This window comes from Nicotiana tabacum, chromosome 11, assembly GCF_000715075.1.
Source record: "Nicotiana tabacum cultivar K326 chromosome 11, ASM71507v2, whole genome shotgun sequence".
In the NCBI taxonomy this organism is placed as follows: domain Eukaryota; kingdom Viridiplantae; phylum Streptophyta; class Magnoliopsida; order Solanales; family Solanaceae; genus Nicotiana; species Nicotiana tabacum.
The window spans coordinates 11,044,399-11,116,487 of NC_134090.1; the positions used below are offsets into that span (position 1 = coordinate 11,044,399).

Consider the following 72,089-nt stretch of genomic DNA (forward strand, 5'->3'; position numbering starts at 1 on the left):
TTCTACTTCTAAGTCTAGAGTAGAAATTCTATGAAAAGATATGGATGATATAACATGTTTTGATTCCTCTATTGATGATGAACTTGATTCTTAGCACCGGAGAATGCTTTTAGCGCAACAATATTTCAAATCGGAGATCATAGACATTCATTAGCAGATGACAACCTAGAGATTTCCGTATTATTCAGAGATTGGATTAATGCAGAAAGAAGAAATCTTGGTTTTGAAAAATTAAACACTAGGAAAGAAGAAAAATACAATGAGATACTTAGCACTGGGACCGATGACGACATGAAGCTCATAGAACATCAATCAACATTGCCAATTCCAGAACAATGTCCGAGAGATATTATTGATAAGTTACAAAGAAGCTATATAGGAGCTTACAAATATTAGTATCATAATTTGTAATGGCTACTAAGAGGCCTAGTTCAAACAGAACCTTTCCTAGAAGGTGAATGCGTAGATTAGGTGCTCTTCAAAAGAATTATATTTGTATTTGAGATTTAAAAGTTCCATTAATAAAATAAAAGGCTATAAGCGTTGAATTTTTTTATGAATTGTCTTAGTTACTTAATAGTTAATATTTTGAAATTATATTAAATAAATTATAACTCTATTATAAATTTATAATTACTAGAATATTTCATTACAAGTTTTTTGCTTTAATATTTTATAATTCTTTACTTAGTTTTCTAATTTTCGTTTTAACAAAATAACATTTAAGTTTATTAAATAAGTCAAAAATCTAGTCGTTGCAAACTTTAAAAACATAGTAATTTTCAAAAAACTAGACATTTTTTTTTAAAAAAAAATACACTTAAGGCCCACGAACCCGTCCCGTCCCATCCCGTTTGTTAGCGGGACGGGATGAGACGAACGTTTCATCCCATTTTTCCCGTCTCGTTTCGTCCCGTCCCGCCACCGTCCCGCTTAAATGTCGTCCCGTCTCATCCAGTCCCGTTAATTTCGTCATGTCCCGTCCCGTCCCGTTGGACAACCATGGGATATTATCATGTTTAGCCTGCGCCAGAAATTTACATTCAGTAGCTGGAAAAGTGTATAAAATGTGTATAATTTTTGTACAGTTAGACCTCTCTATAACAACACCTATATATAACAACACTTCATTATAAAAGCCAAGCTTTTCCCGAACCAAACTTCATATTATGTTATAATATATGTTCTCTATAACATCACATCGCTATAACATCCAAAAATATTCGAAACAAACGAGGCTGTTATAGAGAGGTTTGACTGTATATAACATACAGAATATTCATATATACCAAAAAATATAGTTTTTTCGACTATTATTTTGAGAGTGGCTATACAATGTCATTTTTCTTAATTATTATAAATTGCACTTAGCCCTTTGTATTTATTGATTCAATGTATTATTATGTTTTAGTATGTATGTAAGCATCTTATATATATTTCATCCGTCTTTGTGATACGTAAATTGCCTTATAACTAGATCATAAAATTAATATGATATATATAAATATAACAGGCGGAGATACTTGAGCAATATTATACGGTTGTATGTTGCTTCAAAATGAGGGCTAAATCTGTTTTAGTATAAACAATGTTAGTCTAGATTGATGTTTATGTTTTATAACATTTTACATTTGTTGCAACTGCGCAAGATAAAGGTTAATGTCATATATATGCAGAGAAAACGTTTATTTGCTTAAATATTTTCTCAAACCTATGTTCACGAGGTTCTCTTACAATTATTTTATAAGATAACACAAGTTTTTCCTGAATTATCATATATTTTTCTTTTTAATTTTTTTTTATTGATTTTATGGCTCTTTACAAATTTGTTTTTAGTTTTATGATCTTACCTCTTTATTTATATATGAAAAACTTACTTTTACACGTAAAATATCTAAAAAAGTTATTTTTTTTAAATTTTAAATGGTACAGGAACATGATATACAAATAGCACAAATGCCTCTTTAGGACTATGATAGAAGAGAGAGATAAGTAAATTGAAGAGTTAAAAGAAGAAAAAAAGCTAAGTACTGTAAATATGTGCAAACAATCTTTTGTCGAAAAGTAACATAAAAGTATCAAAAATACTAGAATGTGACAAGAGTATAATAAGAGATTAAGCTAGCGTTTGGATATATATTCGGTCGAAACTTAAAAAAAGAGTTTTTGAAGTTGTGTTTAAAATATATTTTGGAAGTTGAAGTTGAGTTTGGACATGCATTTTATTTGAAAAAAAACTTGAAGTTTTGTAAGTGAAACAAAAAAAATTACCCAAAAATTGCTGTAAACCAGTTTTCGGGAACCTGAAAAAAATAGTTCAAATGATGTTTTCAAAAAAAAAAAAAAGTTGAAAAAATTGTACAACTCTACTTTGAGAAGGTAGGGAGGATGTTTTCAACAAAGAAATTAATTTTATAAAATCTGGAATATGGGGGGGGGGGGGGAGGGGTTGGGAGGGGATTAACCATCTCTAGAGCTTCATCAATTTCTGAATAATAGATTTAGGATTTTATTTTGGTAAAAATAAGTTGAATCTATGATGTTTATGAAATGCTGAATTTAAATATGGTTAAGAATTGCTATCACACATAGTGTTTTTTTTTGTTGGTAGATGCACATACTTTTAGCAGTTTAAAATGATAGGATATATTGTTCTTGTCTGCATGTATTTACACACTTTCTCATTTAAAACCGAGTCTCTTGATAGAATTCAAAACATTATAGTAATCCTTAATTTTGAATATTTGACATGCTAATAAAAATATTTATAAGAAAATAAATGAAGCTGACCAAATATCCAGTAAATAAACAAACAAGAAATTTTTACCTCCTATAGCAAAGGTTAACCCCTTATTTATTTTAAATAAATACCATTTAAAAAAAATTATATTCTATAGATACATTTTAAGGTTTATAGCAAAATATTTAATTTTGGTTACCTTCTAGCCCTAAGCCACTAAATACGCTATTCAGTTACACTATTTTCTTTTCCTCTCTATTTGATTCATCTCATTCTCTTCCCCATACGATGCTCAATCTCAAAAGGGCACGAATTTCTTTCCCTTTCACTGAGGCAGCGATGGACCACCAAAAGGGCACGAATTTCTTTCTCTTTCGGTGAGGCAGCAATTGAGTCATTCTGCAGCAAAGGCAGCGATGGACTATAAAAAGTGAAGGCAACGATGAAAATTTTGACCAATTTATCTCTGTTGGTGTTTTTGTTTTATTTATTAGAGCAAACCTCAATCGCTCGTCGGCTAGTTTTAAATGTTGGAATAGTTTAAAGCTATGTAGGGCAGAATTGTTAGGATTGATGGTTGTTCCAATTCTGTATGTGAAAGTACTTGAAGATGAGATTCAAAGTTGCAGAAAGCAAAAAAACTTTTTATAAGCAAAAACTTATGTTTGAAGACAGTCTCAGAACTTGCAATGATTATGCAGCTACGGTGGGTATATAGTTCAACGTGTTGTTCCTCTTGTATTTGTAAAATAATGATTATGGAAATTAAAACGTTAGCTTATTAACGTAAATATAAATGATATAAATGAAACACAAATTAATTCGAGCCCACTGAATTCACAGTGTTTCCTTAAGGAATTTAATCCCCTCATAGTACCCAAGGTTATGGATTATTTCCTCCCAGGATAGAACGAATTACACACTGGTGTAGCGGTACTTCAAACCCCAATGTTTCAGCGAACACAAAGTTCGGCAACAAATCACACTTACTGTTGCTTTCTTAGTAGTTTAAAACAATGCAGAACAAGGGAAGAGAAGTCAGAAATTCGTATGGAAAATCTGAGAGGAAGGAGTGCAAAGTATAGCTAACGTTGAGTTTTCTTGGTGAAGAGAAGATCAATTGCTCTCAAGTTTTCAGTGTGTCTTTAACAGGTTGATTGCACCCTCTATTTATAGTGCATTTAGCTGCTAAAAATGGACACGCTGCCACTCATGAAGTGGAGCACTTGGCCATGGTGGACAGAGCACCAGGCTGTTTACTAATGGAGCAATCAATATGGCAATGGTGGCTGGAGCACTACTCATGGTGGAATGAGCACTTGCTCATTAATATTCACGGATTGGAAAACATCTGTTACAAACACGGATAATATTACGTTAATATTCACTATTAACAAATAAATTTGGTCCAAAAAATTAATCAATCAATGATTTGACCAAAATCCGCCGAAGCCGAAGCCGAAGCCGAAGCCGTAGCCGAGCCGAGCGACGACGACGGCGCGAGACTTGCCTTCTTCTTAACTCTTTAAGAGCTACATGGAGTGCATTTGTATATAAACCCACCAAACTCCTTTTCCGCTACCAATGAGGGACAATGTCTCATTAAAAGGAGAGGGAAACTTAAAATTTTACTCAAAATTTTCATTTCCCTTCATTTCTCATTCACCCTCTTTTTAATACATTTCTATATTAAAAAGAAACTCAACACAACGTCCCCACGATAAATCCCTCTGCTACGCCGGCGGTGACAACCGTGTCGTCTCCCTTGACTGTCGTACCACCGCCACATCCCTCTCCGCCCTTATTGCCCATCTTTCCCGCTCCCTTTACATTGTAATTCAATGTGTCTCATTGTATTCCATGTATTTCATTGTATTCACTATTTTTTTTTCTCATTGTATTTCAATGTATCCCGCTGTATTATATGTATTTAATTGTATTCACTGTCTCGCTATATGCCATGAATGTATTCATAAGTTTTTTAATTAATATAATTTATGTATTCAGATTTATTATTTAATTTCTCTGAAGATTGCTATGTTTTGGGGTATTTTTCGGTTGAGAATCTTTTTTATAACTGAAAATACAAATTGTGTGTTATAATTGAGTTTGTTGAGTTATATTAGGAGTCTATTATGTTAATTGATTTACTTTCCGTTTTAAAAACAGTGTAATCCCATATTTCACGTCGTGAATACAGTCGAATACAATAATTTGTCAAGCTGTAATCCCATGTTTCATTCCATGAATACAGTCAAATACACTCGAATACAACAACTGATTAGCTGGGCTTCCCTGATTCACGCCTAGTTTTTCTACTGTATTCATGAATACAATAGCTTAAATACATCAAATACATCTTATAACCACATCAAAGTATCTATAATCCGTAATATAGCAAATGGTATCTATAGATGACTACTTACTACTAAAAGATAGTGTTTTATGAAAATTTCTCAATAAACAAATATAGAACAAGGGAAAACAAAGTAATTTTCAGGGTGGTCGTTTCGCTTTATATTCATACCCAGAAGTCACTTTTTTTGGTTATAAATAATTCATTCGGTTTTGTATTCACTACCAAAAAATCACTTTTTTTCTTTTGTACGTAAAATTATTTTACTTTGCTCTAATTATCACAATAGTCACTTTGGACAAATTTTTTAACTTTCAACCGAAAAAATCTCTTATGCCCTTGACACTATAAGTTCTCCCATTTATGTAATACCTTCTCTCTCTCTCTCTATATATATATATATGGTATTTTATTTATAAATAAAATAACTTTAAATTATTTTATTTTATATTGGGTATTTTATTTATAAATAAAATAACTTTAAATTATTTTATTTTATTTTATATCATTATATCAATATTATTAAAATGTTTAACAGGAAATCTGATAAAGATGAATTGAGGTAAGACAAGAGCTTTAGACATTGGGGTAAGTAACCTTCAATTTTGAATAATCTTAGTAACTAGATCGAGAAAAAGAATAAAAAGATAGAGAGAAAAGACAAAAATCTCTATATTCTTATTTATAAATGAACGCATTAAGAACAAATAATACATTCATTTCAAAACTAAAATTATGTTTTACACAAGAAAGAGACCAAAAAAATATCTGTTTCACTTGGACTTAAAAACTTGTCCTTCTCCAACTTATACTCACTCTTGTTTTTTCTTTGCTCAAAAAATGTACAATAAAAAATCACAGTACAAAGGACAAAATATATTTTTTTTAAAATTCACAAGAATGAATTAAATTTAACCAGATTTATAAGGAGTAGGACGCGGCATGTCTTTAACGAGACCACAAAGAAGCTCATTGTCAGGCATGTTGTATTCATCTTTAATTGAGCGATTTGGAGAGAGGACACTGAAATATAATTGATGTCCTAAGTAATTTCTCTCCAATGAATTTGATCTCAAATTCCATAATCCAGCATTGTCAAGAGTTGTCATAACAGCTGCCCATGAATTAGGGTACACTTGGATTGTGTTCCTACTCACTGCATCAAGTAAGTTGTAGTTCCTTCTCTTCTCTGGGGTCCACCTCCCTGGTTCAATCCTGCATGTGTCACGCATGTATTTCGTTAGTGGCGAAACCAGAAATTCTAACAAGTAAATTTGGAAAAATGCCAAAAAATGGTATACCTAGATCTCGTATTCAAGTGGATTCAACAGTGTATATATGTAAGAAAAAATTTATAGTCATCCTACTTGCACAATATAATTTTCCGATGAGGGGATTCAATTGAACGTAACCCCCTTCATTCCCTTACGCTTCAACACTACCTTTTGTTAGTCATACTATGTTGCTCGGACTCTCCATGCATATCGGATCTTCCAAAAATAGTGCATTTTTTGAGGATCCGACATGGGTGCGATAACATTTTGGAAGTCCGCACAACATAGGTCATATCGTTATGAGTCATATCGTCAACACAATCAGGTTAACTATAAAATAACTAAAGGTGCACCTCCACCGCGCGTAAGTATCAATTGGTTCATCCGAAGTTCTTATAATTTTCGGATGAAGAGGCTATAATAGGTTAAACTATATTGATAGTGTAAAACATACATAACTTAAATCCAAAGTAATTATTAGATAATATAAGAAATTTCAAGTATTTAGATTTATTAGAGATACTTACCCAACAGCAAAGAAGGAGTAACCAGACAAATGCCAAGATTGAACACTCTTGCCATGGTTCTCAAAAATGATTTCCACAAAGTTGCGGTAAGTGGCATTGACAACATTAGGTGCAAGAGTGATCTTATCTTGTGCTTCTTTCCCTGATGCTGGCTCATAATCATCCTTGATCAAGTCATACTTGAACACCTTGTCACCAACACCATAGTACTCAGCCAACTTAATTGGTGTTGCGGGATCCACGTGCGAGACACCGTTGATGGCATAGCGAAGCTTGCCATCGACGTTGCCAGCCGAAGTCACTAGCTTGATGGTGCGCGTGATGTTGATCTGACCATAATGGTAAGATCCCTGGGGGTTAGGTCTAGCTGCGCTTGCGGTCAAATTCCAACGGAAGGAGCGGAACTGGTTCAGGGACCAGGCCCAGCCTTCTGGTGCCTTAGGCAATTCAGGCGAGGCGGGTCCCTTGCCATTGGCATAACGGATTGTGGCGGTAGCAACATGTGGTTCCTTGGTGAACCTCGTGGAGGCCACGAGGAAATAGTCCTTGGGATCCTGATCAGCAGTTATCAGAACAGACATGCATTGTCCCAAGTGGACGTCTAGTGATTCGTACACGTTTTGCACCGTGTGAGAACCTTCGATTTCAACAAGTTTCATGGTGTGGCCTTGGAATCTAACATTAATAGAATCCTTCATGCCAACGTTGCAAAACCTGAACCTGTATGTCTTTCCAGGGGTTAAAGTGTACATTGGCTCATCCTTACCATCGCCTTTCCCGCTCTTTCCATTGATAATCACACCTTGTGGCCGTCCAAGAGCGCGCCCATTATCCAACAAGTTTTTCAATTCGGTGTGGCTCTTGGTATACCAATCAGCCACAAGGACCATGAAATCATCCTCAGGGGTATCAAACGGAACAGGGATCAGCGCGCGGCTAAGGACGCTTATGCCACCGAAACCACCAGCAGCGCGGTGTAGGGCGGTGGAAGGGTAGTAGTAGTAACTTCCAATTTGATCCTTGACCTGAAAACGATAGGTGAAATTAGCCCCCGGAGGGATCGGGCAATTGGTACCAGGGGTTCCTTCTTGCCACGAGTTCTTCCTCTGTTGGACGCCGTTCCATGTAAAAAGGAGCGGCTCGTCCAACTGGTTGAACACATTGACAACAATGTTATTGTTGGATGTACCATTAATTCTAGGGCCGGGGAATTGGCCATTGATTAAAATGATTTTTTGTGGAACACCAAGAGGAGAAAGGGTGCCATATGTAACTTTCCATTCGTGAAACAAATAAGGATCCTCTCCATTTACAAAAAAGCAAGGAATTGCTAGCAAAATTGCTAACACAAACCTCAACCTATTATTCATTATTTTATTTTTTTCTCTCGTCTTTCTTTTGGTTTTTCGATTCTTTAAACTTGGTTTTATTTTGAATCGAAAAACCAAAATTAGAACCAGAGAAAAGAAATAAGGAAACAAAGCTTAAAAGAACATAGATTGGATATTTGTTTTCTGAAAGGGAATTTGGCTATTTAAACTGTAAATTCAAAGGGTGATAACCATTCAAATTTTCCTTCGTTGCCCGTAAACAACGTTCTCCTATTGGTCTTTAATTTCTCTTGTTGTTTGGTCTTCCTTCAATATCTCACTGCTAAATTTTTTTTCCTAAACACAATTTCTGTTATACCGAAAAAAGCTAATAAAATTAATTTATTTAATTAAACATAGAATATGTACATAGAGGAGTACAGTTGAATTTGTCATTCCCATAATCCCATTCCTCCCTTTAATGCTCCGGTTGCATAAGGTGGTAATCAAGCATAACTTCCCGAGAAAGCAATAAAGTAGCTCACTTTTTGGCAAAGAAAGCTTCTAGTCAGTCCAACATCACCAAAACAACTCACTTTACGGTTCCCTTCCATTAGTAGAATCTATAGTTCGTTCTGATAGAGAAGGAACATATATTGTGAGAACAATTTCGGATAGTATATGTACCAAGTTAGTTGAACTTGGTAATCAAAATGCCTTAGAAGGCATTTCTATGGTTTTGTAATATCTCTAACATCTTTAAGCATTTATATATATATATTTCTTATTCTGTCAAAAAAAAAAAAATCTCATTCCTCCCATTTTCTCCAAATCACTAAGTAAAATGGTTAACTGTTTTTCTTCAGTACAAGTAATGACTAAGTGGTCGTTTGGTACACGAACTAAATGATTTCGGGATTATAGTCCTGAAATTATAATCCCTAGACTAATTCATCCCACCTGGAAGATAGGATAAAATAATACCAAGTTTGATGAGATAAGGTGGTATAAGATGAAATATTCAGGACTTAAGTTTATACTATATTTGGTTGACAATATAAATTTATCCCGCGACAAATTTGTATTGTCAACCTTACATAGTATAAATTTAGTACCACACTTTATTCCACCTTATCCCGCGTACCACTCGACCCCTAAATATTCAACTAGTGAGGTTATGCCCGAGCTAAGCCCGGGCCCAACGACTATTATATGTGAGCAATCCTTCGATAGTCCTTTATGTTAGTTTATTTTTAAATTACATAATTTCATTAATACAAAAGATGAATATACTATAATAGTATTCTTTTTAGATGTGAAAGTTATATACTAATTTTTTAATCAAGGTTATAAAAAATTCTCATCGTTTGATTGGAAAGACTAAGATTCGTTATTACTTATTCTCATTTTTTTTGTGGTGCTTTGAACGCTTGAATTGTTTTAAGAAAGTGAAGTTTTTATTTTTTTCAGTTGTGTATGATCAATAGCTGTGGAGGTTGTATTAACTTTGATAATTCAAGAATTTCTTTCAGCATCGACGATTTCATCCAACCATGTTTATCCAATTTTTTTTGTAATTTCTAAAGTACTTAAGGAGCTCCCCTTTTACATAAATTTATAACCAACCTCTCCCGCTACATATGTCTTTATTATCAAACTGCTAAATTTGTCGCGCTTCGCGCGATTATTTTGTAAACAGTTTCATAGATTTTTGAGATATTTTTTGTTAAATTGGATCGAGGTAGACAAAGAAAAACTGTGAGAACTATTAATCTCATCTATAAAAAAAAATGTCAATGTCTATTGATATCATACTAACGATAATATAGGCAAGTAAACACCGACATATAGTCTGTTGCCTACATTCTTGTTTTTTAAATAAAAATATGGATAAAAATCAATTGCTCGTCCTACCTTATTATGACCATCCATACTTCTAAAATATTTCCAAATGTGTTTGGAAGAGATTTGGCGATACACTCTCTAGAAGTCTTAAAACACATTTTCCTGGATAGAAGTAAAAAAAAAATATAATAAATGATTGAATACTTACAGAATTGTTAAATCCTCTCGTCCTAACTCCTCCAAGCCTACACCTATTCATCGTACACACCTGATTTTTGTTCTCTCATTTAATAGTCATTTTCTAATTAGCTATTTTTCTGTTGGTACAAAAAAGTTGGATTTCAGTTTTATTTTTCTATTAATAGTTTATTTTAATTTCTTCTTGTTTTAGGAGAAGGATAAATTATAAAGAAAAATATTTTCTAGTAATTTTAGAACTCCGTTAAATATTTTTAGAATTTTTATAATCCTTATATAATATTTTTACCTATTATAGTACATATATTTGGTTATATCTTTTAAATAGCACTGTCGTTCTATATTTCTATAAGCATTTAAGTACATGATATTTGGTGTGCATTTAGTGTTTATCTTTATTTTCCTTCAGCTAATTTTCGTAAAATCTGAAGAAGTTGTTTTCCATTTTAACACTCTTCACATATAGACATTTTGCTCCTATCAATTTTTGCCAATGCTTACCTCTTTTATTTTTATTTTAAAACCCAATAAGTTTTGTGAATTAGAATTCATAAATAAAAAATACTGACACCATCTCTAAATAAAGTCACAACAAAAAAATTTATTGGATAGGTATACAAGCAGTAGATTTTAACAAAATTGCACTATCAATTATGACCATGAATAAGGTATAAGAGGTCAAAAAATGCATGATAATAACGTATTTTATATTCTCCATGTTCCAACACTAACCAAAAATTCTCCACAGGGCACTACAAAATCGACCAGAATCCATAGCAAGGAATTCTTCAAAAAAATTCTCCTAAACTACAGCTTACTCAAAAATTTATTTTATAGAGACACAAATTTCAACCACTACTTGAAAATCAAAGGAAATATGAGAAGAGAAAAGAAAACAGAAAAATGAGGAAATAGTTGAAGAAACTTATTTTGTTGTTAGATCCTTTTATATAGTTTAGGTATAAAGAGAACTAATAAAAATAAATGACAAAAATATAAAGCTAATTGACCATCGTTTCTTTCTCATATAAAATTAAAATTGTAGATGAAACTTTATTTTATCAATCAAAACTTCAGCCAAAATATAATGATGCGTCAATTATTATTCCTCATGATATACTTAGATGTCCTTCAAATTGCAATTGCTGAAAAAAATGCAAATTAAAAAATGACTTAACAACATCCTTATAAACAAAATAATCCAAACACAGCAATTACACATAACATTAATCAACCTGCAAAAGACAGTAAACTAAAATCAGTGAAGCAAAAAAAAAAGAGAAAGAAAACATCAGAAACTTATGATACACTAAACACAATGATAGTCTAATTTTCTGTAATTTAATCAGGGAAAGGCTTCAAAATTCAGAATTACAATATTTCCGGACTAAGATCAACGAAAAGTGGAAGAAATAAAATAACATAGATGGATAGTAACAATTTATTATACAATTTTCAATCTTTTCAACAAAAAAGGTCTCACAAGAAAGACACGAAATTTATCTACAATCGATGAAGTAGGAAAGAAGAAAGAAAAACAGTAGAAAATTACGAAGGAAGAGAGGGGGATCTTAGGAGGAGAAATAAATAATATAGTAGTCAGTGGCGAAGCCAAAAAATTCAAGGATGTACAAAATCTGTTTTTAATCAATAACAAGTAATATTCTACCCTATATGTAGTATAATTTTTCGGCAAAGGGTGATCAGTTGACCACCCTTCAACCAAAGTAGCTTCGCCCCTTATAGTAATGAGGAAATAAATAAATAGGGTCATTGTGTTAATAATGGTTGCAACTGAAGAGGTGGGAGAAATAAAGGTGAAAAGAGGTGATTTTTGGTTTCTAAATTAAGTAACGGTTGGAATACCTAAAGAAGAAACTTCACCGGGGCAATAGGAGATGAGTTGACACCTCTCTTTGGCCAAAGATCCTCTTTATCTTCTCCTTTTTTGGCTTTTATTATTTTCCCCTATTTATGTACTATTTAAAAAAAACATTACTTAAGGAGCTCCCCTTTTACATAGATTTATTACCAACCTCTCCCCGCTACATATATCTTTATTATTAAATTTGACTTTCCTTAAATAACATAAAATCTATACATAGTCATAAATATAATAAAGCACGTTCCAAAATAAGTTATTTTGTATATTATATATAATATTTTAATTAATAAATAATTTTTCTATTTCATAAATTACTTATTGCTGCAACACTGAAAGCAACATAGCATCAAAATTATAAAAACGTACAAATGCGAAATATGAAGAACAATTATGTATATAGTGTGTGTTATTATGGAATAAATTCTTATTTGGCACTTTCAATCCTAGTTCATTAAATAACAATACTTGTGTTGTTCTATTTGCTTTTCAAGCACAATTAACATTTTACGAACCCTACAATATAGGTTTGTAGTAATTAGCTTGTCCTTTTTTTAACTCTAAGATGAGTATTTCTATTTCACATTTTATCTCATATAAAATGATATCTCTTCGTCCCATTTTATGTGACACTCTTTCTTATTTTGTTAGTACTAAAAAATATTATCTTTCTATATTTCGTAATAATTTAGACAAGAGGGGTTATTTTGATGGTGAGCAACCTCCACTTCCAATCAAGAGGTTGTGAGTTCGAGTCTCCCCAAGAGCAAAGTGGAAAGTTCTTGGAAGGAAAGAATGTCGGGGGTCTATTTGGAAACAACCTCTCTACCCCAGGGTAGGGGTAAGGTCTACGTATACACTAATGAAATAATTTATAGCCAACACAAATATCGATGTCTTATTTTATGCCACAAATTTCAAAAGTTTTTTTTAGACCCCAATTTCATTCAGACACTATCATATATTGGGACGAACTTTTCTCTCTTATACAATCAAATAAAAAGTGCATTACTTATGTGAAATTTATTTTTCCTAATCAATCAAACTTTGTGTTATTTTAAGAGGAGCTTTATTCTTGTTAGATTTCTCCTAATTCTTCTAAACAGACGACCCTTAATAATATGCAGATTGGCTTTGGAGTTGTGTTGCACTAATCTTTTTAGTTTTAGGGAAATTATCAGCTATGTCAATTTATAGGTAGTTTATTATAAAAATTGGCCAATTGATAAAATATTACTATTATTAGTCAAATTAGCCAATTAGTTATTTGTAGCAAAAAAAAATTAATTTTTTGCTTTGTTTTGAGTGGGTATTATTGGAATAGATTGGACACAACTTAAGGAGCTTGAATCTCAGTTTGGGGATGATTTGGTAAAGTTTTGAGGTGGTTTGAATTGCAAATTCGGTAAAAATTGAACATGAAAAAAATGATATGTGTATCACACTGTGTATCATTTATGTATCACATATGTATCATATTTGTATCTATTGTGTATCACATGTATATCCATGTATACCTGTGTGTGAGATACATGCGTGATACATGTTTGATACATGTGTCGCAGAAGACTTTTTTGAACTCGATTTAATTACGAATTTTGATACAAAACTAGTCCAAATCGCCTCCAATCTTCCTCAAATTTTGTATATTGACTTATCTATATATTTTCAATGAATTTCAACTATACCCATTGAAAAAGTTCCTTTTTGTTTAGATTTTTGGAATATTGTATATATTTTTTGTATTTCATCATCTTATTTGCTACCTCATCCATAAAATTTCCTTTCCGTCTTGTATCTAGTGTTGCTAATCACGCTTAAAAATATGGAAGGTGATTTTTGCATGTGATTCTTTGAGAGAAAGAACCCTATTATTTGATTTTTCAATTTTTGTTGGCTAGTTTTGGTAAATCTATGATTAATGGCTAGAGTTTGGTAAGTTGAGATTTATTTGGGACACTTGTGTAAGTTTCTCATCTTTTTAGTGTTAATCAGTAAATTTATCAATGGTTTAAGGCTAACGAAGTAAATATTATCGGTGAAGTGTTAGTCTAAGTTATTAAGGGACCGTTCAAAAAAAGATTACTTTTCGGAAACCTTACTCTTTTGGAATCAGTGTTCGGCCATGAAAATTTTAAATTTCACTTGAAATTGAATTTCGGAATTTTTGAAAATTTGAGAACTCCAAAAAATTATTTTTTCAAGATTTTCATTTCAAATTACTCACAAAAGTTTAAAAATAGTTCTAAATTGTATTCATGTTCAAACACAACTCTAATTTTTTAATACTTTTTTACTTGAAAATATTTTCTTTTCCAAAATTTTACAATTCTTATGTCCAAACGTCCACTATGACTTCTCAAAATTTTTTATTTGTTTTTCCATCAATTAAATTTTCACGTTTTACTTTTTAGGAAGAGCCTAGTAGCTCATTATACTCGAAAAGGGCATTGCTGATGAACGTGTGAGACTGATGGAGTGATGGTGCTGAAAATAGAACGAGCTAGCCAATTTTCGAATTGATAAATGAAAAATAGTCAGTATTTACAAAGTTATTGAAGAATAACCACTGATTTGTTGCAATACAGAAAGTTCAAGCATTGGTGCACCTGTGTATAGAGCTGTCAAAACGGGCCAGCTCAGCCCAGCCCAAGTCTCGCGAGCTTTTAAATTTGGTGGGCTATGACGGGCCGGCCTGCCACATGAACGGGCCTTAAAATGGCCAGCCCAACCCAGCCCTAAGAGGGTCGCGGGCTAGGACGGGCCGACCCTTTAATTTTATTTTTTTTAAAAAAAATTTCTTTAAATCCTTAAATATTTTTTCGTGACATAGTCGATTAATCATGTAGATAATTTCTGTTTGCTTAGAGCGTACAAAAAATTGATATTTGATGAGGAATCTCGTAATTGAAATGCAAATTTTCTATATCTCTAATTCTTCTTTTTAAAGTTACATGAATATTTTTATAATGTTTTTTTTTCATTTTCCTCAGATTCAGGGATTGCTTCAATGAGTTTAAATGCTGAGATTTTTTAATTTAGGATTAATATCATTTGCTGATTTCATTATTATAGTCCATAAAAATTTTAAAATTCCTGAAATTTGCTAGTGGTCAATCGCTTTTTTTTTAGTGTATTCAAAATTGATCTTTTTCTATACTAAAGAGTAGCTTAAATATTAATAGTATATTAAAGTAATCCAAACTGATCATTGGCCACTTAAAGTAATATTTTCTTTTGAAAAATAATTATTATTGGCCAACTAAAACTTTTCGAGTTCGCTATTAATTAGGTAAAAGAAAAACTAATTTTGTCATATTACATGCATGTCAAAAATGTAAATTCTAATTGATATGAAAGGGCAAATGAGCAATCTAGGGTTAGGGAATAGAGATTATAGTTAATATATTTTTTTTAGTTTTTACTTTTTTAAATATTAAATATTTAGTATTTAATTAATTTGTTAATTTTTAGCCCACGGGCCGGCCCAGGCCCAGCCTCGGTCAAGCCTCAAGGGTCAGCAGGCTGACTTGGACCGGGCTTATAAGCCTCAACTTTAAATGGGCTCAAAAATCCTAGTCCAACCCTACCCAAATAGTGGGCTAGGTTGGACGGGCCTCACAGGCTAAGCCCATTTTGACGGTTCTACCTGTGTATGAACTTTCAGCATATTATGCTAAAACTCTAATATATTATGCTGGAAGTTTACATGTAAAAAATTAAAACTCTAATATATTATACTAGAATATTTTCTGAAATTTGAACAATATTTTTGTTTAGATTTATCTTTACATAAAAAATTAACTAAATTTCGATTACTTTTAAAATTATAATTATTTTTTAATTACCATTTATAAATTTGACTATTTTTAAATTTCACCCGAGATGGCGCCCAACTGATAAATTTAAGGTGGAGCCGACATGGGGAAAATAGCTTTGAAAAAGACAATTGAACGCGTGAGACATCAAACTAAATTAGGCCCACTGGTTCAGCATATTGTTCACACGTGTTCAAGGGACATGCAATAAGGTATGGTTGTTTGTCCAGAAAGAGAAATGTACACACTTAAAACAGTTAAGTACAAATTAATTAAAGGACAAATTTCGTTGAAATAGCGAAAACACCCTCCATGTCAGCTGTAACACACATGTTGACCCCAAAAAGCAAAAACAATTGCAATTCCCAAAATACCCCTACTACCCCAAGTTCTTTTGCTTCTACAAGTAGTAGATAAAATAATAAAGTAATAATACATGACTACCAAAGTATGTGGTGTAGCGGATGAGACTGTTTTTTCCTTAACCAGAAGTCTTGGGTTCGAGCCTTAGGTATAGAAAAATCTTTACGAGTCTAGATATAGTCGTGCTCCAAAATGGTACCGAACAGCGGGTGGGAACAAAAAAAAAGGTAATAATACATAATTTTGGATAAACCATAAAGATATATAAATAGCAAAAATTTGGAAAGAATAGTGAAGAGAAGTAATACAAAAATTAGCTTGAGCAAGCCGACTGAAGTTCAGCTGCATTTTCATCATCGGTAAGATCAGTAGACATGGCATGAGGTATTCTATGGCGTTTCAATATACGCGATGTGGCTATTCTTGCCGATTCATAATTCAAAACAATCACCCTCTCATCATCCAAATCAAATCTCACATTCTTTTGGTTGCCATCTTCCACAAGCTGACGCAAATGTTTCAAATTCAAAACTTCTACACCATTAACCTTCTTCACCTATACAAAACGGTTCAAAATTTCCCCGAAAACATAGAGGAAACTAATTAAAAGTCGCCCTTATGTTTGTCTTTTAAGGGAGAACGAAGTAATAGAAGCAACAAGTGTTTTACCTGCAACTCGGCAAGGCGCTCATAACCAGCATTAATATCATCCATCAACACCTAATTAATTGCAAAAGGTCATATTAGCAGCATATAGTGCGTTGATATGTGAGTAAAATCTTAAAGGAAAAGCAGAGCTCCGTCTCTATGAATAAGGTTAGGTTATTCTTCTATCTGATAGTTCAAGGGCCTTTACCATGCCACTAATGAGGCTTTATCTGGTTTAAGGGGCAGACCGGTACACTAAGCTTCCGCTATGCACAGGGTCCGGGAAGGGCTGGACCACAAGGGTCTATTGTACGCAGCCTTACCCTGCATTTCTGCAAGAGGCTGGTTTCCACAGCTTGAACCACGACCTCCTCGACCTCCTGGTCACATGACAGCAACATTACCAGTTACGCCAAGACTTTCCTTCATCTTGCTTAAGGGGCGTGGATTCAAAAATCCAACAGTAAAGTGCAGAAACATAGAAAAGGTAATCTAGCCGCAAATATCTAAATATGTTAACAATGTCTACCCATTGGATAGAACCATCCGCCATCAGTTCTGTATGTCTCGGTATGTATTTAGCATGTGAAATTATGGCGGAACTTCATGGCATCCTTTTTCTTTTTTGTTTTTCTATTTGTATAAGAGATCAAATTATTTGAGTTCTCCATTTGACGGAAGGATAAGAAACTCTAGATACCTGAGAAAGGATGATGAATTGTTCACCAGGTTTCTTAGGTAGTTCCCGAAGTGCTCGTTCACACAACCTACGGGGTGAGGCATTATACCAGTCTTCTCCATACTCGTGAAGGAATGGTTGAGTTAATGGAATAAAGACGAGACCAGCAAAAATGAAATAACTCGGAAGCTTGTCAAATTGATGAACTGGAACAAGTGGCTGCAACTGCATAATGTTAACTAGTTGTTAGATACAGTAGACAGTTACACAGCATCAGAGAAACCTTTAAGATTACCAATCATACAAGTTGATAAAGTGTTGACTCTAAGGCTTAGCAAAAAGTGCAGTCACCTTCCCAACACCGTACTCCTATGCATCAGATTTCCAAGAGCGAAAAAGCAAAAAATAACCTTGGTCCACTCGCACACCAAAATACTTCTAACAAAACAAAATTTTACCTTGCTCCAATACCGCACCAAAATACCTATAACTACGTAAATTATGTGACACCCCCAAATACTTCAAGGCTTCTTTCATCTTTTCTATTTTTGTAAAAACCAGATTGTTTAAGTTTTCCATTTGACAAAAGGATACTGGATGAGAGCAACTATAGACACCTGAAAGAGGATGATGCATTGTTCAACTTCCATATTATAACTTGTGCAAATGATGAATTTACTTCTACCAAAGCGATAATGTCAATAAGTTATTTTACCAGAGTCATTCTAATTGTAGAATGTAGATGCAGTGATTTCGATCCATTCGTTTGGTTACATGCACCCAGGATATGAGCAGAAGTTTGAAAAATTACTGGGAGATATCACATTAACAACAATTAATCATGAAGGGTTAATAGAAGTGTAATTATGAAGGGTAAATAAAAGTGACTTACAGGATGAAGCGTGATTTTGAAGTCATGCACTTCGCCATTTCTCAAGACTTTAAGTTCAGCAGTTTCATTAGGTTTCTTCATAGATACCAGATGGTCAAATGTGATCCTCTCTCTGTTTCGGAAAGGAACTGCAGATCATAAGCAATCTCAAAACTTTAGTCCATGGAAATAAGGTTGCTAATTTTGACATGCATTTTAGTCAAAATGCAGAAGGGCAAACTTTTCTAACAGAAAATAAGTTATTCTAGCCTTACAATTCTCATATCCTGCACACCCACTTATCTGGTTTCCGGTATAATTACCAGCTATTCACATGGCAGGAGAAGAAACTCAGAATGAAAAACGACTAGACTCTAGGCTTTTCCATCTCTCAAAAGGAGGTCATTAATATGTTACTCATAGTTGCACGTTGGACATGAATACTTTTTAGTTGTGCTGGCCTGCCTACAAGAGCCTCTACGGCAAGAATCACATCCATGTTTCATCCAAATCCGTCATTTTACGTCACAAAACATTCAGAGAAAGAAAAATGCATGTGCCATAAAATGTAAGAAAACGCTGTGAAGAAGAATGTTGTACTAGTTTAACTGTCACACATAACAATCACAAGAAATAGAGAGGAGCAAGGCAATAAGAGAAAGTCTTACCTGTTCCATCATTTGCTATGGGTACGCCATCAAATGAGAGGACTATGTCGTCTTTCTTTAATACTCTAGAAGCATCAGAAAGTGGGTTGATTCGGCTAACAAGCACACCTGTCAATTTGGACTGCATTTGGAAGTACTCTCGAATTTGTGCATTTTCAGTAGGTTGGCATGACAAGCCCAGAGAGCAAAACCCAACGTATTCACCCCGTTCTTCTACTCCAGCTATAAAATGCTTTATCACAGGAACAGGAATAATGTAGCTGCAAAATCCAAACAGAACTAAAACTTGTAAGGCCAACCATGCACACTGTAAATTTCCTTTCCAATTAAAACAGTTTTTCTCCTAGGTAGATTGTTTAATCAAGAGTATAAGTTTAGATTTGATTGTTTGCAGCACTGAGGAAGAGTTGAAATAGAATGAACTTGAATTCGAGACCGCTATTCGAAATCATAGTGTGAAATACTATAATTTTTATCTCATGTCTAAGAGCAACTAAAAGTTCCCACAAGCTAAACAAATGTTGATTAAAACTAGTAAATGTCATCAACCAAATCTCCTTATCAACTGCATGTCATCACAACTAAAAGCTTTCGGGCATTCCCACATATGTAATCCTTTGTAACCCCTCTGAGATGAAAAGAATAATATTATGAAGCTAGAGCCAAAGGGCTAAACTCAAGCTTCAAATTTGTGAATGCATGAACAAGGACTGCGAGAAGGGAAAAATCTGAATATTATGATGAAGAAAAATGGAAGAGAAGATTTGCAGGAGAATACATGTGTGAAGGGAAGAATAACATGCAGTCAGATTCAGGTAAAGGAGAGAAAAAACTGAATTTTGTGATGATGCAAGTGGATATTAGAGAATATACCCCATCAATATTTAACTAAATAATATATGGTAGACCCAGCAATAAATGATGCAATGGAACTAAATCTGTATAGTAGTTACAGAGACACAAAGTAACAAAATAAAATTGTAATTTACCCAATATTCTCTGCACCAGAGAGGTTTTGGAAAGCAACTCCAGCAACTTTGTCAACCATAATTGCTGGTCCTCCACTATTCCCTGGATTTATAGCCGCATCAATTTGTATTGCCAATAGTTGACTAGCGCCATGTACATATTGCGTAGGTTCTACTCTTGAGACAACACCTTTTGTCACAGATATATTATCTCCCCCTAGAAAAAAGCGAAAGTTATAATTAAATTTATTAGAGAACTCCTCAGGTGCAGGTATTTGCGGCATACAATTAAGTAAAGAAAGAAAAAGAGAACATAGTATACTGAAGAAAACAAAAATATAACTAGATGTCAACAAAAGATTAAGAAGGATCTGCACTATTGAAGACGAGAATTTAGTATATGCAAGCTACAAATATCCAACCTTGCGCCTAGTTGACACCAGAGAGAAACAAAATACACCATGAAAGTTTCCTTTTCACACTTCTGGATCTTATTTGTTCACTGCTCGTATGAGCCCTCGAAAAGGGTACACCGAATTCGAGAAAACACTGCACTCTCTCGCGGAGTATAGCTTACATCCAAACATTTGATTGGGGAACGGGGCAACGCCCATGAAGCTCTGGCGAAAAGGGACCAGGCTGTATGCCCATAGGTGCACGATTCTTCGAAAAAGCGCAGGCTGCCTCGGAGACCTGGGACCTTGGCTTAGTAATGAATGAAGGGAAGCTCTTCGAGCTTTCTCCGCCAACGGCTTAAGCAGTGGTCGGCCTTATAAAGCTCGCTAAGCCTCGCTTCCCTCCCCTTCACTTATTAATTAAGTGAAAAATAGTCATGGGCATTCTATAAGTGACTTGAGCAGAGGAGATAAGAAAAGGCTCAGCAGAGGGTATCTGGTAACTGTTATGAATGTGGAGTGGGGAATTTTTCCCGTTACTGTTCCAATGTTCAGACGGACAAATGCTGCTTGGGGAGTGCAGAATAGACCAGCTAAAGATGGAAGAGTGAACGTTGTCGAGCTTAAAGCCCGGGAAGCTCTAAAGGTAAGTTCAAGTAGGAAACATTGTGTTCCCACAAGAAAAGAAGCACATATTTTTTATAGGTTGATTTGATCTCACCTTAGGAATAGTCTTTTATCTTTAATCGCATTCTGGTGCACCCATATAGCACCTACGTGTATGGAAGATTGGGCTTCTTTTGTAGAGAATCATGTTCTGTTGTAAATTCTCTACTTTTTATATACTTCTTGTACGCGGGAGTTCTATCCCTTTTGATTAATACAATTTACCTTATCAAAAAAAGGATTTGATTTGATAAATGGAAGGAAATTGTCAATTGAATTGGCTGAAAACTATGGTAAAGGGGAGCCCAACGTCCTCAGCAGAGAGGAATGTCACATGCATTTCTCACTCCCCCCGCAAAAAAAAAAACACATAAAAAAAGTATTCCTATTCCAATCAACCAAATGATATTAGCCTAATTTATTTGAACTGTAGAATAAAAAGAGCCCCATTGGAGTGAAATATATATAGTACTCATACTGTTGTTCCCAATTGATTTGGATTGAGGTGTAGCTGATTGGTTGATTTCGTGAGAAAACATGAATAAAAGGAGCTCACTTGTGAATTGTGATTCATCTGCCGTTGTATTTTAAAACACGAAAAGAAGAATGTGAATTTCATATTAACTCGACACCGCATCAACAACTCAGTTATTTTTATTTTTCTGAAAATTATATAGTTATTTCGAATAGGTATAGCATCCCATTGAAAACATGAATGTTGTATATCACACAAACAATAGGGCGGCGGGGGTTACATTACATCTTGAATGAGTTACAAGAAAAATAATTATCTTGAGGATAACTGCTGATTAAAAAAAAATTACCTTGAGGATAACCAACAACAGCCACAGCTTCTTGGAGAAATGGAACATCACCAAGCTCCAAAGAGTTCATGCCCTCCCAGAATTCTTCACTTTCTACTACCAGAATAGCCAAGTCACATTCATGACCAACAGCTTGCACTGTTGCTCTATACTTGGTAGGAGAACCATGCTTTCTTACAAGTACAAATGTATGATCAGCCACAACATGAGCATTTGTTAGGATCCTCTTTCCCGGAATAACAAAACCTATAACATTTAAGAATGCAAAATCCAAAAGTAAGCTTTATGTTCTCTTAAATTTTTAGTAGGTCAGATACTTGATATGAGCTCTGTATTCTCTTCTTTTAAGAAAAAGAAACTATTACACATAAAGGGTGGGAAAGGGGAAATGGGGGAGGGGATTACAAGTGGGGAATCGAAACCCAACCTTGTAACAAAAATCAGATAAGAGAATTAACCTTCCAAAATCGAGTCTCCACAACAAATCAATCAACACTCCTCAATCCTAAACTAATTGGAGATACAACATCAATAATTTCATGCTTCAATCCTAAACTAGTTGGCGTTGGGACAACAAATATCTAATACTTGCAGCCCTTGGGACAACAGCAATTTATTTATCTCAATGAACAATAACTTCATAAAAGATAGCCTTTTTACAAGGCTTCCTTAGTAAATGAATTGCCAATATATGTAAAATTTTCACAATAACCAAATGCCTAGTAAAAACAAAAAGGAAGCATTACACTGATAGAGAGTAACATACTTGGAAAATAAATGAAAGAAAATAAAAATACCAGAGCCGGTAGTTTCACGTTGGGACTTGTTCTGCCATGGAAGGAAGTAATTAGGACTACTGGAAACAGTGAATATCTTAACTACAGAATCCAATGCTAGCTCTATTGCTAAATAAGCATCCACCATTACACTACTTAATCGCTGCTCCTCCACCGCCACCGGTTCTACTTCCGATACATCGGATCGAAGACTATCATTTTCCTGAGCTCTCTCAGCATGAGGTGCCGTAGAAGTTATTGAGCTATTGTTGTTGCTCAAAGTGGAAAAACATGAGGCGGAAGCAGAAGTATTACCAACAGTGCTGCTATAATTGCAACGCCGAACAAAGCGATGGAGCTCTTGCCGTCGGTGATGTACCGGAGCTACATGTCCGGCGATAATAGGGGACTGAAAGTGGAGATTTCTGTTTAAGAGCTTTCGTGTTGTACGGAGAGTTGAACCTATTCGTAACATCTTAACACCGGCGTATTTCCGGCGATGTTCACCGGAGACTAAATTAGCCTCCGACGGAATATTACGCCGGTGTCCTTCGGAGCGCGCGTAAGGGGAAGGGTTTTAGGCGTTATTAGAGATTCTAAAACCCTTCAATACAGAGGTGGAGGATATCAAAAAAGAAACTAAAAAAATAACCACAAGTGACCTCTTTGAGTATTTTGATTTTAAAATAAAATAAAAAGATGATTTGACAATTAACCTAAATACCATCTACCCAATTATTTAAATTTAAAATAGCCGATAAATATATAATACATATAAGTCAAAGACCACTTTTAATATGCAGTCATAATTATTTATATCCAGTTGCCGCAAGGTCAATTTCATTTGATAACATGAACTAAAGCTTTTTTTTCCTTGAAATTCTTAATGGGACATGCGACTTTATTATAATGGACATTCGCTATCACCAAAAATAATAGTAGTAAGTACCGTTTCATCTTTAATAAGAGGTTATGGATTTTAACTTCGAAAATAGAAATCTTTTGCAGGAAATGTTATACCTCTGAAGTAAGACTATTGACGTGACTGTAAATTACTTGGGGTTCAAATTGAGTGCCAACGGGAAACCCAAAAAAAAAAAAAAATGAATCATGTGCCCGCATATTAGAAGAAGGCAAGATTTTGTCGATCTATAACAAGTAATAATTCGTAATAATAAATAGTGTGATATAGTACTCAAAAGTATAAAATAATAACTTGCAATAATAGGTTAAATTTCTTTTCACTATTATTATATAAAGCTTAAATCCTTATATATTAGGAGTTTTTTTTTTAATTTCTGCAGGAGGTGGTGTCAAATGACACCCCTTCGGGAGAAAATACATTGTGTAAGTAGGTAAAGAAATTATTTATATTTATATATACTATATGCTGACTCCCCTTAATTTTTTGGTATGTTTACTTTTATATATTTTGACACCCCTTAATAAAAATTCTGGCTCCGCCACTGCAACAAATTAAGGACCCGTTTGTCCATAAAAAAAAACTTCATTTTTTTTGAATTTCTTTTTTTTTTTCAAAAATGTCTTTGTCCACAAAATTTTGCAAGTTTTTGAAAAAATTTCGGAAATGAGTTTTTCAAAAACAAAAAATTTCCCACTCACAAAACTGTAATATTTTTTCAAGTGAAATGCATGTCCAAACACAATTCCAAATATCATTTTTTAACTTTAACTCCAAATAATTTTTTATTTCAAAAATTACAATTTTTATGTCCAAACGCCTATTAAGTCGTTATCGAAAGAACTTTGTAAATGTCCATGTATTTTTAACTCAGCAGGGCCTGCAACAAACAAACTGGTGCCAAATGTACTAAAACATTCTTAACAAAATGTTAATTTCCTCTTTTTATCATTCTCTATTTGGACCATTTCCAATATATATCTGCCGGCCAAATAGCAACATTTTCACCATTTTACTATAAAACAGTATATGTTAGCTTAATCTCCTTAATTAATCCTTACTTAGCTCGTCTTTAATTCAAGATTAATACCATAAGAAACAAGCAATAAGAACTTGAGAGAAAAGAGTAATACTATCTGAGAATCAAGAAACATGAATAGAGATGAAGATCTTCTTCTGTTCAGAGACCTGTATAAGCGAGAAAAGAATGAACATGCTAGCTTTCTTCTTCCTGTCTCTGATGAATTAGAGTCAAATGGTATGAATTTTAAGCTTTTTAATTATTTGTTGTTTTTCATAATTTTTCGCTGCTTATTTTTGGTTCTTCTCGTGATTGAGAGTTTCTCCTTTGCTTACCAGTAGTATTAGTTGCACTTTTATATTTTCATATTCTTAGAGTTTTATTTACACCCCTATTGTTTCGTTCGCTTCAACTATCTTATTTTCCTCTTGTTGTTGTTTGGTGCTACTTCTTTTTTCTTTTTTCTACTCTTTTCTTCTTGTCTTCCTTTCTCTTCTTCATCTTTTCTTGAGTCGAGGGTCTACTAGAAACAACTTCTCCACCTTTAGCAGGTAGACGTAAGCATGGGCGAAGGTACATAGTCCTACGGGTGGTCAACTGACCGGTCTTTGTCGAAAAATTACACTGTATATATAAATAAAATATTAGATTTAATGGTATATGACATATATTGAACACCCTTTATCAGGATTATTTTTTTACTTATTTCAAGCCTGAACAACCTAAATGAAATTACTGGCTTCTCCACTGGGGGTAAGGTCAGCGTACAAGCTATTTTGGGATTAGACTGAGTTTCTTCTTCTTGTCGTTGTTGTTGTCGTCGTGTTTGAGAGTTGTGGAACTTGCAGGGAGTTATGCACTATACAGAATGGCTTCTAGCAAGAAAGGTCAAGTAGGGTTGGATAACTTGATGACTGAATCTGGAAAGAATGACTATGATTGGTAAGTTAATTTACTTTGATCATATTATTGATTTATTGTCACACTAAGTAATTAGTGCATGCTTAGGTTATTAAATGTGCTTCTTAAGGGGTGCACATAAACTTTAAAAGACAGATAATATGGACCAGAGATAGTATTGTTCTTTCGTACTTATAGCTTTGAAATTCGATTGAAGGTTGAAAACGCCACCAGCTACGCCTTTATTTCCATCTCTTGATATGGAAGCCAATGCTCCAGAATTAGTAATTCAAAAGGAGATCCCAATTATTCAACCAGTTACTCTCTCAAGGGTGTGTATTTCAGCATTTTTTTTTTCCAAAATTCACCATTTGCATGAAATTAATTTCTTTGACCTAGGACTAGGGGCGGAGCTAGGTGGGCACGCCCTTGCCAAAAATATATTTAAAGTATATATATTAGGTATTGAATTCCTTTATTTTTTTTTGCGCAGGTGAAAATCCTGCATCCACTACTCTAGGATTAATTCGTTCCTTTTATATCTATCTTAAAGAAATATATGATCTAGTTTTATTAACCTAAATTTTGTTACAATAGTTTGCAGAGAAGTCAGGGGTTGCAAAAACAAGAAGTACTCTTATTATAAGATCTGCATCGCCTAATCCAAAACCAAAAGTTGCCACAAGAAACTTAACACCAATAGGAAAACAACAAGGTGCTTTATCAATTGACAAGAAAGACACAAGATATGCAACAACAATAACAGCGGCAAACCAACAAAAAGTGATCAAATCCAACAATTTCATCGATCAGAATGCAATAAGAACAACAAGGCAAAAAGAGACACATCTCAATTTCCTAGCTTCCAACCTATCGAAAACCATGGGAATGGAGTCGTCTTTAAGTAGTAAGCCTAAAAGCAGAGGAGTGTCCCTTGCAGGAAGACCGAAAATCCTAGCTCAGACGATCCTAGGATTTTCGGATGAAACACCTGTTAATCTCAGGACAGACCGGTCCCTTTCAGCAACCAGGGGCCGGTCTATTAACCAACACCAATCAGCTAACCAACGGCCTGGATCATCATCGTCATCATCATCTTCTTCATCATCAGTACATATTACAAAACCAACAAGACGACAATCTTGTTCCCCTAGTGTAACGCGCGGTCGAAAACAAGAAATTATTACTAGTAATACAAAATTTCAACAGGGGTATTCCACCACACAAGTTCTTGGCAGTAAAATGGTGGACAAGTTTATGAATGCTAGGAAATCAGTATATGAAGAAAAGGAAATTACAAAGGCAAAGTTGAATGGTTCTATAAATGAGAGCTCTGGTTTTGGAAGGCATATATCAAGAATTTCAGCAAATGTGGCTCTCAAACGCATGGTAAGTGTATCTAATTTTACTCATTTCAAAGGATACCGTTGCACATATATTATTTTACGTGTTACATATACGAGTAGTAAATTAATCAATAAAATAGTGACTTAACATGACCAAAAAAGTCGATGAAACCTTCAATTTGAAACTAAATTGGGCTGGGCCCAAGTTTCTACTGATGTCCATAACTTCTTTATGTTTAATTGGGCCCGCTATGTTTAACCTAATATCCATCCTGAAGAATTAATTTGAGAACGTATATATTTATATCTACAACTATCTATTTCTATTTATATATCTATATTATTATACATCTATCTATCTATATCTATATCTATATCTATCTATCTATATTATTATAAAAGCACGAATGTTAAAACGCTAAATGTTGAACGACAAAAATATCCTTGAAATGTTAATCGACGTTTATACCCTTAAAATTTTAGTAATTCTTTTTGGAAAAGACAATACCATAGTTGGTGAAATTGTAAAATTTACAATTTTGCTTATAATAGAACTCTAAAATCAACCAAGATTTTAGAAAAGAGATCACCGCCACTAGCCCATTACATAAAGGAAATTTGTAATGGATTCTAATTCTTTTTTTGAACGATAAGGAAGCATATATATTAATACGCAAAAACTTACACCGAAGTTACGTAGTCCCGAAGGACATTACTATTGTTTAAAGTTACTAGACTATTACAAATACTGGTACTTAGTTGCTTAATTCCAAAACAAAAGCCTTGCATGTCCTTTTCCGAAATGGCTTCAACAAAAAGAGGTGGGCGTGCAAAATGATAGCATTTGTCCGGCTTGAAATTCTTGACTGCTTCCTTAGCTAGGCAATCTGCTACTGCATTTTCTTCCCTAAAATTGTGCCTGATTACCGGGAATTTCAGTCGATGCATTAATGATCTGCAGTTAAGTAAACATGCATTAGTACTATCATTCTCATCAATAAGCATCTTTATTATATCCGTTGAATCTGATTCAATCTCTATAGCAGCAAATGGCATGTCCACACCTAAAGGAGCATGTTATATAACAAGATTTTGTGAAGCCCATGATCCATTTACCAGAGCTATTTCTGAAAACTCCTCCTATACCTACATGAAGCTTTTCTTTCAAGAATGCCCCATCAATGTTAAGTTTTATCTTGTTTGGAGGAGGTCTTTCCCGGTGAATTTTAATCTTGACTGAAGATTGTTGTATGAGATTTTTTTCAGTAAAGAAGAGAAATTCCCTTATTTGATGAAAAACTTGTCTAGGGTTAATATCCAGGTCCAAATTGTTTATGTTATTATTATTTTTATTCTGCCACAGATTCCAAATCGAAAAAGGGAGGATATTTTTCCAAGCATAATGCAGATGACTATCTTGGAGATGAGAATCCCTTAAAATAGCTAACCAGTTGGATTGAGCATTACTTTGGTTGATTATTAGACCAATACTAGACCAATAATGGGTAGCTATAGGGCAAAGGAGAAAAATGTGAGTGGCATCCTCAGGTCCTTGTTTGCACATAGGGCAATTAGGATCGATATTGATACCAATATATTGTAGGTAAGTTCTACAAGGAATTTTATTATGCATGCATTGCCAAATAAATAACTTGATTTTTGTAGGACAATGGAGATCTCAAATCCAATTAAAATCAGGCTCTTTATTCTGAATCATCAAGTGGTTATCCTCTAAAAGTTTGTAGCAGGACTTGGATGAAAATATGCCATTGTTATTCGTATCCGAGGACATAAGATCTTTACTTATTGAGCCTAATGGCATAGGAGTAGCCTTGATCTTGTTCATTAGAGGAAGGGGTGGGTCAAAAGAAATTTTTGAGATATTCCATTGATCATTAATAATCAGTTGTCTAATAGAGATTGAGTAATCAGATTTTTGGAGAGGACCTTCTATATAATTTCTAGGGCTGGCATATTAGTTACGCCATACAACTCTATGTCCTTTATATAAGGAGAACTAATTGTTAAGGGATTATTTGTAAGAAACGTGCATATTTTTTTATTTAACTTTGAGAATTGTCATCAATTGTTCTAACATATTTTACTTGTGATCGCAGGCCGAAGGTGGTTATGTTGCTTTGCGATACAACAGTTGAGTTTTTACTCATTTGGTAAATTTCTTCTATGTGCTTATATTTGAATATCTTGATATATTAGAGAATTTATGATGAGAATTAGGGTTTGTAATAAGAGTATTCTTCTTTTAAATTATTGTTGAGATACGTAGAGAAAATTTTACTTTTTTTCACCGTAGATGAATTTTTCGCTTTGTATATGGTTATGCAGATTGCACCTACTAATTTAGAAGTTATATTTATATCACATGCATAGTTTCTTTTTTATGTCACAAGGTAACCGTGATCATTTATGTATGAATGCAAATATATTAGTAGGAACATATATATTTGAATTTGAACGCTAATTGATATTCATCGAACATCACATATGAAAATAAGAAAGAAAGGTAAGAAAATTGGCTCTCGCTTATAAAAATTACTTATTATTATTATTATACGTGCAACACACGTACATAGGAGCTAGTATACTATATTAAAAGCACGAAGGTCCTTAGTAAAATGTCGTTCGCCTTTTTTACCCTTCAAGAATATATTTTATATTGGACAATACTGTAATTTAAGTTAATCTCCTATTAGTTAGGACTTCAAAATCAATTAAAATTTTTATTATTAAAATTTTCCTTATTTGAACTTTGAATAAATTCCTAACATTTAGGTTACATATATAAATCTTTTTCTTATTTTACTCGTGTAAATTAATAGCTTCTCCTTGCATGTACATTATATATTTACTTATCATAATAGATCTATTTTAAGTCTTTAAATATTGAAGTTGGCTATATATACAATCTAAACGAAACATATAGAGACACATTAGTAAGTAAGTATCTTTAAGTAAGTTTACAAACAACATGCCTACATTTGAAAATAATAATATTTATAGTAATAATAAATAGTACAATATACTTTAAGTTTTTTTTACATGTTGTAATATATACTTATATCAAGTCAAAAGCTCAATTACAATATTGGATAAGTAAAGCATATATATGATACTCTAATTTATATATTGAAATTAATAGCAATAAATTATACTGTAATTATAAGAAAGTTTAAGTTAGTTTTAAGTAAATCTTACTACATATTTCCTTATTTAAACATGTAGGAAGTATTAATATTTAGAATTTTAGAATTAATTAATATAATTATAATACCTATATGTTACTCTTTAGAATATTGATAAAATTTTATCCAGTATAAAATTTATTTTTAAAGAGTAAAACGGTCGATTAAAATTGTGTGAAATTAATTTTGAATGAAAATTCAATACAAAATATTGATCGATTTTTTGATCCTCTAAACATATATTTTACCTTAGACAAAATTATCATTTAATTACTTTGATATCAACTAAAATTTTGCTTATTAAATCTTTTTTTTATTTTAACTATGTAGGAAATATTAATATTTACTCTTTTTAACCTAACTTATTTGCAGTATTTAACTGAGCACGAAGTTTAAAAAGATGATTTTTAAAAACATATATGGTCTAAACAAGCCACAAATGTTTATGCAACCATAAATCATCTTTTTAAGAGTAAATTTAAAAGTCTAACATTAAATTATTTCTAAATAAGGAAATATAAATTTTATTTTTGAGACATATTAGAAAAAGAAGTATGACACATAAATTCATGAGACAGAGAGAGTAGGATTTTAAAATCTAAGATTTTAGCTTATATAAATCATTCATTTATTTCCAAAAATGTAGTAAGCCAAATTAAACAACTTTTTTTTTATCGAAAAATCATTAGAAAATATGGGTTCAACATTCTTTTAATTGTCTTCAAACAAAATTAAAAAGTACAATAATTTTTTATAGCAATTAACGAACTAAGATAATCAATAAATTTGAGTTTCTCATTTCATGACAAAGCAAATACTTATGCTAGATAAACACACGAGATTTTTATCCATTTAACCGAAGGATCAATATTCTTCACTTTCAGAAACTTACACTTTTTTCTTTCATTTTTATTTTATAACTCAAGTATATATTTTATATAATCATGGGCGTACGCAGGAATTTTTGTAAGCGGTGTCGAAATTTATAAAAAAAACTGAAATATAACTTTGATTGTCATATTTTAGACAAGAAATAGTCTTAATCTATTGATTTTGTTGAGTCTTAAGCAAATATTTACAAAAGAAAAATGTCTTAATTGAGGTTTGAACCTTTAACCTCTTACAGAAAAATCAAACACATTACCAACACACCAACATACAATTTATGTCAAGTGGTGTCATTTTTTCCTGCTTAATAGTTTCTGTACAATATTAATATATATATTTAATAAAAAATTTCGACGAAGCGGTGTCGCGTGACACCGCTTCGATAAGCGTAAATCCGCCCCTGATATTAGTGTAAAAGAAGTTCTACAGTGTAAGCGTATAGAATTTTTTTTTCTAATATTGTCTTGAAAAATATATATTTTTAGCCGCTCCAAAAAATAATAATCGATAAAAATGTATATTTTTTTTTATATATGTGTATTATATGCGAAAAAATATACATATTTTATATACTTTTCGGCTGGCGAATACAAATAGTTTCAGCCGACTGATAAATATAACTTTGATTGCCATACTTTTAGACAAGAAATAGTCTTAATCTATTAATTTTGTTGAGTCTTAAGCAAATATTTACAAAAGAAAAATGTCTTAGTTGAGGTTTGAACCTTTAACCTCTTATAGAAAAATCAAACACATTACCAACACACCAACATACAATTTATGTCAAGTGGTGTCATTTTTTTCTGCTTAATAGTTTCCGTACAATATTAATACATATATTTAATAAAAAATTTCGACGAAGCGGTGTCGCGTGACACCGCTTCGATAAGCGTAAATCCGCCCCTGTATATAATTTTTTACATACATGAATATGGTTACACGTGCAACGCACGTACCCTAAGACTAGTATAATATATAAATAACCATACATAATCCTGTATATTGGGTAGAAAAATAAACAGTGAATCTGACCGGCTGTTTGTATAAAGATTGCTATCATCATTAAGCCTACTGACTGGGCTGACTATTGAAAGAAAGAAAGGGGCAAGTGCACAGATAGTCATTCTCAAATATGTTATTTATAGATTAGCCAGTGTTTATTTTATTTTTTATTTTTAAAATTTTAAACTAAAAATCTTAATTCAGGACTATTTATGACATTTTTATCCTGAAAATTTGAAATTAAGGATGCACTGGCTAATTCCTAAATAGCAGCCCTTTAGAGTGGCTACCTAGTGTCATTTCTACAAGGAGAAAACATCTTCAAATGTTCAAGCGTTTGAAAATGACTTTCTCATGGAAAAAAATATTTTTTTATAATGATTTCTGTTATATTTTCTCTGTCCCAATTTATATGGAAAGGGTTAATTTCGAGACTCAAAACTTCGTAATTTTAACGGATTCGAATATAAAATACATTAAGTTTATGGAAATAAAATTTATATATTTAAAAATTACATAAAAATACTATAAAATCACAAAAACTAACTAAAAACAACAAACAACAACAACTACCCAGTAAAATCCCACATAGTGGGGTCTGGGGAGGGTAAAATTTAGCTGTTTTGAGTAATTTTAGCTTCATTTCAACATTGAATCTTCTAGTTTAATTTAGTAATTAATTAATATGAATTTTTCTTCATCTATTTCTTTGTTTTCTTCTCTAATTATGAGTAGCTATACCCATAAGCTAGGGTTGTAGCTCAACCCTAGTGTGGGTAATTGATGGGTCTTGTGTTTTAGGGCTTGATTGACCCTGAGTGTTTGATATTTGGACTAATTTCATGTTTGATTGCTGAATTAGTGGTTGCAAACACTAGTTTGTGTTTAGTTGACTTTGACTCTTCTTGAAAAAGAGAGCCTAAGTCTCTGAAATTGGTCCAACAAGGAATTGAGGCGTGCTCAAGAGATTGATAGCCCCAATTAAAGGGTTAAACCTAGAGATAGTAATACCCGACTTGAACCTTGATTGCTTGTGCAAATTTGCATACCTAATTGGTCTTAAGAAAGTCAATTCGGGCAAAATCACTCGAACTACCGAGAGGTGTAGAGTGAGTAGAATCGTGCAATGGTTATATCATACTCCCCAAATGTGACAATCATGCCTTAGACTCAAGTATCCATCAATTGACCACATAAGCGAAAGTCACTACCCTAGTGCCTTTTATCCATTTGAACAACTCGCAATAGTTTAATCTTAGCTTATTTTAGTTTAATTGATCATTGTAGCTCTATACAATTAGAAGTAAATCAAAACCCAAAATGTTTAGAAGTGCAATTAAGAGCAAATACACATTTCCACTTTAGATAGACACTCGACTCCAACTTCTAGCTCCCTGTGAAAATCGATCCCGACCTTAATTGGTTAAAAGCTGCTTCGACCTCTTTCACTACTCAATAGTGGTGCAGGGTTGGCCACGATCACTTTTTGGCGCCGTTGCCGGAGAGCTAACGGTTTTGGCTATCTATCTAGATAGATTGGTGTATTGTTCTTCTTTCCTTCTTTGTTACTAATTTGTTTGTGTCACAACTTCAGGTACAAAATGGCAGCGAACTTAACAATGCACCTCTTGGAGATCTTCCGCCGGGGGAGGAATTAGATGATAATGTTGAAGATTAGGTCCCTGTTATGCCTTATGGACAAAGGTGAGGCTGCCAGGCCAATGATAATATTCCAGACCCTCCCCCGGCACCTCCAAGAGTGGATCCTAGAGTGCTTCCGAACCAGGGTTATGCAAGTGCTATTGTGCAACCCTAAATCTGGGCGGGCAATTTTTAAATAACTAATGTGATGCTGACTTTGCTAGAGCAGTGTGGGTATTTCACAAGCGCTGCAAATCAAAATGCTTACAAATATCTCAAGGGGTTCGTGGATATATGTTGGGGGAGCAAGCAAACTAACGTGTTCGAGGATACTCTCCGGTTGAGACTCTTCCCAATTTCACTTAGAGGGAAAGCACTTGATTGGCTTGAGCGACTTCCCAACCATTCCATCACTACTTGGGATGAGTTGGCGGATAAGTTCATTGCGAAATTTTTCTCACCGGGGCTTATGGCTGCATTGAGAGATGAGATCTTGGCGTTAAAGCAAGAGCCCACGGAACCTTTGCATGAGATTTGGGAGCATTATAGAACAATGGTTAAGGAATGCCCCAACAATGATATGACAGAGGCGATGATCCAACAAACCTTTTATCGGGGCATTAACACAACAAACCAATGCACAGTGAACCAACTTGGTGGGGGAAACTTTATGAAGCTGTCTTATGATGAGGCCTGTGACATTCTTGACGAGATGGCTGACATTTCTTCTGTGTGGCAAAGTAGAGCCAACGTGCCCCAGGGTGACCCCACAGTCACTCATTTGCACAAGGAGTTACATGATCGTGGGCAGCCTATAGCTGAGTTGACAACTACCATGAACCAACTAGCAAAGGCACAGTTGCAACAAGTTCAAAATCCTCGCCAAGTGAATGCCATAGAGGGTGTTAACATGCTTGTCAACAAAAGAAGACAAAGAGGTCAACAGAACCAAGGGAATTCAGAGCAATTTGACAATGATTGTGGTGGATTTCAAGATGATGGTTTTGATGGACAAAGTGAGCGGTGCAATACGTGAGTAATTATCAAGGACAAAGGGGAAATTCTTCCAACCAACAATAATGGAGATCCCAAGGCAATTGGGCCAGTCAACAACAACAAGGCAATGGTAATTGGGGAAATAATAACCAAAACTCCAACTGGGGCAATCAGAACAACAATCGAAACAATCAAGGAAATTGGAATGGTAACAACAATTGGTGTGGTAACAATAATCAAGGTGGATGGAATAATTGAAACCAAGGAAATCGGGGGCAAGATTTTCAAAGGCCCCCAATGTACCAACAACCGAACAATCCACCCCCATTTTCATCTCAAGGTCCCATTTCTTCTAGAAATGATATGGGGAAAATTGAAATGATGTTCGAACAGACGATGAAAAGGAGTGCGGATTCCGATGCTCAGTTGTCTTCCCACAATACCTCGATTCAGAATTTAGAGGTTCAGTTGGGCCAAATCTCACAGTCCTTGAATACTCGCCCTAAGGGTTCTCTACCAAGTGATACGGTAGTGAACCCGAAGGGTAGGAACAATCATGTTATGGCGGTGATTACAAGGAGTGGATGAGGCGGTGATGTGAATGCCTCCAAACAAAAGCAAATTTTGAGTGATGATGTTGAGTTGCAAGAAGATGAAGTTCCTTTGGTGGTTGAAAATGTGATTGATGACAATGTGAATGAAGAAGTGAGGATTGATATTCAAGATACTGAGGTGGAAACTCAAAATGATGTGAACCCATTTAGGGAACACATGATAGACATGCCGAAACCGGTTGTGCCTAAAGCCAAGGCTCCTTTTCCAAGGCCACCTCCACCTTATCCTCAAAGGCTCGCGAAGCAGAAAAATGAGAATCAGTTTTAAAAGTTCATTGACATGATGAAGAGCTTATCCATTAATGTGCCTTTGGTGGAGGCTCTTGAACAAATATCGGGCTATGCTAAATTCCTGAAGAACTTGGTGACAAAGAAGCGGTCTATGGATTATGAAACTATAAAAATGACTCACCAAGTTAGTGCAATAGTGCATTCAATGGCCCGAAGCTTGAAGATCCCGGTGCTTTCACCATTCCTTGCACCATTGAGAGTGCGGATTTTGCTAGCGCTCTATATGATTTGGGGGCTAGTATCAATTTGATGCCCTACTCAGTTTTCAAAACTTTGGGCATTGGGCAACCTAGGCCGACTTCCATGAGACTGCAAATGGAGGATAGAACGATGAAGAGATCATTGGGTATTATTGATGATGTGCTTATCCGAGTGGACAAATTTATCTTGCCAGCTGACTTTGTGATCTTGGATTGTGAGGTGGATTATGAAGTTCCTATTATTTTGGGGAGACCTTTTCTTTCTATGGGGAAGGCCTTAGTTGATGTGGAAGCAGGGGAACTCACCTTTCGGGTGGGTGATGAAAAAATGGTCTTTCATGTTTGCAAATCAATGAAGCAGCCCAACAGTATCGAGGTGTGCTCTTTTGTAGACCTCGTCATAGTAGTGATAGTTGATGACACTAGTGCAATGATTAATGTAGAGGATCTATTGGAGGTCGTATTGTTGAATCTTGATGTCAATGATGATGAGGGCCGAGTGGAGTGCGTGAATGCTTTACATGGAACAAGCTCTTACTCTTATGAGCCTAGGAAATTATCTTTGGACCTCGAGAATCGAAAGACTCCACCAACAAAACCTTCAATTGAGGAGCCTCCGGTGTTGGAGTTGAAACCATTGCCTCCACACCTCAAGTATGAGTTCTTAGGCTCGAATTCTACTTTGTCAGTTATTCTTTCCCCTTGTCTTACTAACATGCAGGTTGATGCCACATTGGCGATGCTTCAGAAGCGGAAAAAGGTAATTGGATGGACTTTAGCTGATATTCGGGGGATATGCCCTACATTTTGTATGCACAAAATTATTCTGGAAGATGATGCAAAACCCTCATTGGAGCATCAAAGGAGGTTGAACGAGGCAATGCAAGAAGTTGTGAAAAAGGAGGTGATCAAGTGGTTGGATGTTGGGGTTGTGTACCCCATCTCTGATAGCTCTTGGACTTCACCGGTGCAGTATGTACCGAAGAAAGGTCGCATGACCGTGGTTGCAAATTCACAAAATGAGTTGATTCCTGTGAGCACGTGATTTTGCCTTATATATATTACTCCAACAAATTCAAAACAAAATAATTTCTGTCAGTGTTTGCAATTTTGTCGGATTTGGTGGTATTTTCTATTAATTGTTTGCATTTTGTTTGTGCATTTTAATTAATGAAAAAATACAAAAATATACGTTGCATTTGCATTTAGGATTTAATTTTACATTTTAGGATTAGTAGACAAATTATTATTTTATAAAAAATGGGAAGAATCACAAAAATAGTTTATTTTGCACTTTTAATTTTAATGACGAATTTTGGTAGTTTTTTCCATTAATTTGATTTTTTAATTATTGGTAGTAACAATTATTAGGAAGGATAATTTGGTTTAGGATTCAATTTAAGTTTTAATTTCAATTTTGGAAAAGAAAAAGATTTTTGTTAAAAAAAAAGGAAAAAAATGAATGAATTGGAAAAAAAGGGAAATAATGAATGGAAAATTTAGGCCAAAATCAATCCAAATCCCCAGCCCAAACCTACATCATCAGCCTACCCACCCCAATCACGCCGAAACCCGGCCCAAACCTGCCTCACCCGGTCCAAATCCCCCAATTAATTCAAACGACGCCGTTTCTTCTTGTTGATCTGGACCGTTGATCTCGGTTGATCAAACGGTCCGCAACTTAGCCCTCACCTGATATAAATATGTCTTAACGTCCTACCCTCCCTCATTTCATCATCCCAAACACCTCGTCTATCATAAATCCAGGCTTAACCCTAGTTGAGCTGCCCCTAAATCCACCATCGTCCGGTGGCGGGTCCACCTCCAAACGCCACCAAAATAACACCCCATGACCCCCCCCCACTCCCCTCTTTCTAAATCCTGGACCAATTTCCTTCGAATCTACCCAGAACTTCTCGAATCTTGATCTGAAGAGAAGAGCCCTAAAATCCCAAAGTCCAAATCAACGGGTGTGCTGAAGGTTTCAGACTGTAACAGACTTTAGTCGAGTATTTTCACATGAAAATACATGATTAAGGGCTATTCCGGTCAGGAATTTGAAAAGCCCTGCAAAGTTTGTCGAATCGGTTTCTGGCTGGTGTTAGGTATCTTCTTTGTCCCTTTTGTTTATTTGTTTATCTTTTCTCATGTGTTTCTGCTTCATCTCCTCTTCTGGGGGTTTTTTTAGTTGTTCCGAAGTTTTGTTATTCATGTATGATTAGTTCAGGATTTTTTTCCCTCTATTTATGTCAGTTAGTAGTAATTTGGTTTAGGGTCTTAGTTTTGAAAATTGTTCCAATACTTGGATGGTTCTGTCTCTCAGAAGCTCATAGAGTTTAGGGTTTTTAATGTACGAATTGGTCTTTAGTCTGTTGTTGACCCATTTGGCAAGTGTGGCCCGTTTAATTTGGTCTATGTCCTTGGGTCAATTTGACCCGTTCGGATTTCTTGAAGTAATTTTCAGAAGATAAAAGGGTAATTTGGTCAGTCTGCTTAAGGAATCTTGATGTAACTGACCGAAGGAAGCTTCCTGGAAGCTGGGGGGACTACTTGGCAAAGTCTGAATTTGAACTAGGGGTATTAAGGTAAAATGAAAATTAAAAAGGGGACCAAAGGGCAAAAAATAAACTCTTGAGGCTTGCCCTAATGCCTTGCCTATAAAGACATCTCTATCTTGCCTTTTAAGGCAAGGATTAAGGAGCTAAAAATATCAGAAAACAGAGGCAGCTAAAAAGGGGTCTACTATTCCATTAAAAATCCTTGAAATTCTTCTAATCCTCACCTCAATAGAATTCTCAAACAGCTAAGGTTAAAAAATGAGTTGAGTCTTGGTTGTCATCTAAGGGCTTGGGTCAAGATTTTAGTTGTATCCTGATTTTGAGCTTTGGGTGTCGCTGTTGTGGATTCCAATTTGGTTCAAAGCGGATTTTCTTCTCCTGAGCATTTCTGGGTCAATCTTGTTGCTGACACACTGCTCTTGTTACTGCTCTGTTGCTGATCCTTCCTTGTTGTTCTTTGTTTTCGAATTCCAGGTATATCCTCAACTGTAGTGGACTGGAGTTCTGAATAAGCTGTATAAAAGTCTGGATTCAAATTGAAGCTTAAGTACTGATTAATTGTGCCAATTTTTATAACTATGTGTGCTCGAACTGTTTATTTTATATAAATTTAAAGTTTTGCTCTGTTGAACTGTTGGTTAAGGCTAGTAGCCCAAAGTAATTTGGCTGAAATGTTTGAGTGTTAACATTATAACAGTGTTTGGATCCTACTTGTGTAAATAAACTGATGTAAGGAAATGGACCTGAGGTCCAAGTCTGTTTGAATGTTATATAAGCTTAGAACCCCCCCATACTGTGCAAACAAATTTGACTCATATATCTCCTTTCCCTGCACGAAATTGGGACATCACATTCACTTGGTCAGTGTTGAAGTTCTATAATTCCAAGTGGTAATTGCTTAAATAAGTGTTGAATGAATCGAAGTTAGTATATAGGATAGTTTCTGGGAAGAATATGGTGGTCATTCGAATTGCGGCAAGTTTGAAGCTTTTGAATTCGGTTTGCCTCTACTGATTTTTTTAATTGAGTTCACAACTGTTCAAATCATTATTCAATGTCTTTTGGTTGGCTAATGGCTTTACTGTCTCAAAGTGTTAGGGTGAGGAGTCGATATGAGGTCCTTAAGGCTCCATGTTTGAGCCATTTTGAGGCCCAGTGCTGAGGGTCTTTCTTGAGACGGACCTTCTCTTTGTTGGGCCTCCAAGCCTTTGTGGTGATTCAGTTTTCTTTTATGCAATGCATTACTCTAATCGGCACCCATAAAATCTGTAGTCACATTTAGTTCTCACTGATCCAGCCCATTAATTAGATTGGATTGCGCCGTGTCGACAAGGGCTATAATTCATGGCCTTAAAAAGTAGTTCGAACATCTTTGGAGTTAGAATTGAGTTAACACATATCGGATAATACGAATAATCTATGGCCCTCGCATTAATATTAGCTTAGTATAAAATAACCTTAAACACTCGTAGTTTGCTTTAGGCTTAACTTAGACTACTATTGAGACTGTGTATACGTTCGCATAACATAGCTGCGAATTTAATTCTATAAGTAACTCGAGATATGCGTTCGCGCAACTTCGGCCAAATTTTCCTAATAATAATAAAGCGTTATTAATTGTGGACACGTTCGCGTGACATGATTTTTTTTTACGCGCCAAACAAATGGGTACACGTACGCGTGACCCGTTTCAAGATAATTTTCTTAATTAGAAAGCGGCAAAGGGTAAATGCACATAGGATCTAAAATAAGTAATTAAATGATTTTAATAAGCCAAGTATGATCAAAGCGACCGTGCTAAAACTACGGAACTCGGGAATGTCTAACACCTTCTCCCGAGTTAACAGAATTCCTTACTCGGATTTCTGGTTCGCAGACTGTAATACAGAGTCAATCTTTTCCTCGACTCGGGATTTGAACCGGTGACTTGGGACACCATAAATCTCCCAAGTGGCGACTCTGATTTTTTCAATAAATAAACAATCCCATTTCGATTGTCCTTTAATTGGAAAAACTCCCTTATATATATATATACCCCTTATGGGGTATAGTGAAAAAGGAGGTGTGACAGCTCTAGTGACTCTGCTGGGGATCGAACCCAGAATCTCTGGTTCAGGGTTCAGAATTCGAGCATATTAATATGATTTTGCTTGGCTTTATTTATTATTAATATTACTATATTCTGTGTACCTTTTTGTGCTAAGTACTATCTGTTTATCGCTTTAATATTGTCTGAATTGTATATAACTGTCTTCTTACGCCACCCATCTGAGTCTTTCGAAAATGGTGCATACGTTCGCGTAACCCGCTTTTTCTGTAGAACTTATACCAAGTAGAACGAGGTTGGGCAAGCGACAAGGCCGGGTAGACTTCAGTGCTCCCGGTACGTCGCCCCCTCCTCGGCCCCAGTTATCCGCTCGGGTACCACAAGTCTAGACTAAAACCCCAGGATTTAAACCTAGAAAAACACAGCCCCATGCCGGATCCCTAGTAGGAACGTTTGTTTGCATCATGTGCATTTGACTTAGGGGACTCAACATAGGGGTTGGGTCCATCTAGGACAGGTGTGCCCGAAATCACATACCATCCTGATGCATCCTATGTGCTATGTGAACATTTATTTGTTTTGGCTTGCATGCTGACCGTCTAGGGAAAATAAAGTGAGAAAAAAGAAGAAGAGAGGAAAACAAAGAGTGATATAGGGAAGGAAATAAAACCCGGTTCTAAAACATCCCGATATTTGAAAAGCGTCTTGAAACTCTGCCCAAAATTTTTCAAAAAAAAGGGTTATTTTTAAAAGAGTCAAACACTGTGTTCTTTCAAATGCGTCAAAACTGACCGAACTACGAAGGTCTGATTCTCACCGGATGTGGGATACGTAGGCAACCTACATAAGGTTCGGCTTTATTTTTGAAAACAAGAGAAAAGAGAAACAAGAAAAGAGAGTCGGTGGTCGAATGAATGCAATCTTGATTTTGGTCAAAATAAGTCGATCCAGCTTCGGCTATGTCTTAAACCGTTCTTGCCGAGGTAGCCTTAGAGTATTTTCAGTTGTCGAAAGGCTATTTTCGTAAAAGAATGGACAAGCTTGTGAGGGGTCATAAAATAATTCCCCCGTCTCAAAATTCGCGTGAAATTGGGAAGGGGCCGCATTTGCGAAAACAACGATTTGGCTAAAGTTGGCATACATGGGAAGAGATTATGGTTCTTTTCTTCTTTTATTTGTTCTTTTTCTTTTCTTCTTCGAAAAACTGTTTACAAAAGGTCAACTCGAGTCAAACCCTAACCTTAATCCTCCACAGGAACAATGAGTACCATACTGCCAGAAGTGGTCAGGGAACAGGCTCGGCTACAGTTGCGTATGTGGTGGAATGATCTAGATGAAGATGGTCAGAAATGGGTGAAAAAGCACTTGGGTGCTCTTATAGACATCTTTGAAATCAAACCACGGGAAGACCTGATCAAAGCTTTGGTAAGGTTCTGGGATCCTGTCCACAATGTCTTTCGTTTCTCAGATTTCGAGATCATCCCTACTTTGGAGGAGATAGCCGGGTACATTGAATTCGGACGGGACTTGAGGAAGCAACAACTCATATTTCCAAGGACTCCATCGGTTCACAAGTTCTTTGACCTCTTGAATATTAGTAAACAGACAAATAAGGAACGTGTGAGCAACGGGTGCTGTGCTTTCCATTTCTTATACTTCTGGTTCGGGCATTCCTCTGGTTTTGAAACGCATGAAAAGGGCCTGAGCAACAAACAAAACAAAGGCCTTTGGCAAATTCATCGTCGGTTCGCATTTATTGTGGCATTCTTGGGGATCATGGTTTTTCCAAATGAGAAAGGAACGATGGATATTCGTATGGCTAGAATTGCACAAATCCTCACTACCAAGGAAGATCATACACTTGCCACATTGGTGCTAGCAGATATCTATCACACATTGACTGTATGCAAAGCAGGGGCTCAATTTTTTTAGGGTTGCAGTATCATTCTGCAAATGTGGTTGATCGAGCATCTTCGCCATCATCCCAGATTCATGAGTTACGGTTCGAGCCCAAATAACTTCATCATTAGTTACGAAGAGAGGATAAAAGATTACAACACACCAGAAAGATTTGAAGCATGTGTTTCTCATTTGAAAGCTCTTGACGCAGGTCAGGTTGAGTGGACTATAGAATGGCTCCCGAGGACAGAAGCCATCTATATGACTGCTACCAAAGGATACCTGAGGATAATGGGCGTAAGGAGTATTCAGCCATATGCACCACAGAGGGTCTTGAGGCAATTGGGGAGGTATCAGATTGTGCCTGAAGATGAAGATCTAAGCATCCAGGTCATAGAGTTGCATCCAGAAGCCGCATTGCCTGAGGCTGTAGTTCAGCAGGATTGGAATAGCTGCCGGTATCTCAAAAACGGTACCCAGGTACCAGACATCGTGAAGGGGGAAGTAGATCCAAATTATGCTGCTTGGTTTGAGGAAATGTCTTAAGTAAACAACGAGTCAAAGCCCGAAAGGCCCGCAAAAAGGCCTCATGTTCAAGCCTTTGATGATAAAATTCAAGAGAGGCTAGCTTGGGGGGAGAAGGAGAAGGAATATAAGGCCATTATCCACGGTCTGCGAGAAGAATTGAGAAATGTCACCTTCAATAATGATTTGCCGGCACAAGAGGCCGAAGGTGAAAGGAGAAGATTGGTGCGAGAAAACGAGGCCCTCAGAGCTCAGGTTCGACAGTTGAAAATTGAAGCCAAGAACCCAGGTCGAAGCAGGAAAGATGAGATGCTCATTTACAACATCACTCAAAAGGTACGTGACTACGAAGATGACCTACAGAAAGCTGAGTGTGAACTAGCAAAAGCACAGGCAAGGTTGGCCAAAAGCGCCGAAGGGCGTGCAGCTTTCGTTCAACAGATGAAAGAAAGATATGAAAGAGGGGTCACAGGTTGGGAAAAGGCAATCGGCAACCTCGAGGGTGAAATGGCTAAACAAGCCAAAAATTTTAAGGCTGAAAGAGAACATTGTTACGCCTTAATGGCATGGCTAGAAAGGGACTTGCAACAATTCCAAGAGCAGAACCAGGTAGCTGAACAAACTTTGGAAGCCAGAACCAAACAAATTGGGCGTTTGTTGCAAGAGAAGGGCGTCATAAGAGAGCGAGTCAAAAGGGTTGCCAACTATATCGCAATGAAGTGCAGTAGCTGTGAGGATATGACGAGATCTATGTTCTTCGCCACTATGATAATTTTTGTTCGCCGGGTAATGGAAGATCTCTACCACCTTCAGGAGGATTTAGCAAGTCGGCCCGCAACAAGGCCGAATGACGCCCCGCGGGTCCTAGGACAGTTGAGGCATTGATGTATTCGTGATTTCTTGAGTCTGTGTTTTCTTTCTGTTAAAGTATGCCAATTGTTTTGGAGTCTGTATTTATGTTATCAGAGCATGCAGGTTATTTGTTTTTGAGTTTGTATCTCGAGTCTATTAGTTTCTTTCGAGTCTGTTAGTTTCAGTCTTTGTAATAGCGTTTTTATATGAAAATTGAAAATCCCAAATGTTTTTACTTTATTTTACCCTTATCCACAAGAACTACGCTTGGTCTGATTCATATGGGGTCATGATACGTAGGCAATCTCCATAGGATTCGATCGCAACCAAAAAAAAAAAAGAGGAAAAGAGGGAAAGAAAATAAGAGGAAAAACAAGAGAGTAAAGAAAAGGAAAGAGCGAAAAAACAAGAAAGAAAAAGAGAAAATAAAAACAAAGAGAGAACAGAGGCTAGAATGAAAGGAAAGGAAAAGGGGATGTTTGCAATTAAAATAAAGAAAAGGCCGGGATGACGCATGCAACCGATCAAATACATAATAGAGACGGTTAACTATTTAGGTGCATTCATGCCCAATGTGCGGTTGTCAATCTGTTAAAGCCTAATCGCTAATAAGGTTGTTTGTTTGATGTATTAAGTTCAGGCAGGTGGTTAGTTGACTGGAATTCTGGCAACTCACTCCTACAACACCCGATTGAAAGACATGCTGAATATGGTCGACCAGGAACCGGAAACTAGTATTGTCGATCCATCGAAAGAGATGGAAGAAATAGACATTAATGCAATGAGGGAAGAAATGTATAAGCTGAAACAGCAGATGGCTGAAATGTACCAAGCTTGGGCGAAAGGGCATCCACCACCGGTTTATCCTGCCAATCCTGCTTATATCCCACCATCAGCCCAACCTCTGGAGCCTTCCACTGTGAACTCATCTCCTGCCTTCCCCCTCTACCAACAATGTCAAGGCACCACTTCCCATACTTCTCAAGCTCCACCACCCAAACAAGTCCTGTACCCTCCCCCACCAATTACACCTATTTTTGTGGCACCCCCACCTGCTACATTACACAGATCTTCCAGTGAACCCCCGTTTCAAACTCATGACAACCAGTACTATCCCCTTAAACCCACCTTCAAAGTTTCCGAACCATATTCTTACACTCCTCATCTTGATATCCCGGCAGAGACCGAGAAACCGCCCAAAAATCCCGAGCATGAAGATGATCAGAAAGGTCAAAAGCTTAGAGCAATCATTCCGAGATATGAAGGGGTTAGGAGGCCAAGTGAGTGTGGCCTATAAAGATTTGTGTCTATTCCCAGATGTTTAGTTGCCAGCAGGGTTCAAAATACCCAAGTTTGATCTGTACGATGGGCATGGCGACCCGGTAGCACACTTAAGAGGATTCTATAGCAAGATGAGAGGAGCAGGTTGAAGGGACGAATTGCTGATGGCATACTTCAGCCAAAGTTTGAGTGGGTCGGCGCTGGAATGGTACACCAGACAAGATCATAGCAGGTGATACACATGGGACGATTTGGCCCAAGCCTTCGCCTGTCATTTTCAGTATAATCTTGAAATCATCCCAGACCGTCTATCATTGACAAAGATTGAGAAGAAGCCCGGTGAAAGTTTCCGAGAATATGGGTTCTGTTGGAGAGAGCAAGCGGCGAGGGTTGACCCTCCTATGAAAGAAAGCGAGATGGTTGATTATTTCTTGCAGGCTTTGGAGCCCACTTATTTTGGTCACTTGGTGTCAGCAGTGGGCAAGTCCTTTAATGAAGTTATGAAAATGGGAGGCATGGTTGAGGAGGGACTCAAGTCCAATAAGATCGTGAGTTACTCAGCAATCAAAGTAACCACCCAGGCCATTCAAAACGGTACTGGGGGTGTACTCGGGAAGAAGAAGAAAGAGGATGTTGCAACGATCGAGTCGGCAGCTTGGGGTGGATCCAGGAACCTTCCACCATTCTACAACCAGCCTCGACCCTATCCCCAAACATACCCCCATACCATATAGCTCACCACAACACTACTATCTACCGCCAGATCCTCATTTTTCTATCTATCATGCACAAACCTATACCCAACCTCCCGCTCACGCATAATGGCGTGCGCCAGCTCCACAGAGTCCCTACCAAGCTCCACAAATACCCATCCACCCCCAAAAGCCTACAAAAACTCTCCTAGAACAGGTTTTCGACCCAATCAAGCCTTTAAGAATGAAAGGTTGCAGAAGCAGAAGACTTTCACTCCATTGGGAGAATCATATACAGCCTATTTCACAGACTGAGACAGTTGGGTATGTTGAATCCGATCGAGGCCAAAATGCCGAATCCTCTTCCCAGAAATCTTGACCGCTCGGTGAGTTGTGAGTATTGCTCAGGGGCCCTGGGCCATGACACAGAGAAATGCTGGAAACTAAAAACAGTTGTACAAGAGCTCATTGATACTCGTCGGATTGAGGTTCAGGCCCCAGAAACACCAAACATCAACCAGAATCTGCTACCAGCTCACCATGAGACCCATATGATTGAGTTGATACACAAGGGAGGGGAGGCTAAGAAACCCTCGCAGACGGTGATGATGATCCGCTCTAGTGAAACCAATTCAAAGGAAAAGGTAACCAGCGAGAAATTAGTGGTCCAGTGAAAAGAGGTAGACAACAAGCCAGCTGTGGTAGCCGAGAAAGGGTCGTCAAGTACTGTTGCAGTGAAACCAGAGAAAGCTAAAGTGGTGGTACCAAGGGTTACAAGTAAACCTGTCGTGGTTGTGAAGGGTGCTCGCATAGAGCCTGTTATTATAAAACAAATAGATCAGCTTCCAGTGATTAGCAGCAAGGCGGTCCTGTGGAATTATGAACGAGTGACAGTAACTTACCAGGGGAAAGAGGTTAGAGAAGAAGTGTGTGAGACCCATGGTTTGACTCGACCGGGGAGATGCTTTGCCCCCGAAGAGTTGAGAAAGGCTAAGACCTCAAAGGATAATCCAGTGTTGGTGAAGAAAGTAGTGACTGAGGAAGAAGCAGAAGAATTTTTGAGAAAGATGAAAGCGCAAGACTTTTCCATTGTGGAACAGTTAAGGAAGACACCAGCTCAGATCTCGCTCTTGTCATTATTGATCCATTCAGACGAACACCGTCGTGATTTGATGAAGATCTTGAGCGAGGCTCACGTTCCTGACAAAATCTCAGTAAACCACTTGGAAAAGATAGCTAACAAGATATTTAAGGTAAACCGAGTCACCTTTTCCGATGATGAGTTGCCCGTGGAGGGTACCGAGCACAATATAGCCCTATATCTGAAGGTGAAATGCGAAGACTCCGTGGTTACTCGGGTACTGGTTGACAACGGGTCTAGTGCGAACATCTGTCCTCTCGCCACATTGAAAAAGCTGCAAGTGGAGGATAAAAGAATTCATAAGAACAGTATTTGCATTCGGGAATTCGACGGTGGAGGGAAGGATTCAGTCGGGGACATAGTGATTGAGCTCACAATAGGGCCAGTTGAATTTACTATGGAATTCCAGGTGCTCGATGTGGCTGTTTCGTACAATCTATTGTTGGGACGACCCTAGATCCATGCTGCCAAAGCAGTCCCGTCTACTCTGCATCAAATTGTCAAGTTTGAATGGGATCGACAGGAAATTGTTGTACATGGCAAAGATAATTTGTGTGTGCCCAATAGTGACATTGTGCCATTCATAGAGGTTGACGATGGCAAGGGACCATGGGTTTATCAGGTTTCCGACACATTATCGGTAGAGAAAATTTCGGAAGGAAAGTGCGTGCCAACTCCAAAGATGGTTGCGACATCAGTCATGGTAGCTGTCGAAATGTTGAAAAACAGTTTCGTACCGGGCAAGGGTTTGGGTACATCTCTGCAAGGTATTGTGCAGCCAGTCTCCCTTCCAAGGAATCTAGATACTTTTGGTCTGGGGTTCAACCCTACCGTTGTAGACGTAAGAAGAGCTAGGAAAATGAAAAATAAAGCATGGGCATTGTCGCACCTCCTTTTTATCGCGCCCGCGAGGGCGCGTGGGGAGTTTTCTCCAATTGAAGGACAGTCGAAACGAGATTTATTTAATTATTTCAGAGTCGCCACCTGGGAATTTTAAGGCGTCCCAAGTCACCGGTTTTTAATCCCTGAATCGAGGAGAATATGACTCTGTTTATTATTCTGCGAACCAGAAATCCTGAGTAAGGAATTCTGTTAATCCGGAAGAAGGTGTTAGGCATTTCCGAATTCCGTGGTTCTAGCACGGTCGCTCAACTTCTTTTATTCTTGGCTTAATCATCTTGATTTTACTAAATACGTTTTTATTTATTGTTTATGACGAATTACGCGTACGTATATTCGTATTATAAAAATGCGGAATTGTGTCACGCGCACGTGTACACGATAATCTTGATAATATAAAAAAAATGATTTTTCGCAATTGTGTCGAATCAAGAATATTCGTCTTTCTTAAATAGTGAATCGCACATCTCGGGTTTTATAAACTTAATAACATCCTTGGAAAAATCCTTTTTTTTATTCGCTCGAAATTGCGCGTACGCATAATCCGAATTTGCTTTTTTAAAAATATAATCAGGGTACGCGAACGCATCCCTAATTGCTCAAAATCTTTGTAATAATATTATGGATTTTCCACAAAATTGTTTATTATATCTACACATTTTTTGTATGAAATTCCTGTAAAATTCATATTTTAAGGGATGCCTTTAAATTCTTAAAAGAATTCACAATTTATTAAGTGTTGCCCGTTGACTATAATTTCCGAGTATTAATTATGTTCATCCAAGACTATTCAAATTCAAAATAAAGAATAAGAACATGATTAATACTATTCTTCACAAATACAACATATATACATATACCAAAGGATGAGGGACATATGTTACTCACAAAATGATTTATGAAGGGAAGAAGTATTTTTGTACAATTTTTATTTATTTTTATTCAATTAATGCAAATTCTACTTTTATTTACCATTTATATAAAGTGTTGTGATTTGTTCTTATACATATCACCTCCTTCTCACACGCTTGTTTTTGATCCAGAATTATGATTACTCCGCTTATTTATAATGATAAATGATCAAATTGATGAGAATAAGAGTTATTATGCAAATTGATTCAATTCTAATTGTATTACATACAACATAGTTAAACATTCATAATATTCTTAGCATCATAATGAGATACATCAATTCATCATCCCTTAATGGTTATATATATACTTGTTATTACGCCATATATGAATGTATAACTCACACCATTCAATCCATAACTAAATCAGGTATTAGAATAAGCTAGCAATATGGTTTTTGATATTTTATACTACTCTTTATTCAACTAACAACATCTGACCTTAATCCACAACCAAACAATCGAATTACACTAACCATACATTTTCTTGATATTTCAGAATATTCTATACCTGACTAACAATGTCATAGGACTTAACTAATAACCAACTTTCTGCCATATTCCCTACCTTAACAATTCAATCATAACTATACTTTAATGAAAATTTAGAAAATTAACCTTATTACAACACTTATACAGTCTTCAATAAAGGACATTTAACTTACAGTCATCCTATCAACATATATTACTTATTTGATCAAGAAACAAAACTGAATTTTTAATTAAAGAGCTCAAATGAATAACAGACATTATTACAATTCAAGCTTCATTTATCTGTCATGCTGAAACTCTTTCCAACATAGAATTTAAAAGGATATGTACCTGAAAATGAAGGTAGAAGGAGTAAATTTCAGCAGTAGCAGCAGTAACAAAATCAATGGAATAGCAGTCTTTCCACAGGTTTGAGCAATAATAAGACCCGAAGAACCCAGATGCACAGTGACAGTACTTTTAGGAAGTTTCAGATTTTTAACTGAACAACGATATTGAACAAATCCGGACAGATTTAATGAAAAGAATGATATTTCTGATTCTGAGACTTAGAACAAAACAGACTGAAAAAATTTCAATTTTTAAACACAGAATCAACTTCAATCCTGACTTTCGAGACAAAATTCTATTTTTGTGCTTCAGTTTTTTTCTTTCTTTCTATGAAAACTGATAAGATCTCCCTCTCAAAATCTGATTTCAATCTTTCTTCCAAATCTGTATTCAAAATCTGCCCCTTTCCTTTTCAAATCAGATTTTCTCTCTTCTTCCTTTCTAATTTTTCTGTCTGAAAACTCTTTCTTTTAAGCTGCCCTAAATCAGTCCCAATTCTCTCTTTCAAAAACTCTCAGTCTCCTTTCTTTTTCTTTCTTAAAATCTTCTGTTTTTCAGATTTTTTTCTCTCCTAAAATCTCTCAAACTCTCTTCCAGTTCTTTATTAAGCTGTCCAGCTCCTGTCTTTATACAGGGCTGGTCCTATGCTTTTTAAGTGCTTCTTGGATCCCTTTCTTCTTTTAAAACAGAAAGTTCCATTACAAACTACTTTTTAATACATTAAATGATCCTATCCTGATTTTAAGCAGCCCATTACCCTTTGTTCCCCATTATTACTCATTAACTAATAGCCATTATCACTCCACTATCAGCTCACTTTTATATCATATTACCCTCACTATTCTGTCCAAAAATGTCCCAGATTTTCTACTGTAATTAATGTTATTACTGTCTTAAATTCAGAATTTCACAATACAGATTTTAAAATCTGTTTAAGCAGCTATAACCAATCCTAAAGTTTGGACTGAATTCTGATTAAAAATGTAATTCCTAACACAATTACATCCAATCAAACATTGGTAGAATCATACTGAATTCAGAACCAATCATCATAGCAACATATTACACTGAGTTCAGTAACTGAGCTTTAACTTTGAACAATAAATCAAACAAACACAGGAGCCTTGTCAATATACTGACAATGCCCTGTTCAGAAAACGATATATACACATCATACATTTGAAATTACTGATTTGCAAACAAACATGATTTAATTGACAAGTATTAATCAGTAGACTATTTACAACATTTGTCCATAATCAGTCTAAAATAATAGAAGCAGACTGTTTTTTATTAGCATTATCATAAATGAGAATTCATAATATAACTAATCGACGAACTTAATCGAGTCGATTACTTACATTATGAACAATCACAACCAACAGAAACAGTTTCATATTTTGATCATATAGACGGGCATGAGACAAAATGACAGAATTAATCAAAACAAAAAATATAAAAAAATTAACAAGTTATTAAAACAAACAAAAATACATACAGAATATGCAAACAGAAATAGAAAAGTACCTCTGAATTTTAATCAGACTCGAACTCAACTCGGCTTCGGATTTTGTTTGAAATCAAACAGACCTTAGTCGAAGTATTTTCCACTGAAAATACTTCGACTAAGGTCGATTAAACCTCAATCTTTATTCAATCTGAACGGAATCCAAAAGTTTGGTATTTTTAGGGTTCTTGAAAGTTCGATTTGGGATTTAACCATTTCTGGTCAGATTCGAGGAGAACCAAACATGTTCTAGGCACGAGGGAGGTCAGGGGGTTAACTGGTGTGAGTTTGAAGTAGGTTGGGATAAGGTCAGGTTGTACTCGAATCTTCAAATGAAGATTCGAGTAGTTCCAGTATGATTCGAACCATGCAACTAACAGATCCTTGGTGAGGGGATTTAGGAGAAACTGTGGTGTTATTTTGGAGGTCATCGGAGAAGATAAGGTTTTCAGGCCAACCTTCGATTTAAGATTCGAAGAGTTGGGGCCTGATTCGAAGGAAAACAATGTTAGATCTGTGTAGAGGATGTTCAGGGGATTCTAGGGTGTTATTTTGGTGACCGGCGGCGTTGATGCCGCCGGGTTTTAGGCGGTGGGATCCTAGGGCGGCTAGGGTTAGGGGGGGTCTGAGGAAGATGATGAACAGTGAGAGGAGGGGGGTGTTCAGTTAGGGGCCGGGGTAGGGGCTTGGGACTTATATAGGGGTGGGGTGGATTTATATTGTCCGTCCGATCAAGTAAGATGAAGGGCCAGGATCAATTCATTAAACCAAACGATGTCGTTTGGTTTAATGCCAGGGTCGGCTGAGTCGGGTCACTGGATCGGGTTACGGGTTACGGGTAAAGGGTAGTGTATCTCAGCCGTTGAATTGATCTAATCTAACGGCCCTTGATGAATGATCACCAAACGACGTCGTTTGGCGTAGCTGAATTGGACCGGTACCTGGGCTGTTTTGGATTGGGCTGTGGGGGTGGGTTAAAATGGTTTGGGCCTGGATTTTAATCCAGGTCCGATTTTGTGTATATGTATTATTTTTTCATTTTTTTCTAATTTAAATTTTAATATTAACTATAAAATAATTTTAACTTCACAAAAAATATATTAATTACTCTATAACAATTATTTAACACATAAACAAAACATCAATCACACAGTGGAATATTTAAAATAGAACGATTGCATATTTTTTGTGATTTTATTTAAATTATCTTTTAAATGCATAATTAAATCCTATATGCATGCAATATGTATTTTATTTTATTTTTCATTTTATTATGACAATGTAAACACTTACGGACATAACACAAGTATTTAACACCACGCAAATTCAAAAAAAATTACACAGTAAAAGAAATTTATTTTATCTTTTGATTTATTTTGGAGTAGTTTTTCGTAAGGCAAAAATCACGTGCTCACAGCTGCCCCTCTTTGTGCGGAAACTCGAAGAGTTTTCGTGCAAAGATAAAGTGAGCGGATACGAGCGATTTTTGCCCGTTCGAATACTCCGTGGGAAGCATTTTTAGAAAGATTTGACCGAACCTCTGCTTCAAAGGTTTCCTACATATCCTTGGCTATAAAGGAATCAGGTCAATGTAGTTCGGGAATTTTTTGGTAGCTGGGACTACCGTGGGACTGTGATGTTACTGCTGCTTCGTGCTGTTTTTACTGCTTGCTGACCTCCTTATTACACCTTACTTTAAAGGAAATACAAAAAGCTAAACTAGACTATGGTACATGAATTATAAAAATCTTATCTAGATCATGCCCTTGCGTTTCTTGTTGTCTTGATATCTTGGTGACTCTTGGGCATTTGGCTTATTCCGTATTCCTTTTGGAACTCTTGTTGTTTCTTGCTGGGGATTTTGTTGGGCTCCTCTGTTTTATTGATTCTAAACATGCTCCTCTATCATACGATCGGGCTTTTGATTTCAACACTTCAATTGCATTCCCTCGTTCTTCAGGTGGGTGCCTTGACTGCTTCCTTTCTTTCTTCATCCTCATTCTCCAGGTGGACGCCTGACTTCTTTTTTCTTCATCCTCATTCTCCAGGTGGACGCCTGACTTCTTTAATTCTTCATCCTCATTCTCCAGGTGGACGCCTGACTTCTTTTTCTCATCCTCATTCTCCAGGTGGACGCCTGACTTCTTCTTTTCTCATCCTCATTATCCAGGTGGACGCCTGACTTCTTCAATTCTCATCCTCATTCTCCAGGTGGACGCCTGACTTCTTCAATTCTCATCCTCATTCTCCAGGTGGACGCCTGACTTCTTTAATTCTTCATCCTCATTCTCCAGGTGGACGCCTGACTTCTTTAATTCTCATCCTCATTCTCCAGGTGGATGCCTGACTTCTTCAATTCTCATCCTCATTCTCCAGGTGGACGCCTGACTTCTTTAATTCTCATCCTCATTCTCCAGGTGGACGCCTGACTTCTTCAACTTTTCCATCCTCATTCTTCAGGTGGACGCCTGATTTCTTCAATTTCTTCATCCTCATTCTCCAGGTGGACGCCTGACTTCTTCAATTCTTCATCCTCATTCTCCAGGTGGACGCCTGACTTCTTCAATTCTTCATCCTCATTCTCCAGGTGGACGCCTGACTTCTTCAATTCTTCATCCTCATTCTCCAGGTGGACGCCTGACTTCTTCAATTCTTCATCCTCATTCTCCAGGTGGACGCCTGACTGCTTCTTTAATTCTCATCCTCATTCTCCAGGTGGACGCCTGACTTCTTCAATTCTTCATCCTCATTCTCCAGGTGGACGCCTGACTTCTTCAATTCTTCATCCTCATTCTCCAGGTGGACGCCTGACTTCTTTAATTCTTCATCCTCATTCTCCAGGTGGACGCCTGACTTCTTTAATTCTCATCCTCATTCTCCAGGTGGACGCCTGACTTCTTCAACTTCTTCATCCTCATTCTTCAGGTGGACGCCTGATTTCTTCAATTTCTTCATCCTCATTCTCCAGGTGGACGCCTGACTTCTTCAATTCTTCATCCTCATTCTCCAGGTGGACGCCTGACTTCTTTAATTCTCATCCTCATTCTCCAGGTGGACGCCTGACTTCTTCAATTCTTCATCCTCATTCTCCAGGTGGACGCCTGACTTCTTCAATTCTTCATCCTCATTCTCCAGGTGGACGCCTGACTTCTTCAATTCTTCATCCTCATTCTCCAGGTGGACGCCTGACTTCTTCTTTTCTCATCCTCATTCTCCAGGTGGACGCCTGACTTCTTCTTTTCTCATCCTCATTCTCCAGGTGGACGCCTGACTTCTTTAATTCTCATCCTCATTCTCCAGGTGGATGCCTGACTTCTTTAATTCTTCATCCTCATTCTCCAGGTGGACGCCTGACTTCTTTAATTCTTCATCCTCATTCTCCAGGTGGACGCCTGACTTCTTCTATTCTTCGTCCTCATTCTCCAGGTGGACGCCTGACTTCTTTAATTCTCTCATCCTCATTATCCAGGTGGACGCCTGACTTCTTTTTAACTTCTTCATCCTCGTTCTCCAGGTGGACGCCTGACTTCTTCTTTTCTTTGTCCTCATTCTCCAGGTGGATGCCTGACTTCTTTAATTCTTTACCAGGTATTTCCTGACACAAATGTTGTATTTGCCCCTGTTTTAAATCAAAGAAAACTTCGTTAGTTTAAAGCAGGGTGGTTAACTGGGGTATTCTTGCCGATGGTGAGGCTTCTCTTCGTCTCTCTTTATTGCCTTGGAATGGTTGAAAAGACTGTTTTGTCCTTGTAATTGATCCTTGACTATAGGATTCCCCTCTGTATGTTTTCCTTCAAACCCTTTTAACTGTAATCATATGTTCCTTCTGACTTTGCTGATCCACTTTTGATTTCACCTTTTTTTTACACCCATATCCTTTATCTCCCACCTTTCGTGGTTGTATTTTGTAACCTTGAATCTTGGTAGTATACCTTGACATTCCTTCTTATTTGTTTGGAAATAAACTTATCTCAAAGCTTTTAGAAAAGTAAGATTATTAGTGACGAAATACGCTGATTTCGACAATCATAGAATGAAAAGAAAAATCCAAATTTGGATGACTGTTGGAAAAGGAATAAAGGACTTATCTGATTGGAGTTACTGGCACCAATGATCAGGGTATGCATTTCGGATTAATCAACCCAGTCTTTTAATCAATCTCTTTTCAATTGTCTCAAAGAGTTTTTTGCCAAAATTTCCATAACCCAACTTCATTTTTCATTTCACAGACCTGTTGGACTTGCAACGTCTCAAAGAGTTTTCACCGATAAACTTTCCTCATTTGTTCATTTCTCACTTCCTTTTCGCCTTAGGGTGCCTATGAAGGTTTTCACCAATAAGACTCTCTCATTTTACTTTTCTCTCAACTTCCGTCGCCTTATGGTGCCCGTGTGGGTTTTCACCTATAAGACTCTCTCATTTTTACTTTCTTTTCTTGTTTGTACCAGAGTATTATGAACCATCTTCATTTGCTTGACTCAACATTTTTCTAAGATTGGTCGAAAGGTCTTTCTGGTATGGGGTTAGAAATGGAAAAGGTATTAAAAGCTAAACAGTTCTGGTATGGGTTTAAAATTACAACTCTTGGAATCTTTTTCTTATTTCCAATACAATTCTTGCCTTAGTTCCTTGATTGGGGTCGCTTGATGTTTCTTTTTGTGCACATCATGTATATTGTGCACCCTATGACCGAGCCGTGAGGCGCCTACGTATCCTTCTTTGAGGAATCAGGTCAAACGTAGTTCACTAAATAGTAGTTCACTAATAATAGTGATGTTTTTTTTTAATTATTTCATACTTGATTTTTTTATTGATTCCAAGAGAGGGTAGGAAAGAAACAAGTATGGCTCAAAGGGGAAGCAAATGGTATAGTGTTTGGATAGCAGAATAAATTGCCTTTGTCATTCCAATCTTCGAAATAATGCTAAATACAAACACTCAAAAAGTTATGCATAATATCTCTTTACCGCGTCAGAATTGATCGCCATATCTATGCATTTGCCTTCAATGTCTGTTAAGCATAGTGCACCATTTGATAATACTCTGGTCACAATGAATGGTCCTTGCCAATTCGGGGCAAATTTGCCTTTTGCTTCAACCTGATGTGGAAGAATACGTTTCAGCACATGCTGACCTACTTCAAACTTCCGAGGACGCACCTTTTTGTTGTATGCTCTTTCTATTCTTCTTTGATATAATTGACCATGGCATACTGCGGTCAATCATTTTTCATCAATCAAGTTTAACTGTTCCAGACGGGTTTTGACCCATTCATCATCATCAATCTTTGCTTCGGCGATGATCCGAAGGGAAGGAATCTCAACTTCTGCAGGAATTACTGCTTCAGTGCCATATACCAACAAATAAGGAGTTGCTCCTACTGAAGTGCGAACAGTAGTGCGGTATCCCAATAATGCAAATGGTAATTTTTCATGCCATTGTTTTGAACCTTCTATCATTTTCCGAAGTATCTTCTTTATGTTTTTGTTGGCTGCTTCTACTGCTCCATTCGCCTTGGGCCGATATGGGGTAGAGTTGCGATGTGTAATCTTAAACTGTTGACATACTTCCTTCATTAGGTTGCTGTTAAGATTAGCACCGTTATCTGTGATGATCACCTTCGGGATTCCGAATCGACATATGATATTTGAGTGGACAAAATCGACCACAGCTTTCTTGGTCACTGATTTGAATGTCTTGGCCTCAACCCATTTGGTAAAATAATCAATAGCTACCATAATGAACCTGTGCCCATTGGATGCTGCCGGCTCAATTGGTCCAATTACATCCATGCCCCAGGCAACGAAGGGCCATGGTGCCGACATTGTGTGCAACTCGGATGGTGGAGAATGAATCAAATCTCCGTGTATTTGGCATTGATGACACTTGCGCACAAAACTGATACAATCTCGCTCCATGGTAAGCCAATAGTAACCGGCTCGGAGGATTTTCTTTGCCAACACATATCCACTCATGTGGGGTCCGCAAACTCCTGAATGTACTTCAGACATGACAGCTGCAGCTTGTCTGGCATCTATGCATCTTAATAATCCAAGATCTGGTGTTCTTTTATACAAAACTCCTCCGCTTAAGAAGAATCCATTTGCCAATCGCCTAATGGTCCTCTTTTGATCTCCTGTGGCTTGTGCGGGATATATCCCCATCCTGATATACTCCTTGATATCGTGGAACCATGGTTCACCATCAAATTCTTCTTCAACCATATTGCAATAAGCGTGCTGATCGTGGACTTGAATATGTATTGGATCTACATAAGCTTTGTCCGGATGGTGCAACATTGATGCTAGGGTAGCCAATGCATCGGCAACCTCATTATGGATTCTTGGAATATGTTGGAATTCCACTGATTGAAACTGCTGACAAAGATCATGTAGACATTGTCGGTATGGGATGAGCTTCAAGTCTCGGGTTTCCCATTCTCCTTGAATTTGATGTACCAAAAGATCCGAATCTCCCATGACTAAGATTTCTCGGATACCCATGTCTGCAGCTAGCCTTAACCCCAAAATGCAAGCTTCATATTCAGCCATATTATTGGTGCAATAAAATCGCAATTGAGCCGTAACAGGATAGTGATGCCCTGTTTCAGAAATGATTACAGCTCCTATTCCGACTCCTTTCATGTTGGCGGCTCCATCAAAGAAAAGTTTCCAGCCAGGCTTTTCAATTTGCTCCACCTCGTCGATATGCATTGTTTCTTCATCAGGAAAATAAGTCTTCAACGGCTCATATTCCTCATCGACCGGGTTTTCGGCTAAATGATCGGCCAGTGCTTGAGCCTTCATTGCAGTTCGAGTCACATAGATGATGTCGAATTCCGTGAGCAATATCTGCCACTTTGCAAGTCTTCCCGTTGGCATAGGCTTTTGAAAAATGTATTTCAATGGATCCAACCGAGAAATGAGGTAAGTAGTGTAGGATGACAAATAGTGTTTCAATTTTTGAGCTACCCATGTTAGGGCGCAACATGTCTTTTCCAGATGAGTATACTTAACCTCATAAGCTGTGAACTTCTTGCTAAGGTAGTAGATGGCCTGTTCTTTTCTGCCAGTGAGGTCATGTTGCCCCAATACGCAACCAAATGAATTTTCCAAAACCGTTAAGTAAAGAATCAAAGGTCTTCCTGGCTCTGGCGGGACCAACACGGGTGGGTTCGACAAGTACCCTTTTATTTTATCGAACGCTTCTTGACACTCATCGGTCCATTTGATCGCAGCATCCTTTTTCAACAATTTGAAAATTGGCTCACAGGTTGTTGTGAGCTGAGCAATAAACCTGCTGATGTAATTTAACCTTCCCAACAAACTCATTACTTCAGTTTTGTTCCTGGGAGGTGGCAATTCTTGGATGGCTTTAATTTTTGATGGGTCTAGCTCGATGCCTCGTCGACTGACTATGAATCCCAGCAACTTTCCGGATGGAACTCCAAATGCGCATTTGGCAGGGTTAAGCTTGAGGTTGTACCTGCGAAGTCTTAAGAAGAACTTCCTCAAATCCCCAACGTGGTCGGCCTGATGCTTTGATTTTATGATCACATCGTCCACGTATACCTCAATCTCCTTGTGTATCATATCATGAAACACTGTGGTCATTGCTCTCATATAGGTTGCTCCGGCGTTCTTTAAACCGAATGGCATTACCCGGTAGCAATAAGTTCCCCATGGTGTGATGAATGCCGTCTTTTCTGCATCTTCTTCATCCATTAGAATTTGATGATACCCGGCATAACAATCCACGAAAGACCCTATATCATGCTTGGCACAATTGTCGATCAAAATATGGATATTGGGTAATGGGAAATTATCCTTTGGACTTGCTTTGTTGAGATTGCGATAGTCGACGCATACTCTAATTTTGCCGTCTTTCTTTGGCACAGGAACGACATTAGCCAACCAAACAGGATATCGAGTGACTCGAATGACCTTTGCTTCCAATTGTTTGGTGATTTCTTCCTTAATTCTCACACTCATATCAGGCTTGAATTTTCTCAGCCTCTGCTTGACAGGAGGCACCGTTGGATCGGTGGGCAATTTGTGGACCACTAAATCAGTGCTCAAGCCCGGCATGTCGTCATACGACCATGCAAAAACATCTTTGAATTCTATGAGTGCTTTAATTAACTCCTCTCGGATCTTTGGTTCGAGATGGACACTTATTTTAGTTTCCCGGACATTACTCGTGTCCCCTATATTGACGTCCTCGGTATCACTCAAGTTAGGTTTGATATTTTCCTCAAAGTGAATTAACTCTTTACTAATCTCTTCAAAAACCTCATCTTCATCATATTCTGATTCATAATCACAATATATTTCTTGAATTAATATTTCGGAACCAGATTGATTTTTAAGACTGGGCTGAAGATTCTTCATGCATGCCATATCACTAGAGCCAGCATAAAAGGAACTGTACAGAAAAGAAGAAAAAGAAAAGAAAGCTATTAGGAATGATAATAAAAAGGAAACTGCTTTTTATTGGATGATGAAAGATAACAAGGTTTTGCACACTTCAAACCAACTGTAAGATAAACTTTGGGATTACAACCTTGAAATAACCCAAACAAACTGAAAGAAAATCAAAATAAACTATCAAGACTCCTTTCGAATTGGGAGAGGAGTGGTTTTCCAATTATTGAGCTTTGTTTCTGGCCCAACGAATTGAACTTCTGCGTTGCTACACCCTTCTCTGCTTTCCAACATATTCACATCACTAAACAATTTCTCGAACCTTTCAATTAATTCCTCTTCAGGATTGACCCGGGATTTAGGAATTGTTGTTATCGGGCGATTTTTAGCACTGGTCTTGACAAAAGACTTTGACAGATGTGGTACTGGTTTTGGAAGAACCCATGCTCGGTGTTTCAACTTCCTGGCCCTTATCACGTCATTGGCAGTGGGTATGAACCCTAAACCGAATGTTCCCCAGTTCTCGGGGAGAGATACTGGTTGTACAATTCCTTGCAGAGATAAGCCCAGACCTTTGCCGGGTATAAAGCCATTCTTTAACATTTCATAAGCTACCATGACTGATGCAGAGGATATCTTTGGATTCGGAAGGTATTTCCCTTCTAGAATTTTCTCTACTGACACCGTGTCGGACACTTGGTATACCCATGGTCCTTGGTCAATTTCTGTTCCCTCGACCGGTACAATGGTACTGTTGTGAGCATTTAAACTTTCTTCTCCATGCACGACTATTTCTTGATGATCCCATTCAAACTTGACAGCCTGATGTAGTGTTGACGGGACTGCTTTAGCAGCATGGATCCATGGTCGACCCAACAACAAGTTGTAAGAAACAGTTATGTCCAACACTTGGAATTCCATTGTGAATTCAACTGGCCCTATTGTTAGTTCCAACACTATGTCGCCAAATGAATCTCTGCTTCCACCGTCAAACCCCCGTACGCAGATACTATTTTTCTGGATCCTCTCCTCTTTAATTTTTAATTTGTTTAAAGTGGAGAGAGGGCATATGTTTGCACTTGAACCATTGTCAACCAATACCCGGGTTACTATGGAGTTTTCACATTTCACGGTGAGGTAAAGAGCTCTGTTGTGTTTGGTACCTTCCACAGGTAATTCATCATCAGCAAATGTAATTCTGTTTGTCTCAAAGATTCTGTTGGCTATTTTTCCCAAATGATTTACAGAGATCTTTTCAGGAACATAAGCTTCATTCAGGATTTTCATCAACGCCAAACAATGTTCCTCTGAATGGATCAGTAATGACAACAGTGAAATTTGAGCGGGGGTCTTCTTTAATTGATCCACAATAGAATAATCATGGAGTTTCATTTTTCTTAAAAACTCCTCCGCCTCTTCTTCCGTCACAGCTCTCTTTGTTGGCATTGGATTGTTTTTAGTTTTTCTCAGCTCTTCGGGAGTAAAACATCTTCCCGAACGAGTCAAGCCTTGCACCTCACACACTTCTTCCTTGATTTCTTTGCCTTTATACATTACAGTCACCCGTTCATAGCTCCATGGGATGGCTTTGTTGTTGATGACCGGTAGCTGGATTACAGGTGCAATAATAACCCGATCTGTACGGGCTCCTTCCACGAATACAATGGGTTTGTTAGCAACCCCTGGTACTATCACTTTCGGCCTTTCTTGTTTTGCAGCAACTTTGCTCGATGATCCCTCATCGACTATCATAGATGGTTCATCAACATTTTTGTTCTGCTTAGACACCGACTTCTCCTCTATTAACTGCTTATATGGCTTGGTTTCATGAGACTTGATCATCATGACAGTTTGTGACGGCTTCTTTGTCTTCCCATCAGCTTGTATGATTTCTATCATATTAGCCTCTTGATGGGCTGGCATTGGATTTCTATTGATATTTGGGGCTTCGGGGGTTTGAACCTCGATTTTATTAGTATCAATCAGCTCTTGTATTGCATTTTTCAAATGCCAGCATTTCTCCAATGGCCTGGTGCGCCGGAGCAATATTCACAGCTAATGGTGTAATCCAGATTCTTTGGAGGAGGATTGGGTAGCTTGGATTGTATTGGTCTCAGCATGTCTAGCTATCTCAGCCTGTGGAACAGACTAGTGTAAGACTCTCCCAATGGAGTGTAAGTTTTCTTTTTCTGTTCCCTTTCTCCCCTGAATGCTGGCCTAGGCCTGAAACCTGGTCCGGGATAGGCTCGTGGGTAAGTATTTGGTGTGACGGGAGCACGCCAATTGGTGTGAACAGGTGGCTGATTGTATGCTTGAGCATGGTTAATGGAAAAATGAGGCTCTGAAGGGTGATAGTAGTGTTGGGATGAATCATGGTGGTAAGCTGATGGGCGAGGTCGTTGTTGATTATAGTAAAGCGGTGACCCTCTGGGTCCCGGCCAAATTCCTGAATCAACTACCGCTGCTTCCTCCCTCTTCTTTCTTCCAATTCCTCCTACCCCGCCTTGAATAGCTTGAGTAGTTGCCTTAATTGCTGAATAGCTCATGATTTTATTTGTCTTGAGGCCTTCTTCCACCATACCTCCCATCTTCACTACTTCGTTGAATGATTTCCCAACCGCTGAAACCAAGTGGGCATAGTAAGTCGGTTCCAAGGCTTGGAGGAAGTAGTCTACCATTTCGCTCTCCTTCATAGGAGGATCCACTCTTGTTGCCTGTTCTCTCCACCGAAAACCATACTCTCTGAAACTTTCATTGTGTTTCTTCTCAAATTTGGTCAAAGATAATCGATCTGGGATGATTTCCAGATTGTATTGGAAATGGTATGCGAATGCCTGTGCCAGGTCATCCCAGGTGTACCATCTTCCATGGTCCTGGCGTGTATACCACTCCAAAGCTGATCTGCTTAGACTTTGACTGAAGTAAGCTATCAATAATTCATCCTTTCCCCCAGCTCCTCGCATCTTGCTACAGAAACCCCTTAAGTGAGCTACTGGGTCGCCGTGCCCGCTGTATAGGTCAAATTTGGGCATCTTGAAGCCAACTGGTAATTGTACATTGGGGAATAAACATAAATCTTTGTATGCTACACTGACTTGCCCGCCTAATCCTCGCATGTCTCTGAACGATTGCTCTAGACTCTTGACCTTCCTGAACATCTCTTCTTGTTCAACATTTTTAGTTGGCTTGTCAATTTCGGTTGGGAGATCAAAACGAGGAGCAATTGAATTAATTTCGGAGGCTTTGAGGGTGGGCTCCTGGGGGTAATATTGGTTGTCTTGGGCCTAGAATGTAGGCTCACTAGGAGATTTGTGGAATGTAGCAAGGGGAGGTGCTACGAAAACAGGAGTCATAGGTGGAGGAAAATATGGAACGAGTTTCGGAGGTGGAGACTGCGGTGTCTGAGAGGTGGTGCCTCGGTAGTGCTGGTAAATGGGGAAGTTTGGGGACAATTCAGTGGTGATATTATCCTGAGTTTGGGTCATTGATGGAGCAGGGTTATTTGGGTAAGATGGGGGTAACTGTCCTGTAGACCAGGCTTGGTACATCTCAGCCATTTGCTGCTTGAGTTTAAACATCTCTTCTTTCATTTTCCCGACATCCATCTCCTCTATCTCCATACCTGTGTCAACATCTGGGATAGACATACTTTCGGGTATTGGTCCTTTTGATCTTGTGTGATAGTGATAATATGCCAGTATACTCTTTAGAGAAACTAACTGCTTGAATTCTGAAAATGAACAATCTTGTTAGCTTTGAGAGTTTAATACATATATAATCACACGTTGAGGTGCAATGCTCCTAGACAAATAATCCCTTTCTATTATGCATTTGCTCGGCTGCTTATGTCGTCCCAGCTTTCTTGAATTTTTTTTATTGTTATTCACTTTTATTTATTATATATATCTTTTATCGTGGTGGTCAAATCTTAGAGATTGCCTACGTATCATGCCCCCACATGAATCAGACCATGCGTACTTTGGACCAAAGACAATCACTTTTATTCATTACACAAAGATGGAATTACATTTGAAAACTTTAAGAAAATGGCTTGAAAACACACACACTTAAATCAAAATAAAAGATACAATTCTTAACATCTCACAACGTGCCCCACTTTCCACTTTTGTTGTCAAATATTGGATTATCTGCTCAATGTGGGGCTTGACCCGGATGGCCTCCCAGCGTTCGATACATCCTTTCTAACTCCATTGCTAGATGACGAGCAAAAGTGGGCGCATGCTCTGTAAACCTTTCATAATCCATTCCTTGGTAGTTTACATAACTTTGAGATGTGAAGACTGTCAGGTCATGGATTTGTGCCCTGAAACCTTGGAGACGTTGGTCTTGGTCTTGCAATTGCTGCTGACGAGTGGTGGCTATATCTCTGACACGGTTCTCACGATCTAGAGCTGATTCTAACAGAGCTCGGAGTCTGGCCTGCTTTAATCTTGCTTGCGCTCTTTCCCTGTCGAGGTCTGCTTGTTGGTGTTTTCTGTTGCATCTTCTTGCCTCTTCTAGTTGTGCACGAAGCTGGTCTTCTGATTGCATCCAATAGTCCTTTTCCTTCTTGAATTGTGCCTTGTCTTTTTCGGATTGCCTATCCTGGCGTTCCTTGTTAGATCTGGCTTCTTCGTTTAATTGTTGGATCCTTTCTTTTTCCTTGCTCAATTCCCTTTCGTTTTCCGCAAGAATGGAATCATAATCTTGCATTCTTTCAAAGAGATTGGTGATGGTTTTTTGATCCTTCCAGCTCCTCTTTGGCGTTTCAGAAACTCTTTTCATTTTTTGGAATCAAGCATGAAGATTTTCATTCTCACAAGCTAGACTCTTCTTCTCGCCTTCGGCTTCTTGTGCTTGTAAATCTTTTTCCAAACTGAGGCTTCTCAGATTTTCTTTTAGGGCATGGATAGTTGCTTTGTACCCTTTTTCCTTTTCTCCCCAGATCAACCGTTCTTGGATTTTATCATTGAAGTTTTGAACATGGGGTCTTTTTGTTGGCCTTCTTAGTTCAGGCTCTGGTACATCATCTACGCAAAACCGTTTTTCAAACCACCTTGCATATCCAGGATTTATCTCACCCTTTGTAGCGTCTGGGACTTGAGTATCACTTTTCAAGTATCGGCACCCATTCCACATCTGCTGAAGTAGAGCCTCGGGAATAATGGCTTCTGGGTGTAATTCGATTACTTGCACACTCAAATCTTCATCATCAGGAACTATTTGATATCTCCCTAATTGCCTTAGGACTCTCAGTGGTGCATACGGCTGAATGCTTCTCAATCCCAATAGTAGTAGATAACTATTTGAGGCTGACATGTGTATTACTTCCCTCATCGGGAGCCATCCCAGAGTCCATTCAATTTGATTTGCCGTTAAAGCCTTTAGATGAGATACCCATGTTTCTATCCCTTCTGGAACCTGATAATTTTTTGTTCTTTCCTCATAGCTTTCGATGCAATTATCATTGTTTGACCCATACTGTATGATCTTGGGCTGTTGTTGGAGATGCTCCATCACCCACATTTGCAACAAAATTTTGCATCCTTCGAAGACTTTTGCTCCTGATTTGCATAAAGTCAAAGCCCGATAAATGTCTGATAGAATGATGGGAACAAAGGTGTGATTTTCTTTGGTGGTGAGGATTTGCACAATTTTTGCGGTGCGAATATCAATTGTTCGCTCTTTATTTGGGAAGACCATGACTCCTAGAAAAGCCACCATGAAAGCAAATCGACGGTGCATCTGCCAAGTGTCTTTGTTTTGCTTATTAGTAAGGCCTTTCTCATGAATTTCGAACCCATCTGACTTTCCGAACCTTGAAAACAAAAAGTTGAAGGAACAACATCCATTGATGACATTGCTTTTCCTGATTTGACTGCTGATGTTCAGAAGACCGAAGAATCGATGTACCGAAGGAGCCTTTGTGAATATCAAGCTTTGATTTCTTAAACTTCCGTCAAAACCAGCATATCCAGCTATCTCCTCTAATGTAGGAGTAAGCTCGAAGTCAGAGAAACGAAAAACATTGTGAGCAGGGTCCCAAAAAGTTACTAACGCCGCAATCAGATCATCACGGGGTTTAACTTTCATAATGTCCGTGAGATTTCCCAAATGCTTGACGACCCATTTTTGACCGTCTTCGCCTAAATCATACCACCACATTTGAAGCTGACATAGAAATTCTTCTGTACTTGTAGATGAGGGGCTTTATGTGGTGCTCATTTTGTATCTGAAATTTAATTTTGATAAAGTCAAAATTCATTTTTGAAAATTTATACTAAAAAAAAAACAAAAAATCATTTTCGAAATTTTTTTTATTTATTAAATACCTTTATTTCAAAATTTAAAACTATTTTTTTCGATTTTTTTTTAAAACAACCCATTTTATTCCCTTCTTCTCACCATGATTTTATTTAAGCTGGTCAACAAGCATGTTCGAGGCAAATGAATGCACAAGTAACAAGTAGGATGCATCATGATGGTCTTTTTATTTTTGGGTTCACCTGTCCTAGACAGACCCAACCCCTGTGTTGAGTCTCCAAGGCCAAATGTGTATGATGCAAATAGACGTTCCTACTAGGGATCCGGTACATGACTGAGTTATTCTAAGTGTAAAACCTTAGGTTGATTGTTCTAAACCTGGCTTACCCAAACGGACAGTTTGAGCCGAAGCGGGGGCAACGTACCGGGAGCACGAAAGTCTGCCCGGCCTAGTTACTTGTCCCAACTCCGTCTTATTTGGTATGACTTTAACAGAAAGGTGAGTCACGCGCACGTGTACACCATAAATTCAGAAGACTCAGAAAGAAGGGGGTTTCGTAGCAGTTGTATATATTCACAATTCAAATAATATTAAAGCGGTAAAAAAACATTTAGCATATTAGCATGTAAACAGTTGAAAATCATAAAGCCAATTAACACAGATATTTTAAGCTCAAATTCTTTAAACCCTGAACCAATGGTTCTGGGTTACAATAACACTGGTTTTTGTCCCCAGCAGAGTCGCCAGAGCTGTCGCACCTCCTTTTTACCGCGCCCGCGAGGGCGCGTGTGGAGTTTTCTCCAATTGAAGGACAGTCGAAACGGGATTTATTTAATTATTTCAGAGTCGCCACCTGGGAATTTTAAGGCGTCCCAAGTCACCGGTTTTTAATCCCTGAATCGAGGAGAATATGACTTTGTTTATTATTCTGCGAACCAGAAATCCTGAGTAAGGAATTCTGTTAATCCGGAAGAAGGTGTTAGGCATTTCCGAATTCCGTGGTTCTAGCACGGTCGCTCAACTGCTTTTATTCTTGGCTTAATCATCTTGATTTTACTAAATACGTTTTTATTTATTGTTTATGATGAATTACGCGTACGTATATTCGTATTATAAAAATGCGGAATTGTGTCACGCGCACGTGTACACGATAATCTTGATAATATAAAAAAATGATTTTTCGCAATTGTGTCGAATCAAGAATATTCGTCTTTCTTAAATAGTGAATCGCACATCTCGGGTTTTATAAACTTAATAACATCCTTGGAAAAATCCTTTTTTTTATTCGCTCGAAATTGCGCGTACGCATAATCCGAATTTGCTTTTTAAAAATATAATCAGGGTACGCGAACGCATCCCTAATTGCTCAAAATCTTTGTAATAATATTATGGATTTTCCACAAAATTGTTTATTATATCTACACATTTTTTGTATGAAATTCCTGTAAAATTCATATTTTAAGGGATGCCTTTAAATTCTTAAAAGAATTCACAATTTATTAAGTGTTGCCCGTTGACTATAATTTCCGAGTATTAATTATGTTCATCCAAGACTATTCAAATTCAAAATAAAGAATAAGAACATGATTAATACTATTCTTCACAAATACAACATATATACATATACCAAAGGATGAGGGACATATGTTACTCACAAAATGATTTATGAAGGGAAGAAGTATTTTTGTACAATTTTTATTTATTTTTATTCAATTAATGCAAATTCTACTTTTATTTACCATTGATATAAAGTGTTGTGATTTGTTCTTATACATATCACCTCCTTCTCACACGCTTGTTTTTGATCCAGAATTATGATTACTCCGCTTATTTATAATGATAAATGATCAAATTGATGAGAATAGAGTTATTATGCAAATTGATTCAATTTTAATTGTATTACATACAACATAGTTAAACATTCATAATATTCTTAGCATCATAATGAGATACATCAATTCATCATCCCTTAATGGTTATATATATACTTGTTATTACGCCATATATGAATGTATAACTCACACCATTCAATCCATAACTAAATCAGGTATTAGAATAAACTAGCAATATGGTTTTTGACATTTTATACTACTCTTTATTCAACTAGCAACATCTGACCTTAATCCACAACCAAACAATCGAATTACACTAACCATACATTTTCTTGATATTTCAGAATATTCTATACCTGACTAACAATGTCATAGGACTTAACTAATAACCAACTTTCTGCCATATTCTCTACCTTAACAATTCAATCATAACTATACTTTAATGAAAATTTAGAAAATTAACCTTATTACAACACTTATACAGTCTTCAATAAAGGACATTTAACTTACAGTCATCCTATCAACATATATTACTTATTTGATCAAGAAACAAAACTGAATTTTTAATTAAAGAGCTCAAATGAATAACAGACATTATTACAATTCAAGCTTCATTTATCTGTCATGCTGAAACTCTTTCCAACATAGAATTTAAAAGGATATGTACCTGAAAATGAAGGTAGAAGGAGTAAATTTCAGCAGTAGCAGCAGTAACAAAATCAATGGAATAGCAGTCTTTCCACAGGTTTGAGCAATAATAAGACCCGAAGAACCCAGATGCACAATGAGAGTACTTTTAGGAAGTTTCAGATTTTTTACTGAACAACGATATTGAACAAATCCGGACAGATTTAATGAAAAAAAATGATATTTCTGATTCTGAGACTTAGAACAAAACAGACTGAAAAAATTTCAATTTTTAAACACAGAATCAACTTCAATCCTGACTTTCGAGACAGAATTCTATTTTTTGTGCTTTAGTTTTTTTCTTTCTTTCTATGAAAACTGATAAGATCTCCCTCTCAAAATCTGATTTCAATCTTTCTTCCAAATCTGTATTCAAAATCTGCCCCTTTCCTTTTCAAATCAGATTTTCTCTCTTCTTCCTTTCTAATTTTTCTGTCTGAAAACTCTTTCTTTTAAGCTGCCCTAAATCAGTCCCAATTCTCTCTCTCAAAAACTCTCAGTCTCCTTTCTTTTTCTTTCTTAAAATCTTCTGTTTTTCAGATTTTTTTCTCTCCTAAAATCTCTCAAACTCTCTTCCAGTTCTTTATTAAGCTGTCCAACTCCTGTCTTTATACATGGCTGGTCCTATGCTTTTTAAGTGCTTCTTGGACCCCTTTCTTCTTTTAAAACAGAAAGTTCCATTACAAACTACTTTTTAATACATTAAATGATCCTATCCTGATTTTAAGCAGCCCATTACCCTTTGTTCCCCATTATTACTCATTAACTAATAGCCATTATCACTCCACTATCAACTCACTTTTATATCATATTACCCTCACTATTCTGTCCAAAAATGTCCCAGATTTTCTACTGTAATTAATGTTATTACTGTCTTAAATTCAGAATTTCACAATACAGATTTTAAAATCTGTTTAAGCAGCTATAACCAATCCTAAAGTTTGGACTGAATTCTGATTAAAAATGTAATTCCTAACACAATTACATCCAATCAAACATTGGTAGAATCATACTGAATTCAGAACCAATCATCATAGCAACATATTACACTGAGTTCAGTAACTGAGCTTTAACTTTGAACAATAAATCAAACAAACACAGGAGCCTTGTCAATATACTAACAATGCCCTGTTCAGAAAACGATATATACACATCATACATTTGAAATTACTGATTTGCAAACAAACATGATTTAATTGACAAGTATTAATCAGTAGACTATTTACAACATTTGTCTATAATCAGTCTAAAATAATAGAAGCAGACTGTTTTTTTATTAGCATTATCATAAATGAGAATTCATAATATAACTAATCGACGAACTTAATCGAGTCGATTACTTACATTATGAACAATCACAACCAACAGAAACAGTTTCATATTTTGATCATATAGACGGGCATGAGACAAAATGACAGAATTAATCAAAACAAAAAAAAAATTAACAAGTTATTAAAACAAACAAAAATACATACAGAATATGCAAACAGAAATAGAAAAGTACCTCTGAATTTTAATCAGACTCGAACTCAACTCGGCTTCGGATTTTGTTTGAAATCAAACATACCTTAGTCGAAGTATTTTCCACTGAAAATACTTCAACTAAGGTCGATTAAACCTCAATCTTTATTCAATCTGAACGGAATCCAAAAGTTTGGTATTTTTAGGGTTCTTGAAAGTTCGATTTGGGATTTAACCATTTCTGGTCAGATTCGAGGAGAACCAAACATGTTCTAGGCACGAGGGAGGCCAGGGGGTTACTAGTGTGAGTTTGAAGTAGGTTGGGATAAGGTCAGGTTGTACTCGAATCTTCAAATGAAGATTCGAGTAGTTCCAGTATGATTCGAACCATGCAACTAACAGATCCTTGGTGAGGGGATTTAGGAGAAACTGTGGTGTTATTTTGGAGGTCATCGGAGAAGATAAGGTTTTCAGGCCAACCTTCGATTTAAGATTCGAAGAGTTGGGGCCTGATTCGAAGGAAAACAATGTTAGATCTGTGTAGAGGATGTTCAGGGGATTCTAGGGTGTTATTTTGGTGACCGGCGGCGTTGATGCCGCCGGGTTTTAGGCGGTGGGATCCTAGGGCGGCTAGGGTTAGGGGGGTCTGAGGAAGATGATGAACAGTGAGAGGAGGGGGGTGTTCAGTTAGGGGCCGGGGTAGGGGCTTGGGACTTATATAGGGGTGGGGTGGATTTATATTGTCCGTCCGATCAAGTAAGATGAAGGGCCAGGATCAATTCATTAAACCAAACGATGTCGTTTGGTTTAATGCCAGGGTCGGCTGAGTCGGGTCACTGGATCGGGTTACGGGTTACGGGTAAAGGGTAGTGTATCTCAGCCGTTGAATTGATCTAATCTAACGGCCCTTGATGAATGATCACCAAACGACGTCGTTTGGCGTAGCTGAATTGGACCGGTACCTGGGCTGTTTTGGATTGGGCTGTGGGGGTGGGTTAAAATGGTTTGGGCCTGGATTTTAATCCAGGTCCGATTTTGTGTATATGTATTATTTTTTAATTTTTTTTCTAATTTAAATTTTAATATTAACTATAAAATAATTTTAACTTCACAAAAAATACATTAATTACTCTATAACAATTATTTAACACATAAACAAAACATCAATCACACAGTGGAATATTTAAAATAGAACGATTGCATATTTTTTGTGATTTTATTTAAATTATCTTTTAAATGCATAATTAAATCCTATATGCATGCAATATGTATTTGATTTTATTTATCATTTTATTATGACAATGTAAACACTTACGGACATAACACAAGTATTTAACACCACGCAAATTCAAAAAAACACAGTAAAAGAAATTTATTTTATCTTTTGATTTATTTTGGAGTAGTTTTTCGTAAGGCAAAAATCACGTGCTCACATGCATTTCCAAAGCCAGTCCTGCATCTGTCTAGGTCATTTGTCAGGCCGGGTACCGGAAAGCAACTGTTGTCAAGGGTCCCTGGACCACTGATTGGAGCCGATAGAGATTTGGAGAAGGGGTTCAAAAGGTTATTCGCCGAGGTCAATATGGTTCAGGCTGGGGAAGGGTCCAGCAAGGCAGATGTGCAATTTGTGGGACCACATGCAAAAGTCAACAACTGGGAAGCTACTCCTCTTCCTATCCGGAGGGAGTCTTGGTAGTGGGTTTTGATTTTCTTTTAGTTGTCTGGATTATTCCAGGGTCTGTAATTCAGATGTTATGTTCCGTCCAGTTGGATGTGTTAAAACCCTGTTATCTTTATATTCAATGAAATGCAATTGTTCTTTTTCCTTCATTTCTTCAAATTTTATTTTTATTTTCTTCTTTTATACATTTCTCTTTATGCTGATATCAATGACATGACATACATGAGGAATCTTTGGCCCAGTTTTAGAAGCCAATCTAACTCTGAAATAATAATAATACAAGAAATTGAGTGTGATGACGAGTTGGAATTTGATGATGATGAGGCCTATGAAGAAATTAGTAAGGAACTAAGTCACTTTGAGGAAAAGCCCAAACCTAATTTGAATGATATAGAAGCAGTTAATCTAGGGGACCAAGAAAATATCCGTGAAACTAAAATAAGTGTCCATCTAGAACCTCAACTCAGGGAGGAGGTAATCAAAGCACTGTTCGAATACAGAGACGTTTTTGCATGGTCCTATGACAACATGCCGGGTCTAAGCACTGATTTAGTGGTTCACAAGTTGCCCACTGACCCGACATTCCCTCCTGTCAAACAAAAGCTAAGAAAGTTCAATACGAATATGAGTGTAAAGATCAAAGAAGAGGTCACCAAGCAGTTCGATGCGAAAGTTATTCGGGTCATGAGGTATCCCACTTGGTTAGCCAATGTTGTGCCTATGCCAAGGAAGGATGGTAAGACCAGGGTGTGCATTAATTATCGGGATCTCAA

The 72,089-nt window shown here is 36.8% G+C and overlaps 3 protein-coding genes across 7 annotated transcripts; 1 reads left to right on the top strand and 2 right to left on the bottom strand.

Moving 5' to 3' along the window:
* Nucleotides 1-5,752: 5,752 nt before the first annotated feature.
* Nucleotides 5,753-8,395, bottom strand: LOC107780962 (L-ascorbate oxidase homolog). The gene is made up of 2 exons (XM_016601587.2): nt 6,898-8,395; nt 5,753-6,311 (listed from the first exon to the last, which is right to left on the bottom strand). Exons 1-2 carry the CDS (start codon nt 8,265-8,267, stop codon nt 6,008-6,010), a joined length of 1,674 nt encoding a protein of 557 aa, XP_016457073.1. The 5' UTR covers nt 8,268-8,395; the 3' UTR covers nt 5,753-6,007.
* Nucleotides 8,396-16,554: 8,159 nt separating this feature from the next.
* Nucleotides 16,555-23,423, bottom strand: LOC107780969 (protease Do-like 10, mitochondrial). 2 transcript variants are annotated; one of them, XR_001646931.2, is made up of 9 exons: nt 22,830-23,423; nt 22,033-22,278; nt 20,169-20,364; nt 19,180-19,439; nt 18,533-18,660; nt 17,662-17,865; nt 17,170-17,341; nt 16,983-17,033; nt 16,782-16,869 (listed from the first exon to the last, which is right to left on the bottom strand). XR_001646931.2 is itself a non-coding variant. In XM_016601595.2 (8 exons), the coding sequence occupies exons 1-8, from the start codon at nt 23,281-23,283 to the stop codon at nt 16,627-16,629; spliced, it is 1,782 nt and encodes a 593-aa protein (XP_016457081.1). In that variant the 5' UTR covers nt 23,284-23,423; the 3' UTR covers nt 16,555-16,626. The 2 variants fall into 2 exon arrangements, 1 of the variants encoding a protein (XP_016457081.1); XM_016601595.2 differs by lacking the exon at nt 17,170-17,341 and having other exon boundaries at nt 16,555-16,869.
* A 1,377-nt stretch (nt 23,424-24,800) lies between these two features.
* On the top strand, nt 24,801-29,379 carry LOC107780953 (uncharacterized). 4 transcript variants are annotated; one of them, XM_075225890.1, is made up of 5 exons: nt 24,801-24,988; nt 25,600-25,693; nt 25,869-25,983; nt 26,249-27,040; nt 29,115-29,379. In XM_075225890.1, exons 1-5 carry the CDS (start codon nt 24,883-24,885, stop codon nt 29,151-29,153), a joined length of 1,146 nt encoding a protein of 381 aa, XP_075081991.1. In that variant the 5' UTR covers nt 24,801-24,882; the 3' UTR covers nt 29,154-29,379. The 4 variants fall into 4 exon arrangements, with proteins under 4 accessions (XP_075081991.1, XP_075081989.1, XP_075081990.1 ...); XM_075225888.1 differs by lacking the exon at nt 29,115-29,379 and adding an exon at nt 28,361-29,100; XM_075225889.1 differs by lacking the exon at nt 29,115-29,379 and adding an exon at nt 28,041-28,354.
* The last annotated feature ends 42,710 nt before the right edge of the window (nt 29,380-72,089 follow it).

Coding starts and splice junctions, on each gene's coding strand:
- LOC107780953 (XM_075225888.1), top strand. CDS start 24,883: ATGAATAGAGATGAAGATCTTCTTCTGTTCAGAGACCTGTATAAGCGA. Junction 25,694..25,868: donor GGAAAGAATGACTATGATTG/GTAAGTTAATTT, acceptor ATTCGATTGAAG/GTTGAAAACGCCACCAGCTA. Junction 27,041..28,360: donor ATGTGGCTCTCAAACGCATG/GTAAGTGTATCT, acceptor ATTCTGCCACAG/ATTCCAAATCGAAAAAGGGA.
- LOC107780962 (XM_016601587.2), bottom strand. CDS start 8,267: ATGAATAATAGGTTGAGGTTTGTGTTAGCAATTTTGCTAGCAATTCCT. Junction 6,312..6,897: donor TACTCCTTCTTTGCTGTTGG/GTAAGTATCTCT, acceptor TGACACATGCAG/GATTGAACCAGGGAGGTGGA.
- LOC107780969 (XM_016601595.2), bottom strand. CDS start 23,283: ATGTTACGAATAGGTTCAACTCTCCGTACAACACGAAAGCTCTTAAAC. Junction 19,440..20,168: donor TCTGGTGCAGAGAATATTGG/GTAAATTACAAT, acceptor TGGATTTTGCAG/CTACATTATTCCTGTTCCTG. Junction 17,866..18,532: donor TCAAAATCACGCTTCATCCT/GTAAGTCACTTT, acceptor AACATTATGCAG/TTGCAGCCACTTGTTCCAGT.